This window comes from Lycium ferocissimum, chromosome 1 (genome assembly GCF_029784015.1).
Source record: "Lycium ferocissimum isolate CSIRO_LF1 chromosome 1, AGI_CSIRO_Lferr_CH_V1, whole genome shotgun sequence".
Classification (NCBI taxonomy): Eukaryota; Viridiplantae; Streptophyta; class Magnoliopsida; order Solanales; family Solanaceae; genus Lycium; species Lycium ferocissimum.
The window spans coordinates 33,783,512-33,855,600 of record NC_081342.1 but is presented as its reverse complement, the minus strand read 5'-3'; positions in this window follow the sequence as shown (position 1 = coordinate 33,855,600).

Sequence of the window (72,089 nt, the reverse complement as noted above, 5' to 3'; positions counted from 1 at the left end):
TATGTTTTCCGGTTCTCGCACTTATTTTCGTAACCCTCATTCCGGTTTTGATTTATTTAATGTATTACCCGCTTTACATACTCGGTACATATTAAAATCGACCCCCTTCCTTCGGGGGCTGTGTTTCATGCCGCGTAGGTACAGGTACTCGCTTAGGTGAGCCGTCAGCTTAGGACTCCTATTCAGCTATTTTGGAGTGCTCCTTTGTTCGGAACCCACGTTTGGTACAGACTCTATATATATATATATGTATATATATATATATATATATATATATATATATATATTCGGGTACGGCGGGGCCCGTCCCGTCATATGATTTCGTTATTACTCTTAGAGGCCGTAGACATGTACGTGGGTTGTGGGTAGCATTGTTCGTTATATTTGTGTTCGTACATTCCCGCATTATATGTATGATATATATATATATAGGTATGTATATGTGCCGCCGTGTATGTTTTATATATATATAGTTATATATAAGTTACTATGAGTGGGTTACGATTAGAAAAGGGTACGAGTGCCCAGCTCGGGCACTAGTCACGACCTACGGGGTTGGGTCGTGACAGAAGTGGTATCAGAGCGGTTAGTCCTCGGAATGTCTACAGGCCGTGTCTAGTAGAGTCCTGTTTATCGGTGTGTTGTGCACCACATCTATAAACGGGAGGCTACAGGACATTTAGGATATTATCCTTCCTTTTGATCTTAGATCGTGCGATAGAGCTGTATTATCAGGATGACTCCTCCCTAACGAATTGCTATGTTTTCAGCGATGCCTCCGAGGAAGGCGACGACCGCCGAAGGGCAAGTCTACGGCGGCCAGGGGAGATCGGTCGGCCCGAGAGAGTTACTAGGGCCCGTGCTCGGTTCGAGCCGGAGATTGTGCCCGTCGGCCGATTCGCCACCCCATCACCATCGAGGGGCATAGGCGGCGGCAGCTGCCCGGGACGAGGCGGCTCCCCGCCCGCCCCCGAGGTTCGAGTGCCGAGCCTCCCGGCTCCTCGGCCCGGGGGCGGAGGACGGGGCTATGAGGGACGCCGTTCGGTTATTGACCGGCGGGCGCGGGGCGAGGTCCGAGAGGCACGGAGCGGGGGATGACCGTGCGGATAGACGTGGACGGTGAGAGGGCCCGTTATTTCTTGACACGTAATCCGCCGAGTTCTTCGGGTCAAAGCCCGAGAGGACCCTCGGGAGTTCATCGGAGAGATGCGGCGTACTGCGCGGCTTGTCGGGGCCTCCGAGACCGAGTCGGTAGAGTTGGCGTCGTATCGGCCGCACGACATAGCGACTGGTGGTATGAGTCATGGGAGCTGTCCGGAGGTGAGGGTGCTCCCCGGCCGTATGGGATGAGTTCGTGGAGGCCTTTCTTGGCCATTTTCTACCCCGAGAGACTAGACGAGCCGGGGTTCACAGATTTTACATTTGAGGCAGGGCGGTAGGAGTGTTCGGGAGTATAGCCTTGAGTTTGATTCTCTGGCTAGATACGCGCCTCATATTGTGGCTGACATGGTGACGAGTGCACCGGTTTGTGATGGGGACCGGATGATTATTTGATTGACGGTTGTATGGCGATGGCCTCCCGGCCGGCATGGATATTGCACGGGTACGAGCATATGCCCGGGCATGGAGGACCGACACGAGAGGGCGCCGGCCGATAGAGAGTTATGACGGGGGCCGGCCCAAGAGGGCTAGGTCGGCCGGGTACTCGGGGAGATTTTCGAGGCGAGGGCGACCTCGGCGGCGCGCGCGGATATTCCTCCCGGCCCGGCCGGAGTACGCCCCCACGGTTCGTGGATAGGAGGCCGGCTAGTACGGGTATTCGGGGGGCGGTCGAGCTCCCGAGCTTCGGGTCGCGGAGGGACGAGAGGTTCGCCGGTCGAGGCCACCTATACCTCGGTGTTCTCCTGCGGGGGATATCATCCGGAGAGAGTGCTACCGTGCTACCGGTGCTTGTTTTGCTTGTGGCCGTCGGGGCCATGTTATAAGAGATTGTCCGTACGAGAGGTGGTCCGGGAGGTGCGGCTCGGCTTACGAGTCGATTCTGCCGGTCCATCTTTTCCTTCTGTAGCGATGCGCCCCACGGGGCAGGATATGCCGGCACCAGCGGGCCGCGGCAGAGGTCGTGGCGAGCCTCCAGTTCTAGCGGTCCTTCAAACCGCATATATGCTCTGACTAGCCGACAGGACCGGGAGGCGCACCAGATGTGGATACAGGTATATGAGCCTTTATTATAATATTTTTATGTATGTGCAATTATTTGTGTGAATGTTATTAAATAGCGATAGGTAGAAATTTAGAAGTCGATAATGGAGTATGTATAAATAACGGCGGTCAAGGTGTGTCCGTCGCTATTGGGAACCCGGGAGACTAAGACGAAGAATGGTTGTACCCTATAGGTGACAGTGAATATGTAGAATCGAGAGAAGGGCAAAATAGTAATTGTGTCATAAGGGCGTCTGGGAACCTGTCAGACTTTACCTTACTCCAAAAATTATGTGACGGAGGTCGTGTGGTGAGGTAGATGCGATTATACTAGCATTAGAGTATCGTATCTCATCGACGTCCCGAGGTTAAGCGTCTTTGGGGTGAGGGAAATTTCAGGATGGGTGACCCCCACGGGAAGTTTCTGAAAGTTTTACAACTTCAGCCAAAAGAAGCAAATGGGAAGTTAGAGTAGTCTAAAGGGACTTAGAATATACTGAGTAGACGAAAATTTTAAGAAGTCGCGTAGGCCGGAGCGGACTAGACCGGGGAAAGAAAGAAGAGGCGTCACAGTTCTGGAGTTAGGGTGGATTTGAGTAGTGTTTAGGAATCTTTTGAGAGTGGGATGTTGGCAAGTATGTATATGTACAGGAAAGCGTGTGATACCCCTATATTAGCGGGTGTACGTATTCCGGCAACCAATGTAACGGTATTTGGAAGGCGTTAATCGGACAGGATAACGAAGTTTGATTGAAAAGAAAAATAACTGGCGCGAATGTCCCAAGCAAGTTGATGCTGTTTTCGCGACAAGTTAAGCTTAGGAAGTGTTAATACAATAATACATGGAAAAAGAAAGAAAATGAAAAGGTTAACGGCACGGGAATCAAAATGTCGGAACAAAAGTGATAAAAAAAAATGCGGATATAGGGCAAAGTATAATCAAGTAATGATAAGTAGAGAATGCGGATACAAGTGTTGAATAGAGACAAGACACTACAAAATATTGGATAATCAAGTAATGATAAGATACAAAGCCCCAAAAGGGGTGGAAATTAGGATAGAAATTGAGATAGTGAAAAATACAAGTCTTGAATGTGATGTTATAAATCGACAAAGCGAGAATACGACAATAGAATTGGATAAGGTCGGATTAGAGACCAAGATGTGAACAATAGGTGGTTCGCTAAATTCCGTTAGAGGAGTAAGGAAAGGAGGGATATAAAAGGTTTGAATTAAAGACAAAGAGTAGTCGAGAAAATGAAGAAGTTGGGTATAAGATGGTTTAAGCGAGATGATGAGTGGTTACCAAAATACCAAGATTCGACAAGGAGGAGGAGTCTAACTCGAGATATGTCGTGGACCTGGTTATATTGTTATAAGGTAAAGATGTTGCGCACTAAAGACGTGGCCTTCTTAAAGTATTGTGGCGGAATAATAATGGTGAGGAGATAACTTGAGAAGCTAAAGAGGAAATAAAAGAGGAACACCTTCGGTAAATGATATTGTATATTATGGCAATAAAGGAAACCCCCGAGATACTTATCCGACTTTATAAGACTAGTTGAACATTCGAGGACGAATGTTCTAAAGGAGGGAAGGATGTTATATCTCGTATTTCGTACGTCGGGATAATCCGAGTCAATTTTGATTAGTTAAGGACAAGACCATTCCGAGATATGAAGCAGAGACTTTTGTTTGCTTTAAAGGCTTAGTTTGTGTATGATTTTATTGGTATGGAAATGTTAAGGAAACATTTGGGGTTAAGTTCCATTTTTAGTAAGTACTCTATTTTTGGAAAGTTGAAAATTCAACAAAAAAAAAAGAAAAAAAAAGAAACAAGGGACATGTGGCCGGCCACCTCATGTGGGCCATGGCCACATGGTTGGCTAGTAATTGCAATAAAAAGATGACCAAGTCATCTTATTTCCTCATCTTCATCACTCTAGAAATTTCAAGAAAAATTGGGAGAAAAAAGAGGCCTATTCGGCCAAGAAGGAGAAAACAAGACCAAGAATTGATCATCAAAAAAATTATTTCTTCAAGCAAACTTGCTAATTCAAGGGTGCTCATTAACGTGGAAGAGTTGTTGGAAGCGTTGGATTGCTCGTTTTTCATCATTGGCCAACTTTAGGCAAGTTGAGAAGTTGAAGAAGAAAGGTGAGTTTTAATCTTGTTTTATGTGTTGTAAATGGTTTATATGTGTTGTAGCATGTTAAAAAGGAAGAAATTCATGATAGAAATCAAGTTGGAGTTGAGGCCGTGTATATATGTGTTGGCCGTGTGTGTGTGTGTTGTGTTAAAAGCAATGAATTAATGTTAGTTAGCATGTTTTGATTGTTGTAGTGTGAAGAAAAGAATGAAAATCATCTTTGTGTGTGTGTTGGTGTTGGCCGAATGGTTCCCCTTTGTGTGTTGAGAATGAACAAATTGTCGTTAGCGTTTTAGTTGTCGTCGTTATGGATTTTATGATGAAAAATGCAAGTTTAATGACTTAAAATAATGTTATGTTGGTTATGGGATGATTTGGAAGTTTATGCGAATTTTATGTAATTTTTGTATTTATGGAAATTGCATTGTTAATGTGCGGATTAATGGTGTAAATTATGAATTTGGAAGAGAAGAATGTGTTTGGTGTTGTTCTCGGGTTTGGAGACAATTTCGGGTGAGTTGGAGCTTTGTTTGGGTTGTTTGGAAAATTGTATGAATTGTTTAAAGCGTTCTTGAGTATTGTTTGAATGGTTTTGGTTTACTAATCGAATGTATAACGATATTAGTTTGAATGTAAGTAGTTGAGTGTTGTTGAAGTTATTGGAATATTATGAATGTTGTTGAAGTTATGTAGAAAGAACTATTAATGTTAGAATACACTTTTGAATTGATTATTGATGTTGTAGTTTGGTTGTTGGTTTGGTTGTTGTTGAAATTTGGCCGAGTTGAATCTCGGGGTTGGTGTATTTACGGGGAAATGCGCCAAAATTTCGGTAGAATTTAATGTTCGTTTGGAATTGAATGCCTAAATGCTTATGGTTAATGTTTGGTATATTGGCGTTATGTAGATCTTGGAAGTCCGAGACTTGAGGCTTGACTTAGCTTGAGAGCGGACGAGGTATGTAAGGCGTAACTTTTCTTCTTTGGCATGTCTTAGCGCTAACTAGGCTATGACCCGAGCTCGGGGTAATTCCACTCTTAGGATCCGAGCTTAGATACGTTTTTATTCGTTCCTAAAGACTTACTCTTTAATGTAACCAAACTAAGGTTTTTATGTTTTCAAATGATTGAATTTCAAAAGTCTTATAAAGAATTTTGCTACAAAAAGGGTCCCGAACTTCAAACGCTCGTAACTTTCGCATACGAGCTCGGATCGCCCCGAAACCTAATAGGTAACTTCATGAGGCATAATATCCCCCAACTTTCATAGGCGGGCTCGGGCGGGGTTGATGCTCGTCCGTGGGCCCTCGAGACTTTCTTTGTACAGTTTTAATGTTTTTGTAAAGAACTTAGCATGTTTGTTATTTTAACCTCCGAATATGATTACTTACGCATTTACTAAATCTAAAATGAGGATTGATACGCTTATGATTCCGATGCATAGTTATGACATTTAGAGTTCGGTTTGACATGTGGGCCCGAGGGGCATTCGGAAGAAACGTGATTAGACTATTGTCCTAATTTGTGTATAATGATGTGCTTTGATTAATTTATTAAATCTTTGTAAATGTTACATTGCATATGGTTATAAATATTTTAAATTGCATATGATTCCCACGATTCTGCTCGTGCACATTTTTGTTAATTCCTTCGCCGAGTCCCGGGCCGGTTATGTTCGTGCGCACAATTCGAAGTATGATGAGATTCGAAGTATGATGAGTTTCTGAAATATGATATGATTCTGATATATGATATGATATGAAGTATGATGAGTTCGAAATATGATATGATTCTCGAATTATGATATGATTCGGAGGATGTGTTCGGAGATATTCAAAACTTCCGAAGTATGATGAGTTGTGGCGCCCAAGGCAGGAGGGGCGACCACGTTCCGTCCGCCGGGTCCCATTATGGACCACATATGATATATGTTTTTGACATACATGATTTATGTTCAGAAAGTAAGCATTCTGACATTCTGATTATTATACTTGTTTTCTGTGCTTCGTATATGATTTCCGGTAAGTGACATGTGTATGATGTATATGATATCTCACCGAGTCCCTCACTAGAGGGCCGGGTACGGTATGTATGTACGGTGATACGATGATCTGATTATGATATGATTTGGCTTATCGACATATGTATATGCATGACAAGCGTTTCAAAAGGCAAATTATGTTTTCCCGGTTTCTATACTTATTTCTGTAACCCTCATTCCGGTTTTGATTCTATTTAATGTATTACCCGCTTTACATACTCGGTACATATTCCGTACTGACCCCCTTCCTTCGGGGGCTGCGTTTCATGCCGCGCAGGTACAGGTACTCGCTTGGGTGAGCCGTCAGCTTAGGACTCCTATTCAGCTATTTTGGAGTGCTCCTTTGTCCGGAGCCCACGTTTGGTACAAACTCTTCTGTTATGTATATATATATATTTGCGTATGCTTATTCTGGGTACGGCGGGGCCCTGTCCCGTCATATGATTCTGCTATTACTCTTAGAGGCCTGTAGACATGTACGTGGGTTGTGGGTAGCACTGTTTAGTTATATTTGTGTTCTGTACATTCCCAGATTATATGTATGATATGTAGATATATAGGTATGTATATGCGCCACCGTGTATGTTTTATATATATAAGTTCCTAACAAGTTACTATGAGTAGGTTACGATTAGAAAAGGGGTACGAGTGCCCAGCTCGGGCACTAGTCACGACCTACGGGGTTGGGTCGTGACAAATACATCTGGAAACGCGTTCACTACGGGAACTGACTGAAGAGTCGACAGTTTAGCTTCTACATCTTGAACCCGAACTAGATGATAAATGCAACCTTTTATGATCATTTTCCTTGCCTTGAGATAGGAGATAAACCTGCCTTTTGGTGACGCCGTATTTCCTTTCCATTTTAAAACTGGTTCTCCCGAAAATTGGAAACGAACCAGTTTCATTCTACAATCAACATTGGCATAGCAAGAAGCCAACCAATCCATGCCCATAATAACATCAAAATTCACCATTTTTAACTCATGCAAGTCAATCATAGTACGACGGTCACAAATCACAACCATGCAGTTTCTATATACTCGACTAGCTATTACTGATTCATCGACGGGCGTAGACACCTAAAAAGGTTTGATCAACTCTGGTTTGACTCTAATCCGACCCGCAATATATGGAGTAACATATGACAATGTGAAGCCCGGATCTATCAAAGCATATACATCATGAGAAAATACCGATAATATACATGTGACAACATCAGGAGAAGACTCTAGATCTTGGCGTCCAGCCAAAGCAAAAATACGGTGCTGAGGACCGCTAGAACTGGGGACTCTCCCTCTGCCTCTACCATGGACGATTGGCACATGTGAACCTGGACCCATAGGGCGTATAGATGACGAAGATCCAGCTACCGACCCTGAAGGCTGGGTCCTACCTCTACCACCAACTGAGGGGCAATCACGCATAATATGTCCTGGCCGACCACATGAATAGCAAACCTCTGAACCCAATCGGCACTGACCCCAATGTAACTTCCCACATTGGGAAAATCGTGGCACGGGTGGCCTCGCCTGACCCGAATCACCCCTGAACTGGGATCCCGAAAAGCTGTGACTCGGCCCGGAATGAGTAGATCTATCAAATCTCTGGCCCGAAAACCGTGAAGGCACACTAGTCATAGAATGGCCTGAGTGTCTAGATAACTGCTGCCTGTGCCCGCCTCTAAACTCACTCATCGGACCTGACGATCTAGCCCTCTTGTTATACCCTCTATCATGCTCACTCTTACTTCTTTATTGTTGTAGGCTTTCTTCTAAATTCTGAGCATGGGCCAGAATGCGTGAAATATCCATATTGTCCTGAAGGGACGCAGTCAAGCACCTATCCATCAAATGTGGCCCTAGGCCTTTCACAAATCGGTGCACTCGGTCACCCATAGCTGCTACCATGGTCGAAGAATACCTAGCCAAAGAATTGAAGTGGAGACTATACTCTAAAGCACTCATGCTTCCTTGCTTCAAATTCAAGAACTTATCGGCTCTAGCTCGCCGAACTTCTGGAGGCAAATAATTTCGGAGGAAGGCATCTACAAATTTTTGCCATACCGGGGGAGGCGCATTGGCTCCCCGTGAAGCCATCCAAACCGTGTACCAATGAACCGCAACATCCCTCAATCTATAAGACGCTAACTCCACCGATTCGGTGTCCGAAGCATGTATCAACCGAAGTGTCCTCAACATACCATCAATAAAGTTCTGAGGGTCCTCGTCCGGCTTTGATCCAAAGAATTTCGGAGGGTTCAAACTAATAAAGTCACGGGCCCTTGCACTAACAGCCCTATCACCTTGCCCTGTACTTTGCCGGCCGAGTCCGGCAAAGAACCAACCGAGTAAGCAAATGAATGGCCTCTTTTACATCTAGGCCTGAAGCATCCTGTGGAGGAGCCGGAGGTGCTGGAGCTGGGGCTGAGGCTCCTTCACGCTACTCTAAAATAGGCACTGATTGAGAAGACTGAGATTGAGCCGCATTCTGGGGCTCACTTTCCTCTACTATGCGTTGGTGGTGCTCTTTCAGCCAGCTTTTCTGCCACTGTTTTGCCCTTTTGGGCTGCCGTAGCCTTTCTATTTACAGGCATTTTTGAAATACATAACACACGGTTAATGAGAAGGAAGTTCTTATATCATAGCTCTATCGCACGATCTTATGAAGAAAGAAGGTCATTTATTCCTAAAATGCCCGCAGCCTCTTGTTTATAAGTGTGCCGCGCAACACACCCATAACCAAGACGCTACTGGACACTACTCGTAGGCACACCCTAGGACAGAACTGCTCTGATACCAATTTTGTCACGACCCAACCGGAGGGCCGAAACGGGCACCCGTTGCTAACCCACCTGGGCATCTCTTATCATACTTTCTCATTTACATCGAGGTGAGCCACATAGCTAAATCATGCTTTCCATCCATTATTCATACTAATCTCATTGGGCAACAATATATTTATATCATCATTAGCATCTATGCCCCTATCAATGTACATAAGCCGACGAGGCTAACAAAATTATATACACAAGACTAGCCGACAAGGCCAAATACATCTAACCATATACACGTGTCTACGAGCCTCTAAGGAGAGTATGTGACATCATATAGGTAGGACAGGACCCCGCCATGCCCATAAATATGTACACAAAAGAATAAGTATCAAAAGCTGTAGCTCCGAATGAAATGGAGCTCCGCTATGTAGTCCCTGAGTAACGAGGCTATGGATCAAGCCTGTCTCCCTGGCCACCGGCGGGCATACCGCAGCGTTCACAAACAAAAGGACGTCAGTACAAATAATGTACTGAGTATGTAAAGCATGATCAACATCAATATGAAAGCATAATAGACAACATATGAAATAACATAGGATGGGAGATAATAGTATCATCGTCATAACACTAACTTGCTTTTCATAGGGACATTCCATTTCTATTGCGTATTCGTGTACATACATCCATATACGTATCTGTACTCAAATTCGTAGTCATATTTCTATTCACACACGTATTCATTTACATATTCATATTCATAGCATTTCTGTGTTCATAGCATATTCGTATACATAGCATTTACATAGCCTTTACATAGCATACCCGACCATGAAGGTTTGGTGTTTCACATACCTAGCCCTACCAAGGCTCAGGGTCATACATACCTAGCCCACCAAGGCTCAGGGTTATCCGTACCCAACAGCAGTGGTGCGCGCGCATTATATATATACATATTTACTACATTCTACCCGGCCATATAAGCTCGGGGTTTCATAATAGTCATACATAGGCACATATACATATAATCTCATAAGAATCTTTATCATCATTACTATCGTCTTTCATTATAGCTATCCCTAGAGGATTACTCATCATATAAGGAATTTAGTACAATCGTAACTTATCGAGGATCATGAGCTTAGTAGCTTTTTAGAGATAGAATCATTGGAGGGTATCATAAGCTCATAGAAGAATAGATATTTGGCCAAAGAACCATGCCTTATGAAAGAAGGGTTAGCCTTACATACGTCTTCATTCAACTATTCTATCACTTGCACGCTCTTCTTCAATGCTCACGTTTATACCTTCATTAGAGTTATACTATCATTAGAAAATCAATAGCTTAGCATACATGACTAAGGCTGGAGAAAATTGAACAACATCTGCTTTATTTATATGACTTCCTCCATATCACATATCAACTCCCAAAAATCTATAATAGGATTCACAACATCATAGCAATAACCTTTATTCACCTACATTATCCTTACTCCTCAATTCACTTCCAATCATCCACATTCATGGTCATACCACACGATTACGTTCATTCATATACAATGTCTATTCCATGTTCTCAATATCATTTATAACATGATTATAATCATAACATATCAAGAATCATGACTCAATCCAAACATTTGCTCACAAGTGAAATTATTCCCACATTCATGACCCATTTTCTATTTCCTTCTACAATCCAAGTGTTTCAACTTTCAAGTACCTTAAACAATATGGAAATACCATAAAACATGACTTAGATGGTGTAGGAATGAACCTTGGGTGCAAACACTTCACTTGAGCAAAACTCTAGTTTCACATTCACTTGGATTCCTTGTCTTGGATGAACTTTAATGGGTTTCTTACACTTGATTCACTTGGTTTGATGAAGTTGAACGCTAATATCTCTTGAATTCTTATGGGAGAAGTGTAGAGAGATGTTCTTGAGAGAAGGGGTGTGAAAGGAAAATAAAATGCAATGAAACTTGAATCCCTTATTAATAACACAATTCAGTCCCGACCATATTCTACGGACCAACATACGGTCCGTATAAATTATACTGACCGTATGTATGGCCGTAGATTTCGTCCAGAGATGGGTGTCAATCTGGGCTGATTATACGGCTGAACATACGGTCTGTATGTTTTATACGGCCAGTATGTTTGGCCGTATAATTGCCAGTCAGTCCGAATTTGTTCTCGTCGACTCGTTTGATCTCCAATCCTTATGGAACCTTCTGGACACTTGTTTATCACCTCATTAACAATCTAAGGGACGTTATAACTCTTCTCCAAAGCATCATTAAGTCATCATTAACTTGTTACTCGTAGATTCTTTCCGATACATATCGTATGCCTTGCCTTCTCTTGGCAAACTTTCTCGTCTTAACATCGAATGTCTTTGAAATCTTAATTAGGGTCATAAAATGTCATTATTTACTTATTGAAATACCATACTTCGTGCTCTTCGTTATTCTATTCGCTGTTCATCAACGAAATTTTTTTCGAGGTGTAACATTATCCTGCACAAAGGCTAAGTTTGGCTCGATTTGGCTTATCGTGGATAGACTCACAAAGTCTGCCCATTTTCTCCCTCTGAAGATGTCATATACCGCGGTGGAGTACACCAAGTTTTATCTAGAAGATATAGTTAGATTGCATGGTTTTTCGACATCGATTATATCTGACAGAGGTACGCAATTTACTCCTCATTTTTGGACATCCTTTCAGGAAGGGTTGGGAACTAGAGTGAAATTGAGCACTGCCTTTCATCCTCAAACCCGACGGGGGCAAAAGGAGAGAACTATTCAGACTTTGGAAGATATGCTACGAGCCTGTGCAATCTATTTTGGAGGAAGTTGGGATGAACACCTGTTATATCCCGTATTTTGGTACATTGGGATAATCCGAGTTAGTTATGATAAGTTAAGGACAAGGTTGTAATTTCTTCCGATTTTGTTAAAAGTGCATACGTTGCATATTCATCTTTTCATTGGCATGGAGTGTTAAGGGTAAAATTGGAATAAGGAAAATTTGGGGTCAAAAGTGAATTATGAAAAGTTAGGCATTTCATGAAAATTATGGGCTAGAAGTGAAATTTTGGAAACTAGTTATTTCATGAAAATGGCCATATGTGGCCATGTGTGTGGGTGTGGGCCATGGTACACTTGTGTGATTTACATAAGTATAGAAAGATGACTAATTCATCATTATTTATCATCTTCATCCCTTAGAAGAGTTGAGAACCTTGGAGAAAAAAATTTGGAGGCCATTCGGCCAAGGCAAAAAAAAAAAAAGGGAAGATCATGAATAGTGAAAAAAATATTTTCTTCTAGTTTCCTACTAATTGGAAGGTCCTCTATAACATGGAGTTGTTGTTGAAGAAAGCAAAGTGTTTGTTCTTGAAATCCTCATTCCTAGCCGTGTAGAAAAGTTGGGTGGAAAATGTATGGTTTAATCTTCTCTTTTATGTGCTATGGATGGTTGGTGCATGTCGTAGTATGTAGAAATGAATGAAAATCATGGAATCTTCCAAGTGGAAGTTGAGTTGTGTGTGTGTGAGTTGGCCGTGTATAAGTGTATGTTATGTAGGGTAATGAATTAATTTTCTTTGGCATGTTTAGTTGTTGTAGTGTGTTGAAATGGATGAGAATCATTAAAAATATAGGTGTGTGGTGGTGGCCGAACATAGGTCCTCTTGTGTGGTTAAGAATGAACTAATTTCATTTCGTATTTTGGTTGTTGTCATTATGGATTCTATGATGAAAATGGGAGTTTAATGATTCAAGTTGATGTGGTGATCGTTGTGGGCTGTTTTGGAAGCTAATGAGATTGTAATATGGTTTCTTGTATTTATGATAATAATGTTGTTAAAGTATGGCTCTTTGGCGTAGTTTGTGAATTTTGAAGAAAGAAAGGTGTTGTGTTGTTGTTTTCGGGTTTGGGTTGGTTTCGGGTGGAGTGGAGTATTGGATGAATTGTTTTGAATATTGTGCGGATTGTTTGAAGCATTCTTGAATTTTTTTTGAATGATCTCGGATTAGTATTTGAATATGTGAGCGTCGATATTGATTGGATTGTATGTAGCTAAATGGAAGGTAAATGAAATGTCGTCGAATTATGTGGATGAAGGTTGTTAATGTTAGAATGCGTTTGAAATAACTTATTGATATTGTTGGAATGGTTGTTGGTATTGTTGTTGATGATATTGGCCGAGTTGAACTCTCGGGGTGGTTGAATTTATAGGGGAAATGCTGCCCAAATTTTCGGAGATAAAGTGCTAGTTTGGAATTGGATTACTAAGCGCCTATGGCTAATGTTTGGTGTCTAATGACGATATTGTAGATTTTGAGAAGTTGAGACTGAAGTTCTGATTAGCGTACGAAGCGGACGAGGTATGTAAAGCTTATCCTTCTTTCTCTTGGCATGTCTTAGACGGAAGTAAGCTATGATATGTTATGAGCCTTGGGGGCAACTCTTTTCCGAAGTTCCGAGCATGTTTATGATTCATATGTGCTTCTTGATGTTGGCATACTTGTATGGTCAAGCTATGGTTTATATGTCTTTTGTCTGGTTGGATTTCAAAAGTTTCATGAAAAGCTTTGTTTTTAAAAGAGTTCTGTAACTAAGAACGGCCGTAACTTCCACATATGGTCACAGATTGCGATGAAACGTTCGTAGATGATTTGATAACGAGTAATGACTTTAACTTTCATAGGCGGGCCCGGATTGGGTTGATGCTCTTCCGTGGGTCCCGTGACTTTCTATGTTTGGTTCTAATGACCTGTTTTTGGGAAAAGTTTAATATGACTATCTTTCCGACCCCCGAGTACGATTACTTATTTGTTTGTTGAGTTTGAAATGAGGATTTTTATGCATATGATTTTGATACGTAACTATGATTTCTAAAGTTCTCTTTGATCTGTTCCCGAGTGACGTCTGGAGGAAACTTGATTTGACTACTGTTTTGTCTTTTAAACGAGGACTTGTTTGATCATTCTGTTGAGTCAGTAATAAGGATTTATGTGCATATGGTTTCTCGGTTTGTAAATGACGTGTTTTTCGGAGTATGATGTGTCCGGTTCGCCGAGCCTCTTTTTGGCCGGGAACCGTGTATGTATTATGGTGTTATGATGTGTCCGGTACGCCGAGCCCTTTTCGGCCGGCATCGTGTATATATGTATGATGTGTATTTCCAAATATGATGTGATACGAAGTCTGATATGTTATATGTATGGATTCTGGAGTATGATCAGTTGGTATTGGAGCCGGTGGTGGGGCAAACCCAATGGTGGGGCAAACCTAATGATGAGGCAAAATTCCACGTTGGTTTAGGCCAATCCCACATTGGTTTAGGCCAATCCCACATCGGTTAATGGCATCTCATATGACCGGTCATGATGTTATGATGCGCTACGGTATGTTTATGATTTCGGTATTATTTATGGATCGGGCCGTACGTTCCTCGGCATTCGGTTAATGTCACGCATATGATGTGTTTGATTTTCCGTATGTATGAGACAGAAATGTTTTTCAAAAGAAAGCGAAGCATTTTGGCATTCTGATTATCCTATTTGTCTTTTGAACCCCTTATGTATGATTTGTATGTTAGATGTAAGTACTTTGGTATTCGGGTTATTATCTCACGTTCGTACACCTTACTTCGGTTATGACTTCGTTTTTCCGTACTTCCCTTTGCATACTCGGTACATATTCCGTACCCCCCCCTTTCTTCGGGGGCTGCGTTTTATGCCACGCGGTACCCACAGATGAGTAGGTGATGTTAGCGAGAAGATGTTCCAATTTGGATTGGCGAGCTCCATTTCCTCCGGATGCTGCCGAGTCAGAGTGATTTTGTATGGTATCCGAAGTTATGGTAGAGACTTTGCAGACAGTGTCGTGTGTATGTTATGTCGGTTTTGTAAGCGGCTATGTAAGCCGGTGTATGATTATGCATTATGTTACAGATTTGTTGTGACTACTGATTTTATTTGATTTGGAAGAGACGAAAGGCATGTTTGTTTTTAAATTTTTCATTATGTACTTATGTCATGTTTTGTGGGTCAAAGATGGTTATGAGTGTTATATGAGTCGGCGGGTTCGCTCGGCCTTGTAAGGGCCGGGTGCCCATCACACCTCGTCGGAAATTAGGGTGTCACAAATTGGTATCGGAAGCCGGTTCGTCCCCTAGGGTTGTGCAAAGTCGTGTCCAAGAGAGTCCTGTTTATGGTGTGAAGTGCGCCACATTTATAAACAGGAGGCTACGGGGCATTTAGGATGGTTACTCTTCTTTCATATCTGATATCGTGCGATAGAGCCAAGTCATAGGGAGTGAGACTTCTAATGCTAACTTTTGATTTCAGCAGAAGAATGACATCGACAGAAGAAAGTGATTGATGATGTTGGAAGTTACAAAGCACGAGAGTAAGTAAAAGGTATGAAAGATACATGTCGGGTAAGGTATTGACGTACGATTGAAATGTAAAGTTGGAAAGTGAAAAGAAAAGTAGACAGGAAAGTGTAACACGTGTGGTCGTGTCAAGCATATAAGGTAAATCCATTATTTTCGTACTATTGATGATATTGGGAGCCCTGTGAGGCCGTGATATGATATGATATGCATATATATATGTTGGCCCTGTGAGGCATTGTTGGTATTTCCTGCGTACAGGTTTTAAGATAGTAAGAAATTGTTATAGCCCGTACTTTGTACGTTTGGATATTTCGAAGTCGTCGTGGAAAGTTAAGGGCGAGACGAATTTCGAAAAATCATTTTAATGTGCAAGTCGTCATAAAATTATTTATGACTATTATTAGTAGGGAGATATTGTGGGAGGTCAAGGATAAAAAAGAGAAGTTTGCAAAATGGCCAATGGAAATAATGTGGAAGGTTGGGGACAAAATCGTAATATTGAGAAAAGTCGAGGGGCAAAATAGGAATTTCACCCAAGGTTCATGAAAATTCCAAAGAGGCCATATTGGCCATGTGACAAAAAAAGGATGAAAATTGATGACAATTAAGTCATCTTTTGTGTTGGAAAAAAATTCAAGAAAAATCAAGAAAAAGAGAGAAAATTCTAGAGAGGGGGCATGTGCCCCTCACATGCTTGTAATAACTACATATATATATATGTTCTTCTTCTAATTCAAGACAAGAGAAGGAACAAAAAAAAAAAAAAAAGAGAAGAGAGAAAGAGAGAGCCTATTCGGCCAAGAGGGAGAAAAAGGAGGACCAAGATTTTGCCATCAAAAAATTATTGTCTTGTGATATTTATATTAATTCAAGGGTCCTCTACAACGTGGTATAATTATTTCGGAAGATAGGACGTTCGTTTCGACGATTCCACACCTTGGACAAGTGAAGAAGTTAAGGAAGAAAGGTAAGTCTTAATCCTTTTTATATGTTATGAAGGGTTCATTTACATTGTAGTATGTGGGGATGGATAAAGTTCATGAAAATATGGAAGTTGGCATGGTGTGGCCGTGTGTGCATGTATTGTGTAAGCAAGATTAATTAAGTTTTATGTAGTATTCTAGTTGTGGTTATTATGGACTCTATATTGGAAATGAAAGTTTGATGATTTTGGTTGAAGTTGTGAATGTGGGAGGTGGCCGAATATATATGTGCATGGTGTGAGAAGTATGAACCAAGTTCTACGTAGTAATCTAGTCGTTGTTAATATGTATTCTATGATGCAAATGAGAATATGATAATTCTAGTGAAGTTGTGATTGTTGGAAAGATGATGTGGAAGTTAGTGTGGCTTGCATGTAGTCTTCTTGCATTGACGAGAAATAGTGTGGTTAGTACATGAAATGTTAATATGAATTATGAATTTGAGAAAAGGAAAATGTGTTGGAATTGTCTTTGTAGAAATGAAGGTTACTTGTGTTAGAATGTGTTTGTAATTGAATATTGATGTTGTTGGCATTCTTGTGATAATGTGGCCGAGTCCCATTCTCGGATTGTTATTGAATTTGGGCCGAGCCATAATTCTCGGGATGGTGTATTTACGGGGAGATCGCAAAATTTCGGTAGACGGATACTAAACCCGGAGTTGGAAGTTTGAACCTCATGAATAGTAGCGGTAAATGTGACCATTTGTAGGATTTTGACGAAACGGGATTGGAGTCTTGACGAGCTTAACAAGCAAGAAAGGTATGTGAAGCTATCCCTCTCCTCCCTTTGGCATGTCCTAGGTGTACTAGGCTTGAATTTGAGCCTCGGGTTATTATTGTTCATCGAAATTCGATTCCGAAATTGAGCACTATTCATTCCATGAACCGAATCCTTATATCTTGTTGGAAAAATGCTCAAACGTCCGTAACTTGCGAATGTACTCGAATTGCCTTGAAACTTCCCTAAATGACTCCATTAAGCTTAGTATATGTAATTCGAGTCGCCACCTCCGTTGACTCGGGCGGATCCGCTATTCCCGGATCTCCGCCTACCGTTTATTTGACTTATTTTTGTACCACAATTGAAGGAAAACTTTTGGCTATTGCCCTAACTAGTAAGCGATATTTTATAAAACTTTTCAAAACCACTCCGGGGAGTGTGATATTTTATAAAACTTTTTCAAAACCACTCACGAAGGAGTGTGATATTTTATAAAACTTTTCAAAACCACTCGGAAGGAGTGTGATATTTTATAAAACTTTTCAAAACCACTCCGAAGGAGTGCGATATCTTATTATTCGATTTTCAAAACCACTCCGAAGGGGTGTGAGATTTTATTATTATTATTATTACTATTATTATTATGCCCGAAGGGGTTAGGATTAGTATTATGTCACGAGTGGCATGCCCGAAGGGGCCAGGGGGTAGCCGTATGCCACGAGTGACATGCCCGAGGGGCTAGGATTATTATGTCGGGGCCGGCATGTCCGAAGGGCCGGGATAGATGTATGTTGGACCGGCGTGCCCGAAGCGGGGCCATCATTTTATTCCGGACCGTAGCATGTCCGGGCGGGCCGGGATAGACGTATGTCGGAACGGCACACCCGAAGGGGATTACTAGTATTATTATCTTTGTTATTACTATTGTTATTACTATTATTGTTATTATTATTAGGCGGGCGGCCGTCCGGCGGACTATTTTATTTAAATATTTAATTCATGTCGTGTAACCTAAACTTGCTTTACGTTGTACTTTTCGATATACGCTTCGGTAATGCTTTACATATTCAATTACATTCTTCGTCCGACCCCTCTTCTGGGGGTTGCGTTTCATGCCACGCAGTACACCCAGACGAGTGAAAGACTTTGCTAGGAGCTGTTCCGGCGAATTGGCGAGCTCCATCTCGATTCGGAGTGTTGCTGTGTCGAGTACTTATGTCGAGTATCGTATATCCTAGAGACTTGCAGAACGAGTGTCTCCGTGGATAGCGCGTCGGGAAGTGCGAATAATTTGTAAATGTTAAAAGAATATGTGTTTTCAGATAATGATTATTGTTTGAAGAGTTTCATGTTTCTTAAAAATTTTCGAAATGACAGGTTTTAGTAACGCGAACGTTTAAGGGTTCGCTCGACTCTGAGGAGGGTCGGGTGCCCATCACACCCTAGTAAGGTCGGGGTGTGATAGAAATATAGAGGAAACTCTGCCGAAATTTTCCAGAAATATAGAGAGAATGAGATATGGGTCTGTGATATGCTTGAAATGTTGTGTCAATAGTGAGGGTAAGATTTGGCCAAGTTGCAAGTATGGCTGATTTTGAAAAATAAGTTAATAGTTGAATTGATGGTAGTGGTTATCGGAGGTCGATACCGCTATGGTAAAAAGAATTTGGAAAGGGTTTGTGATATTAAGAGATGATATAGAAGAGGTTGGCCGAAAAAAAAAAAGGAAGGGTTAAGTTTGGAAAGTGTCAACATAATGGTATTTGGGGAAGAAAGAAAGTGAGTAAATGAAAAGCAAAAGGATCAAAATGTCAAAATAAAAGTATCGCCTAAGTGAGACTGGAAATACGGGAATAGGGCAAAATATAATCGGGTGATAGTATAGGTATGCCCCTAAAGGAGGGAAGCGAGTGCGAGAGATGCAAGTGTAAGACAAAGAAATGACACGAGAAAATGTGCCTAGAATGTTACAAGTTGAGTAAAGGGAATTACAAGAAGGAAAGGTTTAACCCGATATGTATTTGACCTTATTATGTTGTTCGTAAAGTAAGAAGGTTACGTACTAAAGACATGCCTTATGTTAAGGTACTGTGGCAGAGTAATAACAGGGAGGAAATGATTTGAGAAGTTGAAGAAGAGATGAAAAATAAATATGATTGGTACGTGAGAGTACATGCTATGGTAATAAAGAAAACCCCGAGATCCTCACAAGACCCTATATGCGATTAGTTGAACATTCGAGGACGAATGTTCTAAAGCGGGGGAAGGATGTTATATCCCGTATTTTGGTACATTGGGATAATCCGAGTTAGTTATGATAAGTTAAGAACAAGGTTGTAATTTCTTCCGATTTTGTTAAAAGTGCATACGTTGCATATTCATCTTTTCATTGGCATGGAGTGTTAAGGGTAAAATTGGAATAAGAAAAATTTGGGGTCAAAAGTGAATTATGAAAAGTTAGGCATTTCATGAAAATTATGGGCTAGAAGTGAAATTTTGAAAACTAGTTATTTCATGAAAATGGCCATATGTGGCCATGGGTGTGGGTGTGGGCCATGGTACACTTGTGTGATTTACATAAGTATAGAAAGATGACTAATTCATCATTATTTATCATCTTCATCCCTTAGAAGAGTTGAGAACCTTGGAGAAAAAAATGTGGAGGCCATTCGCCGAGGCAAAAAAAAAAGGAAGATCATGAATAGTGAAAAAATATTTTCTTCTAGTTTCCTACTAATTGGAAGGTCCTCTATAACATGGAGTTGTTGTTGAAGCAAGCAAAGTGTTTGTTCTTGAAATCCTCATTCCTAGCCGTGTACAAAAGTTGGGTGGAAAAGGTATGGTTTAATCTTCTCTTTTATGTGCTATGGATGGTTGGTGCATGTCGTAGTATGTAGAAATGAATGAAAATCATGGAATCTTCCAAGTGGAAGTTGAGTTGTGTGTTTGTGAGTTGGCCGTGTATAAGTGTGTGTTGTGTAGGGTAATGAATTAATTTTCTTTGGCATGTTTAGTTGTTGTAGTGCGTTGAAATGGATGAGAATCATTAAAAATACAGGTGTGTGGTGGTGGCCGAACATAGGTCCTCTTGTGTGGTTAAGAATGAACTAATTTCATTTCATATTTTGGTTGTTGTCATTATGGATTCTATGATGAAAATGGGAGTTTAATGATTCAAATTGATGTGGTGATCGTTGTGGGCTGTTTTGGAAGCTAATGAGATTGTAATATGGTTTCTTGTATTTATGATAATAATGTTGTTAAAGTATGGCTCGTTGGCGTAGTTTGTGAATTTTGAAAAAAGAAAGGTGTTGTGTTGTTGTTTTTGGGTTTGGGTTGGTTTCGGGTGGAGTGGAGTATTGGATGAATTGTTTTGAATATTGTGCGGATTTTTTGAAGCATTCTTGAATTTTGTTTGAATGATCTCGGATTAGTATTTGAATATATGAGCGTCGATATTGATTGGATTGTATGTGGCTAAATGGAAGGTAAATGAAATGTCGTCGAATTATGTGGATGAAGGTTGTTAATGTTAGAATGCGTTTCAAATTACTTATTGATATTGTTGGAATGGTTGTTGGTATTGTTGTTAATGATATTGGCGAGTTGAACTCTCGGGGTGGTTGAATTTATAGGGGAAATGCTTTGCCCAAATTTCCGTAGATAAAGTGCTAGTTTGGAATTGGATTACTAAGCGCCTATGGCTAATGTTTGGTGTCTAATGACGATATTGTAGATTTTGAGAAGTTGAGACTGAAGTTCTGATTAGCGTAGGAAGCGGACGAGGTATGTAAAGCTTATCCTTCTTTTCTTTTGGCATGTCCTAGACGGAAGTAAGCTATGATATGTTATGAGCCTTGGGGGCAACTCTATTCCGAAGTTCCGAGCATGTTTATGATTCATATGTGCTTCTTGATGTTGGCATCCTTGTATGGTCAAGCTATGGTTTATATGTCTTTTGTATGGTTGGATTTCAAAAGTTTCATGAAAAGCTTTGTTTTTAAAAGAGTTCTGTAACTACGAACGGCCGTAACTTCCACATATGGTCTCAGATTGCGATGCAACGTTCGTAGATGATTTGATAATGAGTAATGACTTTAACTTTCATAGGCGGGCCCGGATTGGGTTGACGTTCGTCCGTGGGTCCCGCGACTTTCTATGTTTGGTTCTAACGACCTGTTTTTGGGAAAAGTTTTATATGACTCTCTTTCCGACCCCCCAGTACGATTACTTATTTGTTTGTTGAGTTTGAAATGAGGATTTTTATGCATATGATTTTGATACGTAACTATGATTTCTAAAATTCTCTTTGATCTGTTCCCGAGTGACGTCTGGAGGAAACTTGATTTGACTACTGTTTTGGCTTTTAAACGAGGACTTGTTTGATCATTCTGTTGAGTCAGTAATAAGGATTTATGTGCATATGGTTTCTCGGTTTGTAAATGACGTGTTTTCCGGAGTATGATGTGTCCGGTTCGCCAAGCCCCTTTGGGAACCATGTATGTATTATGGTGTTATGATGTGTCCGAAATACGCCGAGCCCCTTTACGGCCGGTATGTATATATATGTATGATGTGTATTTCGAAATATGATGTGATACGAAGTCCGATATGTTATATGTATGGATTACGGGAGTATGATCGGTTATTGGTATCGGAGCTTGGGTGGTGGGGCAAACCCAATGGTGGGGCAAACCAGCTGGTGGGGCAAACCCAATGATGAGGCAAAAATTTCACATTGGTTTAGGCCAATCCCACATTGGTTTAGGCCAATCCCACACTGGTTTAGGCCAATCCCACATCGGTTAATGGCATCTCATATGACCGGTCATGATGTTATGATGCGCTACGGTATGTTTATGATTCTGGTATTATTTATGGATCGGGCCGTACGTTCCTCGGCATTCGGTTAATGTCAGCTCATATGATGTGTTTGATTTTCCGTATGTATGAGACAGAAATGTTTTTCAAAAAAAAGCGAAGCATTTTGGCATTCTGATTATCCTATTTGTCTTTTGAACCCCTTATGTATGATTTTTATGTCAGATGTAAGTACTTTGGTATTCGAGTTATTATGCTCACGTTCTGTACACCTTACTTCGGTTATGACTTCATTTTCTGTACTTCCTGCTTTGCATACTCAGTACATATTCCGTACTGACCCCCTTTCTTCGGGGGCTGCGTTTCATGCCACGCAGGTACCCACAGATGAGTAGGTGATGTTAGCAGAAGATGTTCCAGCTGGATTGGCGAGCTCCATTTCCTCCGGATGCTGCCGAGTCAGAGTGATTTTGTATGGTATCCGAAGTTATGGTAGAGACTTTGCAGACAGTGTCGTGTGTATGTTATGTCGGTTTTGTAAGCGGCTATGTGTAAGCCGGTGTATGATTATGCATTATGTTACAGATTTGTTGTGACTACTGATTTTATTTGATTTGGAAGAGACGAAAGGCATGTTTGTTTTCTGAAAATTTTTCATTATGTACTTATGTCATGTTTTGTGGGCCCAGTATGGTTATGAGTGTTATGTGAGTCAGCGGGTTCGCTCGGCCTTAAGTAAGGTCCGGGTGCCCATCACACCCTGTCGGAAATTAGGGTGTGACAAATTGGTATCAGAGCAGTTCGTCCTAGGGGTTGTCTGCAAAGTCGTGTCCGGTAGAGTCCTGTTTATGGTGTGAAGCGCGCCACATTTATAAACAGGAGGCTACGGGGCATTTAGGATGGTTACTCTTCTTTCATATCTGAGATCGTGCCATAGAGCCAAGTCATAGGGAGTGAGACTTCTGATGCTAACTTTTGATTTCAGCAGAAGAATGACATCGACAGAAGAAAGTGATTGATGATGTTGGAAGTTACAAAGCACGCAGGTAAGTAAAGGTATGAAAGATACATGTCGGGTAAGGTATTGACGTACGATTGAAATGTAAAGTTGGAAAGTGAAAAGGAAAGTAGACAGGAAAGTGTAACACGTGTGGTCGTGTCCAGCATATAAGGTAAATCCATTATTTTCGTACTGTTGATGATATTGGGAGCCCTGTGAGGCCGTGATATGATATGATATGAATATATATATGTTGGCCCTGTGAGGCGTTGTTGGTATTTCCTGCGTACAGGTTTTAAGATAGTAAGAAATATAGAGGAAACTCTGCCAAAATTTTCCAGAAATAAAGAGAGAATGAGATATGGGTCTGTGATATGCTTGAAAGGTTGTGTCAATAGTGAGGGTAAGATTTGGCCAAGTTGCAAGTATGACTGATTTTGAAAAATAAGTTAATAGCTGAATTGATGGTAGTGGTAATCGGAGGTCGATACCGCTATGGTAAAAAGAATTTGGAAAGGGTTTGTGATATTAAGAGACGATTTAGAAGAGGTTGGCCGAAAAAAAAAAGAAAAAAAAGGAAGGGTTAAGTTTGGAAAGTGTCAACATAATGGTATTTGGGGAAGAAAGAAAGTGAGTAAATGAAAAGCAAAAGCATCAAAATGTCGAAATAAAAGTGCCGCCTAAGTGAGACTGGAAATACGGGAATAGGGAAAAATATAAACGGGTGATAGTATAGGTATGCCCCTAAAGGGGGGAAGCGAGTGCGAGAGATGCACGTGTAAGACAAAGAAATGACACGAGATAATGTGCCTAGAATGTTACAAGTTGAGTAAAGGGAATTACAAGAAGGAAAGGTTTAACCCGATATGTATTGGACCTTATTATGTTGTTCGTAAAGTAAGAAGGTTACGTACTAAAGACATGGCTTATGTTAAGGTACTGTGGCAGAGTAATAACAGGGAGGAAATGATTTGAGAAGTTGAAGAAGAGATGAAAAAGAAATATGATTGGTACGTGAGAGTGCATGCTATGGTAATAAAGGAAACCCCCGAGATCCTCACAAGACCCTATGCGATTAGTTGAACATTCGAGGACGAATGTTCTAAAGGGGGGAAGGATGTTATATCCCGTATTTTGGTACATTGGGATAATCCGAGTTAGTTATGATAAGTTAAGGACAAGGTTGTAATTTCTTCCGATTTTGTTAAAAGTGCATACGTTGCATATTCATCTTTTCATTGGCATGGAGTGTTAAGGGTAAAATTGGAATAAGAAAAATTTGGGGTCAAAAGTGAATTATGAAAAGTTAGGCATTTCATGAAAATTATGGGCTAGAAGTGAAATTTTGGAAACTAGTTATTTCATGAAAATGGCCATATGTGGCCATGTGTGTAGGTGTGGGCCATGGTACACTTGTGTGATTTACATAAGTATAGAAAGATGACTAATTCATCATTATTTATCATCTTCATCCCTTAGAAGAGTTGAGAACCTTGGAGAAAAAAATGTGGAGGCCATTTGGCCAAGGCGAAAAAAAAAAAGGGAAGATCATGAATAGTGAAAAAAAATATTTTCTTCTAGTTTCCTACTAATTGGAAGGTCCACTATAACATGGAGTTGTTGTTGAAGCAAGCAAAGTGTTTGTTCGTGAAATCCTCATTCCTAGCCGTGTAGAAAAGTTAGGTGGAAAAGGTATGGTTTAATCTTCTCTTTTATGTGCTATGGATGGTTGGTGCATGTCGTAGTATTTAGAAATGAATGAAAATCATGGAATCTTGCAAGTGGAAGTTGAGTTGTGTGTGTGTGAGTTGGCCGTGTATAAGTGTGTGTTGTGTAGGGTAATGAATTAATTTTCTTTGGCATGTTTAGTTGTTGTAGTGTGTTGAAATGGATGAGAATCATTAAAAATATAGGTGTGTGGTGGTGGCCGAACATAGGTCCTCTTGTGTGGTTAAGAATGAACTAATTTCATTTCGTATTTTGGTTGTTGTCATTATGGATTCTATGATGAAAATGGGAGTTTAATGATTCAAGTTGATGTGGTGATCGTTGTGGGCTGTTTTGGAAGCTAATGAGATTGTAATATGGTTTCTTGTATTTATGATAATAATGTTGTTAAAGTATGGCTCGTTGGCGTAGTTTGTGAATTTTGAAGAAGGAAAGGTGTTGTGTTGTTGTTTTCGGGTTTGGGTTGGTTTCGGGTGGAGTGGAGTATTGGATGAATTGTTTTGAAAATTGTGCGGATTGTTTGAAGCATTCTTGAATTTTGTTTGAATGATCTCGGATTAGTATTTGAATATATGAGCGTCGATATTGATTGGATTGTATGTGGCTAAATGGAAGGTAAATGAAATGTCGTCGAATTATGTGGATGAAGGTTGTTAATGTTAGAATGCGTTTCAAATTACTTATTGATATTGTTGGAATGGTTGTTGGTACTGTTGTTAATGATATTGGCCGAGTTGAACTCTCGGGGTGGTTGAATTTATAGGGGAAATGCTGCCCAAATTTCCGTAGATAAAGTGCTAGTTTGGAATTGGATTACTAAGCGCCTATGGCTAATGTTTGGTGTCTAATGACGATATTGTAGATTTTGAGAAGTTGCGGCGAAGTTCGATTAGCGTAGGAAGCGGACGAGGTATGTAAAGCTTATCCTTCTTTCTCTTGGCATGTCTTAGACGGAAGTAAGCTATGATATGTTATGAGCCTTGGGGTCAACTCTTTTCCGAAGTTAGAGCATGTTTATGATTCATATGTGCTTCTTGATGTTGGCATCCTTGTATGGTCAAGCTATGGTTTATATGTCTTTTGTATGGTTGGATTTCAAAAGTTTCATGAAAAACTTTGTTTTTAAAAGAGTTCGTAACTACGACGGTAGTAACTTCCACATATGGTCTCGGATTGCGATGACACGTTCGTAGATGATTTGATAACGAGTAATGACTTTAACTTTCATAGGCGGGCCCGGATTGGGTTGACGCTCGTCCGTGGGTCCCGCGACTTTCTATGTTTGGTTCTAACGACCTGTTTTTGGGAAAAGTTTAATATGACTATCTTTCCGACCCCCGAGTACGATTACTTATTTGTTTGTTGAGTTTGAAATGAGGATTTTTATGCATATGATTTTGATACGTAACTATGATTTCTAAAATTCTATTTGATCTGTTCCCGAGTGACGTTCGGAGGAAACTTGATTTGACTCTTGTTTTGGCTTTTAAACGAGGACTTGTTTGATCATTACGTTGAGTCGTAATAAGGATTTATGTGCATATGGTTTCTCGGTTTGTAAATGACGTGTTTTCGAGTATGATGTGTCCGGTTCGCCGAGCCCCTTTTTGGCGGGAACCGTGTATGTATTATGGTGTTATGATGTGTCGATGAAACGTCGAGCCCCTTTTGGCCGAAGTACCGTGTATATATGTATGATGTGTATTTCGAAATATGATGTGATACGAAGTCTGATATGTTATATGTATGGATTCTGGAGTATGATCAGTTGGTATCGGAGCCGGTAGCGGGGCAAACCCAATGGTGGGGAAAACCCAATGGTGGGGCAAACCCAGTGGTGGGGCAAACCCAATGGTGGGGCAAACCCAATGATAAGGCAAAATTCCACATTGGTTTAGGCCAATCCCACATTGGTTTAGGCCAAACCCACACTGGTTTAGGCCAATCCCACATTGGTTTGCCAATCCCACATCGATTAATGGCATCTCGTATGACCGGTCATGATGTTATGATGCGCTACGGTATGTTTATGATTCTGGTATTATTTATGGATCGGGCCGTACGTTACTCGGCATTCGGTTAATGTCAGGTCATATGATGTGTTTGATATTCCGTATGTATGAGACAGAAATGTTTTTCAAAAGAAAGCGAAGCATTTTGGCATTCTGATTATCCTATTTGTCTTTTGAACCCCTTATGTATGATTTATATGTCAGATGTAAGTACTTTGGTATTCGGGTTATTATGCTCACGTTTTGTACACCTTACTTCGGTTATGACTTCGTTTTCTGTACTTCCTGCTTTGCATACTCAGTACATATTCCGTATTGACCCCCTTTCTTCGGGACTGCGTTTCATGCCACGCAGGTACCCACAGATGAGTAGGTGATGTTAGCAGAAGATGTTCCGGCTGAATTGGCGAGCTCCATTTCCTCCGGATCTTTGCCGAGTCAGAGTGATTTTGTATGGTATCCTAAGTTATAGTAGAGACTTTGCAGACAGTGTCATGTGTATGTTATGTCGGTTTTGTAAGCGGCTATGTAAGCCGGTGTATGATTATACATTATGTTACAGATTTGTTGTGACTACAGATTTTATTTGATTTGGAAGATACGAAAGGCATGTTTGTTTTCTGAAAAATTTTCATTATGTACTTATGTCATGTTTTGTGGGCCCAGTATGGTTATGAGTGTTATGTGAGTTAGCGGGTTCGCTCGGCCTTAAGTAAGGGCCGGGTGCCCATCACACCCTGTCGGAAATTAGGGTGTGACAACACCTACCTTTAGTGGAATTCGCTTGCAACAATAGCTATCTAGCGAGTATTCAGATGGCTCCTTATGAGGCGTTTTATGGGAGGCATTGTCGGTCTCCAATTGGTTGGTTTGAACCAACGGAAGTAGAGTTGTTGGTCCCTGATTCAGTTCATGAGGCGATCGAGAAGGTAAATCTTATTGTGCAGCGGCTGAAGACCTCACAGAGTAGACAAAAGTCTTATACGGACATAAGGCGTAGGGAATTGGAATTTGCTGTTGGTGACAAAGTTTTCTTGAAAGTTTCACCTATGAAGGGGGTAATGCATTTTGGCAGAAAGGGCAAGCTTGGTCCTCGCTATATTGGTCCTTACGAGATTACGAAAAGGGTTGGGAAGGTAGCGTACGAGTTGAGATTGCCGGCTGAGATGTCCATGGTTCATCCGGTGTTTCACATTTTGATGTTGAGATAGTACAAACCTGATCCTTCCCATGTGTTGAATCATGAATAGATTGAAATTAATGAGGCATTGTCTTATGAAGAAGAGCCAGTTCAGATTTTGGATCGTCAAATTAGAAGGTTGAGAACAAAGGATGTAGCGTCGGTTAAGGTGTAATGGCGAAACCATAACACTGAGGAACCTACTCGGGAAGCAGAGGAGGACATGAAGAAAAGATATCCTCACTTGTTCCCTACTACAGGTATGTGTTGAACCTTTCGGATGTATTTTCCTGTAAAAGTTTAGAGTGAAGTATAAGTCTCACAATTGTGTTTAGGCTTGAATGTACATTCGCTATATGTTTGGTCATATGTTTTCTTTGAGGATGTTTCACCGCACCAGAAGAACTCTTGAAATTCTGAAATTTGAGTTTTAGTAAAGAATCCTAGGCCATGACTTTCATTCGGGGATGAATGATCTTTAGGGGGGAATAATGTAACATCCCGTAAATCCCAGTTAGGTGTGAATGTGTAAAAATCTAGTGTTATATCTATATGAATCCATTCTTGATGAATTCGGATGGTCGTTTTGAAGTCAAACCAACAATTGAAGTTCTTAAGGGCTCTTAATTTCGCCTAAGTTTTGGTAGGTCTGTCTTCTGGGCGATTTTCATGAAAATATTTCACGAATTTGGAGAAACATCTGGATAAAAGTTATATATCTTTGAAATAGCTTTCCAGTGGTAGGTCTCCCAGCCCGAGCAAAGCTATGTACAAAAAGTTATGTCCGTTTTACTGAAGGGCACAAAAGCTGGAGATTTCGGCCAAAGTACGCCCAGAAAGTACGGGCCGTACTTTAAAGTACAGGACGTCCTTTTGGACGTAATTATTTTGTTCTTCACTGGTCTTGGCAGCCTAATTACGGGCTCCATGTATGGGACGTACTTCAAAGTATGGGACGTACTTGTAGGCCGTACTTTCTCCGTTTCTTGCAGAAAATTTGGGTTTAAATTGGGTATGGTCATATTTTGTTCCCATGTTTTTTTCATCCTTCCAAACCCTAAGCACGAAAATCATCCCTCCAAGTCTTCAAATCAAAGGTAATAACACCCTTAACATTACTAATCTATTCTAACATCAAACCCATGATTCTTACCATGATTCTTGTGATCAAAACCTAGGGTTTGCAGCATAATTCTTCCTAAAGTGATTCAAGCTGGGGTTTGGGTGTTCTTCATTAGGAAAGTGAATTGTTAATCTTTGTTTAACATATTAAGGTATGTCTCTTTTAAAAATCATTTTTGACTATAAGGATGATTAGTATGTCTCTCTTTTTGAAAAGTTATTTTGAATGAAAATCACTTTTGAACCTATTGTTGGGAGTATAAATTTTATTCAAGATTCTTTAATGAATGAAAGGAAAAGTAATCTTTTGATGTTTCTTGGACTCTAATTCATGTCCAAATAGTGGTTAATGTGTGTGAGGGGACAAACCCATATTAAACCTAGATTTTAACAAACCCTATATATGTATAAGATATTATGAATGTTTTCCTCTATGAGAGATGCTTAATAATGATGGTTAAGAGTTGGTAATGACATTCTCCTTGATGAATTGGGACATGGAAATCTTTTGTAAAGAGGTTATAAGTTTTTAAAACATTGATTGAAATGACTTAATCTTTACGATATGGCATAATGAACTTTAATGTTAATTGATGGTGTGACATACCTTGAGAAAAATTGTGAATCAGCTTCTATGCTATGAATTTTGTTGTTGTGTTTGGCCTAGCTACTCGGGAGGAAGGGTAGCCACTATGGATCCTAGTATGGTAATTGCCTAGCCACTCGGGAGGAAGAGTGGCCACTACCGAGTTCGCTACACGGAGTGCGGTTAATGCCTAGCTATTCGGGAGGAAGGATAGCCACCGAAAATTCCATATTTCGGTGTGGTGCGCTGTGACAAGAGAACCTCTACGGTCACCCCTTCAATGTGCTTGATTCTTGGGCTTGTATTGACATGTGTGACATTCTTATTTTCTCATGAATTTGTTGTCATTAATTATGATCAATTGAAAGGCATATTTGAAGTTGTACCTTGACAAGAGGCCTTATAATTTGTTTTAATAATTCTTATTGAAATACACAAACTGAATAATTGTTCTTACATTGGTGTCACATGATTTTCAGGACTGATTTCTTTATGTATTATTTTACTTTATTTTCTTATTACTTATTGTCCCCGAGGCACTCACTGAGTACGAACATACCATTGTTGTTTTTGATGGTATGTTAGGTAACGGAGAAGAGCAGGTTCTTGATACTCCAGGAGTTTAGGAAGGACTTGTTGTTGCGGCTAATTTGGTGAGCCCACACATTCATTCGCGGGACACGCTATTAATTTATCTATTCATTACATTAGTTTTCCGGGCTGCGTCCCGATGAGTCAGACTATTATTCCTTTTATCTTAGAAGCTCGCTAGTATACATTTGTGGGTAGTTGTTGAGTTATTGATTAACTCTTGGGCACGTTGTTATTTTTGACAAGTATAGATAACTAAAGACTTCCGCTGATTTAATTCTTATATGCATGATTTGTTTACCTTTGTTTTATAAACTGTTGGAGGCGAATGTTGAACCTGGCAGGTTCAAGTGTTATTATTGTATCGTTTAAGTTCTTCTGATGTTGTTCAAGACGTCAGATGCCGATCAAGTCTAGGGTGGGTTTTGGGGCGTGACAGACACCAACAGAGATACGTAGCTTCCTAGGCCTGGCAGGATATCATAGAAGGTTCGTCGAAGGATTCTTCTCTCTTTCAGCCCCATTGATTAAGTTGACTCAGAAATCAGCTAAGTTCCAATGGACAGATGCTTATGAGCAGAGTTTTCAGATGTTAAAGGATAAGTTGACCTCAGCACCAGTTTTGACTCTTCCAAAAAGAGCAGATGGCTATGTGGTATATTGTGAAGCTTCAGGTGTTGGACTGGGCAGTGTGTTGATGCAGCACGGTAAGGTTGTCTCTTATGCTTCTAGGCAGTTGAGGAAGCATGAGAAGAATTATCCAACCCATGATCTTGAGCTAGCGGCAGTGATTCACGCTTTGAAGATATGGAGGCACTACTTGTCACGACCCGACTAGGGGCCATGACAGGTACCCGAAGCTAGCTATCGGGCACCACTCATTCTACTACCCATCATGCTTATCTTGCATTTGTTTATTATTCTCATACTTCTAATTATAGAGAAACCCATTATCACTTCTAAAAACATAACTACTTTTATATACATAAGCCCTTCAGCTATCAAAAATGATATATCATATAATGAGGAAATCACGAGACCATAATACCCACACATACGTATCTACAATCCTCTACTAAAGTACTAGACATAGGAATGGGACAGGACCCCGTCGTGCCCAAATATGTACACATAAAACCATAAAACAAATAGCACCTCCGAACTAATGGAGTGCTCTCGTGACTCTGCTGATCAACTCCTATGAGTCTGGGTCGCCTCCCTGTCTACTTGTTGGCATGAACTCAGCATCCAAAAAAAAAGGACGTCAGTACAAATATTGTACTGAGTATGTAAGGCATGAATAAAATGAACATAATAAAGGAATCATAACACATAAGATGAAGATATAACCTGCTTGACCTTTTACAGTAAACACGTGTTACACATCATACATATATAAACATATCATATGTACCATCGTCGTTAACCCGCGTCCGGGTAACCATCATATGCCGCCCACTAATAGTGTCATGTCCGGCCTTCTAGGCACGGTGTAATCCTAAGCAGCCCGCCTTAGCGGTGACATGTCCGGCCATCTAGACGCGGTGGAATCGTATGCAGCCTGCCTTCACGGTGACATATCCGGCCCTCTAGGCACGGTGGAATCGTATCATCATATACATCTCATAACTTATCATGACCTTATCATAACCTTATCATAAACTTATCATAAAACAAGTATTAGAATTCAGTGACAATCTATAACTATACCGGGGTGACATAAGGTTGAGAACCCCCGATTCCATTACGGAGTAATCGAGTTCATCACACCTCACCTTGAAAGAACTAACATCATAAGGTGGGTTCAGCAACAATGAGTAACATCAAGAAGTCGTATGGGGATCATTAGCTTCGCATCAACATCATATCATGGACTTTAGAATCTCTAGACTTAGACTTATCATTACCATTATCGTATTCATGACATATCTCTCATTCTTTTGTTTCGTAAGAAGCTTTATATAACGCTGACTCATATTTTTTGGAATGTAAGAAGGTCATGGAGAGATAAAGGGAATTCATATCATGAGAATCATGCCTTAGAAGGAAGGGACTAGCCTTACATACCTTTTTGTTTCGCTACTCTATCGCTTGAACGTTCCCCTCCATTGTTCACGTTTCTACCTTCAAGAGAGTTTGTACTACCATTAGATAATCGATAGCTTAAGCACACTTGACTAAAGCTAGAGAAAATTGGGCAGCATTTCCTTTGTTTATACAACTTTCTCCATATCATATATCAACTCCCAAACGTCAATAATAACATTCATAATATCATAAGCAACAATATTCATTCACCTACATTATCCAAATTTTCCCAATTTCACTTCAAATCATCCATAACCATGGTCATAGTACAATATTACGTTTATCCCTATATAATGTTTCTCCCATGTTCTTAATGTCATTTATAACATATTTATAATCACAACCTATCAAGAATCATGATTCATATTAATCTACTACTCATAAACGCCACTAATCTCATATTTGTAACTCATTTCTATTTCCTTTCATAATCTAAGTCTTTCAACCTCTCCATAGTCAAAATAACGTGAAATGATCATAAAACTTACCTTTGATTAAGTAAGAATGAGTTTTGGATAGCAATACTTCACTTGAGGAAAACCCTAGTTCCACTTCCAAAGAGATTTCTTGCTTGGATTAACCCTAGTGAGCTTCTTGCACTTGATTCACTTGAATTAACGATATGAACCTCTGATTTCCTTTGTATTCTTGAAGATGAAATGTATAGAACCCTCTAGAATTCTTGAGAGAGATGGAGAAGTGGAAAGAATGAGAAAGTAAGAGTGGGAACATGTATTTATACTTGCAACTTATTCAACCCGTCGGGTATTATACGGACCACTTATACGGTCCATATAAGTGTCTGTGGTTCACCATCAGGGAAAACATCTTTCTGTTGGGTGTTATACGGACCCTTATACAGACCGTATAAGCGGTCGTATAGCCCCATCTCCCGGAAATTGTTTCCGTCGTTCGTTTGATCTCCAATCCTTATGGAACCTTCTTGACACTTGTTTAACACTTCATTACCAATCTAAGGATCATTATAACTCTTCCTTAAGACATCATTAAGTCAACATTAGCTCGGTACTTTACGAAACTTTTCCAAAACACAACATATGCTTTGCCTTCCTTAAGGAACTTTCTCCTCTTACTTCCAACATCTTTGGAATCTTAATTAGAATCGTTAAATAACCTTTCTTACTTATAGGAACATCGTATACTTCTCGCACTACGTTGATCTATTTACTATGCAACGACATCGAATTTTTTGAGGTGGAACAATATCCCCCCTCTTAAAAACATTGGTCCTTGAATGTTAAGTTCTCGGGAATTCTACAAATATTTCGCCAGAGTTTCCCATGTAATAGGGCACTACCATCCTATCACAACAGCCCACAATAACAATATCTCACAGGGCCACAACATAATAGCAATAAAGCTTGGCCACAATGACCCAAATGCATAAAAGAGAACATACATACCTTATAATCGTGATGTTTCATCTTGGATATCTTTAGGGGGTTGAAATAAGTGTGGGTACTTAGACTTCATATTTTCTTCCGCTTCCCAAGTCATTTCTTCTCAGTTATTATTTCTCCATAAGACTTGAACTGAAGCTACCTCTTTATTTCTAAGTCTCCGCACCTGTCTGTCTAGTATAGCCATAGGTACCTCTTCATAAGCTAGCTTTTCTGTCACTTGAACATCATCTACCGGCACGATCCTAGTAGGATCTCCGACACACTTGCGGAGCATTGAGACATGGAAAACTGGATGGACTGATTCAAGTTCTGAGGGTAAGTCTAATTCATATGCTACTTGACCCACTTTGCGGACAATCTTGTAAGGGCCAATGTATCGAGGACTCAATTTCCCTTTCTTACCGAATCTCAGATCTATTTTGGAAAACCACTTAGCACCCTGTAACTGGTCAAACAAATCATCTATTCTCGGGAGAGGATATTTATTCTTGATTGTCACCTTATTCAGCTGCCTATAATCAATGCACATCCATAGGGAGCCATATTTTTTTCTCACAAATAGGACAGGTGCTCCCCACGGTGATGAACTGGGCCTAATGAATTCTTTTTCAAACAAATCCTTCAGTTGTGCCTTTAGCTCTTTCAATTCTGCAGAAGCCATTCGGTAAGGAGGAATAGAGATAGGCTTGGTGTCCGGTAACACATCAATAGCCAAATCAATTTCCCTTTTCAGCAGAATACCTAGGAGTTCATCTGGAAATACATCCCCAAATTCATTCACTATCGGGATGGATTGAAAAGTCAGTGACTTTGCTTCGGTGTCGTGAACTCGGACTAGGTGATAAATATAGCCTTTTGTTATCATCTTCCTTGCCTTAAGGTAGGAAATGAACCTACCTCTAGGTGACGTTGTATTTCCTTTCCATTCGAGAGCGGGTTCTCCCAGAAATTAGAATCGAACAACTTTCATTCGGCAATCGACGTTGGCATAACATGAAGCCAACCAATCCATGCCCATAATCACATCGAAATCTAGCATTTCTAGCTCAACTAAATCAATTGTTGTCTGACGATCACATACTGCAATTACACAATTCTTGTACACCTACCTAGCTATCATGGGATCACCAACCGGAGTAGATACCTCAAAAGGCTTAATTGGCTCGAGTTTCACCCCATTGCGGCCAGCAATGTAAGGACTAATATAGGACAACGTAGAGCCCGGATCAATCAACCTATAAACATCATGAGAGAATATAGTCAATATACCTGTAACCACATCCGGGGAGGACTCAAGATCCTGGCGTCCGGCTAGAGCATAAATACGAGGCTGGGTGCCACCTGAACTGGACACTCCCTCTCTGCCTCTACCTCGACCTGCTGGGATCTGGGGAGTTTGCCCTATCGGGCGCACAGAAGAAGAACCAGCTACTGATCCTGTGGACTGAACTCCAACTCTACCGTACCTCGTGGGACAATCACGCATCACGTGCCAAGTCTGTCCACCTACATAACAAGCATCGGTACCTTCATGACATGGCCCCAAATGTAAATTTCTGCACTGACTACATCATGGGACCGGTGGTCTTCTCTGGCTATAATCACCCCCAAACTGGGAACCTGAAGCTCTCGAGCTCTGACCTTGTCCTGACTGAAGGGAGCGATCAAATCTCCTACCTGCAAATCGTGAAGGTGCACTAGTCGCCGACTGGCCTGAGCATCTAGAATATAACTGTTTCGATCCCCCTCTATAGTCATTACCGGTACCCATAGATCTGGCCCTCTTACTCTGCCCCCTTTCAATGTCACGCTCACCCCTTTGCGGATGCTGCTGCTCTTCTAAGTTCTGGGCATGGGCTTGAATACGAAAAATATACATCCCCTCTTGCAACGAAGCTGTCAAGCAATCTTTGAACAAGTGTGGCCCAAGGCCACTCACAATAACCTATCTCCCATGTCAGCCACCATAGTCGGAGCATATCTAGCCAACCAGTTAAAGTGAAGGCTATACTCCCGGACACTCATATTTTCTTGCTTCAAATTTAAGAATCTGTCCGCCCTAGCTCGACGGACCTCGGGTGGCAAGTAGTGGCGGATGAAGGCATCTACAAATTCTTGCCAGACCGGAGGAGGTGCATTTTCCTTTCCGGAGGATATTCAATTATTATACCAGAGAACTGCCATATCCCGGAGTCTATAAGATGCTAACTCACCAGATTTGATTTTGGAGGCATGAATAATTTTCAATGTTCTCAACATCTCATCGATAAAACCTTGCGGGTCTTCATCCGGCTTTGACCCGAAAAACTCTGGAGGATTTAAACTCATAAAATCATGGGCTCTAGTACTAACTGCCCTGTCACTTGGACTTAAACTCTGCGCGTATGCACGGCGGCAACTAACTATGTCAATAAATGAATAGCTTCGGTCATTTGTTGACCCGTAGCAGCCGGTGGAGGAACTAGAGGCATAGGAGCTGGGACCGAAGTGTCACGACCCAGCTCCGTGGGCCGTGACTGGTGCCCTACCTAGGCACCCAAACAGACTTACGAACCAAATCATCAGAATACCGCATGATCGGATTTAACGACATTATTCATATGCGATAGTCGAAAGCGGTATATCATACAAATGCGGTCCCGAGCGGGCACCCGTGTCAAACATCACATCGTAATCAAAGTTGGCGGAATGTACATCGCCCCGGACACACTCATGTAAACAGATGGGCCACATCGGCCATAGTAGCGTACGGGCCGCTTAAGGACGCAAATCGAAATCATATACGGACAAACCGAACCCGCACACACAACTGTGACCGGACCCACGACCCACAAACATGACTACGGGCCTACAAACGGAAACGTACATACGAACATATGACGGGACGGGGCCCCGCCGTACCCAAACGAGAGCGGTATTCTGAGTAATATCCAAAGCGAGCATATATACCAAACGTGGGCTCGGGACCGAGGGGAGCACCCAAAGTAGCGAATAGGTAGCCTAAGGGGAATCACCCAACCGAGAGCCCGTACCGCGCATGACAAACGCAGCCCCCGGAGAGGGGTCGATGCGGAAAAAGTACCGAGTATGTAAAACAGAAGGTACAAGAATCCAAATCATAACCGGGAGTGAGAAAAATATGCGAACAAATACGAAGTAACGGACCCAAACTCGTGCGGAATGCAAATGTGCGTAATGCAAATAAAAATCGTGCATAAGGCTCGGAACGTGGTCACCCCGACGCCGGTGCCACAACACATCATACTCCGAAGTTTTCAAATCTCGTACCGCTCCGAACAAATCATAATATCATACACATCACATCATCAAACATAACGAAGCCATATCACATCATAGCACCATAGACGGCAACCGGCCCATGGCGAGGCCTCGGAAACCGTAACACATCATCCGCCGAATATGTCATAGAGCGCACGATCACAAAACCGGCCCGGTACCGCGAACGAAATCATAATAATCGCACGAACAAAGTTGTGCGAAATCATATGCATATTAAAAGTAAATCTCAAGACTCAACACATAGTGTCATATACTTATACATTGGCCTCGGGAGGCTCAAAATAGGTATCGAGTCAATCAGAACCAATATATCAAAGTTTCGGATTTTTAGTTATCAAATTTGTTTCAAAAAACGTATCGTAAGTTATTTTCGAAAAATATAGTAGCGCTCATAGGGATGAGCGTTCAAATAACATAGTAAGATATTTCAAACGGACCTTAGAGTCATAAGCAGACACTTTCTGTTCCATATCGTACGAAAATGGGCCAAACAAACCAAATAAAGGAGGTCTCGGGACTTGCGAGCCCACCTCGGGTCAAGTCGAGGCGGCAGACATAAATTGCAAACATTTGGCTCCATAAAGTTATCCGTGGAAGTTTGGAGTGATTCGGAGCCATTTACAAAAGATACGGGAGTTTATATACTCTTTATGTTCAAAGATAAGCATTATGAATCAATTACGGCCGAATGAATAGTAGCCAAAATCAACATCGGATTTCTAGGAGCGAATCATTCCCGTGGTTCCGTTTTGCCTAGTAGGTCTAAGACATGCCATATGGAGAATAGGTAAGCTTTACATACCTTACGGACGTCTCGCGCTCGCTTAATCTCCCAATCCCGCTTCGTCAAAAATCTGCAAATGGTCATCTTTACCAGTTACTATTCATGAGAGTTAACATTTCAATCTTGGTTTCTATTTGGCTACCGAAATTTTAAAGACTTCCCCTATAAATATGACACCCCGAGATTCAACTTTACTAAAACAACCAACAACAACCCAACAACAACATCAATAACATTAACAATCACAACATAACACAACTAGTCAACTTCCGACCCAATGCAATAGTTTTCATTCCAACTTCACACTTTCAATTTCATGTCACGTTCTCATATTTATTCACTAATCCAAAGCCATTCAAATACACTTCGGAGACATTTCATACCATCCCCATAAAATATTCACAAAATATACTAAATATGCATATGTTTCCATCAAGGCCATAATGCATCCAAACTTTTAATTTTTCAACATACATATTCATAACATATTTCCACCTTCCAATTTCATCATCCATAATCATAATTCATATCTAAAACCTTACTTCCATAATTATGTAAAACTATATAAAAATCACATAATTTTCTCATAACAACATACAACCAATTTCAACACCAACTTGGTTCATTAAACCCTTCCTTTCATCACAACAACACAACTAACATATCAAACAAAATCAATTCAATTCCATTTCACTTCCTTACACCACACGGCCACACCCCATTTTTTCTAAATTCCACCAAATTCATTTAACTTTCACTTCCAATACAAATTCCACCATAACTACAACTAGATTACAATACAAAATTCAACTCATCATAGCCATGCAACATATATATATACACGGCCATACACACCTTTCACATACACGCACGCCATGCACACACACATCATACTTCCATAATCTTCATGCCACTCTAATCACTATAACATGCACACTTATTCTATAACATAAAAGAATAGAAATCTCACCTTTTTCTTCAATTTCCTACTTGCCAACACAAACACTTCCTTGCCTTAATACTTATACCATGTTGAAGAGCACCTTGAGCTTGGTAGGAATTCAAGAAGAAGCAAATTTTTGCATCAAGAACCAAGGCTCCAAGAATTTTTTTCTTTTTCTTTCTCCCTTTTTCTTTTCATGGCCGACGGCCTTGTTTTCTTTTTTTGTTCTTGATTGTTCTTTTGTTTTCTCTTCTTGCTTCTTGAAAAATCTATGGATAAGGCTCTTATATAATTAATTTGGCACATGGAGAAATTTAATTAAAACATGGGTTGGGCCTCTATATGGCCGGCCACCCCTCTCTACATTGGGCCTTATTTTTTTTCATTTTTCTTGAGCCCATTGCTTATAGATCATCTTCCGCAATTTCCGAAATAAATTTTCAAAATTCCAATTTTGCCCTTAGGCCTTCTCCGATGTTTCCCCATTCAAACTTCCATAACCGACATACACATTTTAGGAAAAATCCAAACATGACCCTATTCCTTACAGTCAAGGTTATTTTCAAATTTTTCGAATACGCAAAAATGCCGGATATAACATCCTCCCCCCCTTTAGAACATTCGTCCTCGAATGTTAAATTAGCCTTATGGGTCTTAAAGAAAACTTCTCAAGGGGGGGGGGGGTTCTCTTGCCAACCACATACTTCCATTTAATCAGAGCGCTTGTGAAGGCATTTCTTTTCCAACTCCTTCCGTCTGTTAGGTCGCTCGAAATCTTTATTAGTCCGGCGGGTTGCATAATCTTAAATAGGACATATGACGAATAATCTTTATCGAACCAGAAGATTCGGACGGATGTCGGACAAAGCCGTATCCGAATCGAGGTACAAAAGTACGACAAACGTAAGCATAATTCCGACGTTATCTTAGGCGTATTCGTAATCGAACCGACGCACGTGAGCATATCGGACAAACCCATCATCGAGTCGACGCATCGAACTTTATCGGACAGGTCCATAGTCGAGTCGACGTATGGAAGTAAACCGATGCATCCGTGATCGGAGTCAGACGTACAAAAATATATCAGACAAATTTGCCGTCAGAATCGGACGTACAAAAGTATATCGGACAAAACGCATCCAGATTCGGAAGTACAGAAGCACAGCAGACAAATTCATACTCCGACGTCATATCAAACAGGTTCATAACCGAAGCCAAACGTACCGGAGTATATCGAACAGACCGTAATCAGAGTCACACATACGAAGGTATACCAGACAGATTTGTAACCAGAATCAGACGTACGGGGCTACGTCGGACAGAGTCGTAACCAGAGTTAGGCGTACAGAGATATGTCAAACAGATTCGTAATCAAAGTCGGATGTACAGAGGTACATCAGATAGAAGCATAATCGGATTCGGAGATACAGAGGCATAATAGACAGAGTTTTATCGAAATCGGAGGTGTAGAAGTATGGCATACAGAATCTCGATTAAAGTCAGACCACCTTTCACTAATGTTTCGGGGTTTACGGAAGTTCCCTTGCTAACGTTTCCTTACTCACTCGAATTTTCGTACCCCGAATTATTTCATCAAAACATTCGATAGGCTACAAAGAATTGAGTTTACATCTTACCGCCGTTGTCTTATCGCAAAAAGGTCATTACCACATATCCATTCGCAATGTTTTCGAATTCTCATTCGAACCCTTTCCTAATTCCTTCTAACTCGATCTAGGTATTGCAACATAATTTGTAAGTCAACGATCCCCGAACAACACCTTTTCTACGCATATCTTTTCCTTGACCAATATGGTCACCAAGAAACAATCATACATATCCATATACATCATCTTACCTACAAACATTGCCAAATGCTTATTTAAACTTATGCTGATTTCAGAACCACGTTGCTCCTTCTCCTTTTCCTTATTACAGAGGGCTTCCTTCCCAAATCCTCAATTTTCTTTTTGTTCTGCACCGTCACTTCTCGCTTATTTACAAACTCGTCCGTCACACTTCCACATCAGGGTTTTGTGCATCGTCTGTCGGCCTCTTTCGAAGGTTTTGCTTAATCACATTTCTTATCCTTCCTTTGTTCCAATATCCTTACTCAATATCCTTACTCACTTTCTTTTTCGAACCTCGTTATGTTCGATCTCTTACAGCCATAATTCATAACGTAATCAGAGTCAATCCATTCTCTGACCCTTACTTTTCATTTAGGTTACCCCAAATTTCCATGCATTTCTTATACCTATAATTGCGAAATTTCATATCCTTCCCAGGGGGTCACCCATCCCAGAATTGCTCTGGTCTTAGCACGCTTAACTTCGAAACTTTCGTGCGTTCTGATGCGTTATTGCTAATATAACCACGTCAATTGCCCCACACGGCCTTTGTCACGTAATTTAGGGTAGGTCGGAGTCTTACTGAATTTTCGGAAAATTTTGGTAGCGGGTCCCACCCTGCGTTAAAGAAATTTGTTCATATTTCTAACTATACACTTATCAATTCACTCCCGTTCACATACATATCATTCCTTTTCATCCTAGTCTCCTTAATTGCCACTGACAATGAAAACGTTTCATTCACCACTATTTCGAACCATTAAGACATCGGCTTTTCCTTTCTCTTTCAATTTTCAACTTTACGTTACAATCGTGCTTCAAATTCCTTACCCAGCATTCGTCCTTCATACCATTGCTTACCTGCGTACGGTGTAGCTCCTGACATCATCGGACACTATCTTACGTCGATACCGTTCCCCAGCTGAAATCAAAAGTTAGTAAAAAGGAATTCATTTCCTGCGGCTGGCTCTATCGCACGATCTAAGATTCAAAGAAAGGTAACATCCTAAATGCCCTGTAGCCTCCTGTTTATAGATGTGGTGCACAACACACCGATAAACAAGACTCTACGAGACACGTCCTGTAGACATTCCGAGGACTGACCGCTCTGATACCACTTTTGTCACGACCCAGCTCCGTGGGCCGTGACTGGTGCCCTACCTAGGCACCCAAACAGACTTACGAACCAAATCATCAGAATACCGCATGATCGGATTTAAACGGACATTATTCATACCGATAGTCGAAAGCGTATATCATACAAATGCGGTCCCGAGCGGCACCGTGTCAAACATCACATCGAATCAAAGTTGGCGGAATGTACATCGCCCAGACACACTCATGCAAACAGATGGGCCACATCGGCCATAGTAGCATACGGGGCCGCTTAAGGACGCAAATCGAAATCATATACAGACAAACCGAACCCGCACACACAACCAGACTGGACCCACGACCCACAAACATGACTACAGGCCTCTACAAACGAACGTATACATACGAACATATGACGGGACAGGCCCCGCCGTACCCAAACAAAGCGTATGTACGTAATATCCAAAGCGTAGCATATATACCAAACGTGGGCTCGGACCGAGGGGAGCACTCCAAAGTAGCGTAATAGGTAGCCTAACCGGGGAATCACCCAACTGAGAGCTCCGTACCGCGCGCATGAAACGCACCCCCAGAGAGGGTCGACATTTTAAAAAAAAGTTTAGTATGTAAAGGTAAGGTACAAGAATCCAAATCATAATCGGAGTGAGAAAATACGAACAAATACGAAGTAACAGCACCCAAACTCGTGCGGAATGCAAATGTGCAGAATGCAAATAAAAATCGTGCATAAGGCTCAGGAACGTGGTCACCCCCTGACGCTGGTGCCACAACACATCATACTCCAGAAGTTTTCAAATCTCCGTACAGCTCCGAACAAATCATAATATCATACACATCACATCATCAAACATAACAGAAGCCATATCACATCATAGCACCATAGACGGCAACCGGCCCTATGGCGAGGCCTCGGAAACCGTAACACATCATACTGCCGAATATGTCATAGAGCGCACGATCACAAAATCGGCCCGGGTACCGGCGAACGAAATCATAATAATCGGCACGAACAGAGTAGTGCAGAAATCATATGCATATTAAAAGTAAATCTCAAGACTCAACACATAGTGTCATATACTTATACATTGGCCTCAGGAGGCTCAAAATAGGTATCGAGTCAATCAGAACCAATATATCATAGTTTCGGATTTTTAGTTATCAAATTTGTTTCAAAAACGTATCGTAAGTTATTTTCGGAAAATATAGTAGCGCTCATAGGGATGAGCGTTCAAATAACATAGTAAGATATTTCAAACGGACCTTAGAGTCATAGCGGACACTTTCTGTTTCATATCGTACGAAAATGGGCCAAACAAACCAAATAAAGGAGGTCTCGGGACTTGCGGGCCCACCTCGGGTCACGTCGAGGCGGCAGACATAAATTGCAAACATTTGGCTCCATAAAGTTATCCGTGGAAGTTTCGGAGTGATTCGGAGCCATTTACAAAAGATACGGGAGTTTATATACTCTTATGTTCAAAGATAAGCATTATGAATCAATTACGCTGAATGAATAGTAGCCAAAATCAAAATCGGATTTCTAGGAGCAGAATCATTCCCGTGGTTCCGTTTTCGGCCTAGTAGGTCTAAGACATGCCATATGGAGAATAGGTAAGCTTTACATACCTTACGGACGTCTCGCGCTCGCTTAATCTCCCAATCCCGCTTCGTCAAAAATCTGCAAATGGTCACCTTTACCAGTTACTATTCATGAGAGTTAACATTTCAATCTTGGTTTCTATTTGGCTACCGAAATTTCGGCAGCACTTCCCCTATAAATATGACACCCCCGAGATTCAACTCGGCTCAAAACAACCAACAACAACCCAACAACAACATCAATAACATTAACAATCACAACATAACACAACTAGTCAACTTCCGACCCAATGCAATAGTTTTCTTTCCAACTTCACACTTTCAATTTCATGTCACGTTCTCATATTTATTCACTAATCCAAAGCCATTCAAATACACTTCGGAGACATTTCATACCATCCCCATAAAATATTCACAAAATATACTAAATATGCATATGTTTCCATCAAGGCCATAATGCATCCAAACTTTTAATTTTTCAACATACATATTCATAACATATTTCCACCTTCCAATTTCATCATCCATAATCATAATTCATATCTAAAACCTTACTTCCATAATTATGTAAAACTATATAAAAATCACATAATTTTCTCATAACAACATACAACCAATTTCAACACCAACTTGGTTCATTAAACCCTTCCTTTCATCACAACAACACAACTAACATATCAAACAAAATCAATTCAATTCCATTTCACTTCCTTACACCACACGGCCACACCCCATTTTTTCTAAATTCCACCAAATTCATTTAACTTTCACTTCCAATACAAATTCCACCATAACTACAACTAGATTACAATACAAAATTCAACTCATCATAGCCATGCAACATATATATATACACGGCCATACACACCTTTCACATACACGCACGCCATGCACACACACATCATACTTCCATAATCTTCATGCCACTCTAATCACTATAACATGCACACTTATTCTATAACATAAAAGAATAGAAATCTCACCTTTTTCTTCAATTTCCTACTTGCCAACACAAACACTTCCTTGCCTTAATACTTATACCATGTTGAAGAGCACCTTGAGCTTGGTAGGAATTCAAGAAGAAGCAAATTTTTGCATCAAGAACCAAGGCTCCAAGAATTTTTTTCTTTTTCTTTCTCCCTTTTTCTTTTCATGGCCGACGGCCTTGTTTTCTTTTTTTGTTCTTGATTGTTCTTTTGTTTTCTCTTCTTGCTTCTTGAAAAATCTATGGATAAGGCTCTTATATAATTAATTTGGCACATGGAGAAATTTAATTAAAACATGGGTTGGGCCTCTATATGGCCGGCCACCCTCTCTACATTGGGCCTCATTTTCCTTTTTATTTTCCTTGAGCCCAATTGCTTATAGATCATCTTCCGCAATTTCCGAAATAAATTTTCAAAATTCCAATTTTGCCCTTAGGCCTTCTCCATTGTTTCCGCATTCAAGCTTCTATAACCGACATACACATTTTAGGAAAAATCCAAACATGACCCTATTCCTTACAGTCAAGGTTATTTTCAAATTTTTCGAATACGCAAAAATGCCGGATATAACACGAAGCCCCCTCTTGTTCCTCTAGAACAGGCGGAGTGGAAGAGGTATTAGATGGAGCCTCATTATGTGATTCACCTTCTTCTACATTACTTGGCAGCTCCCTTTCTATCTGCCTTTCTGTCGTAGCCTTACCCTTCTGGGCGGCGGTAGCTTTTCTCTTTACCGGCATTTCTGAAATCATAATCACACCATTAGGGAGGAGTAAATCTTAAAACATGGCTCTATCGCACGATATAGTAAGAAGAAGAATGGTCATTTTTCCTAAATGCCCTATAGCCTATTGTTTATAGATGTGGCGCGCAACACACCATAAACAAGATTCTACTAGACACGGCTCATAGACACTTCCTAGGACTGAACTGCTCTGATACCACTTTTGTCACGACCCGACTAGGGGCCATGACGGGTACCCGGAGCAAGCTACCGGACACCACTCATTCTACTACCCATCATGCTTATCTTGCATTCGTTTATTAGTCTCATACTTCTAATCATAGAGAAACCCATTATCACATCTAAAAACATAATTACGTCTATATACATAAGCCCTTCGGCTATCAAAAATGATATATCATACAATGAGGAAATCACAAGACCATAATACCCACGCATACGTATCTACGAGCCTCTACTAGAGTACTAGACATAAGAACGGGACAGGACCCCGTCGTGCCCAAATATGTACACACAAAACCATAAATCAAATAGCACCTCCAAACTAATGGATTGCTCTCGTGACTCTGCTGATCAGCTCCAATGAGTCTGGGTCGCCTCTCTGTCTACCTGTAGGCATGAACACAGCATCCAAAAAAAAGGACGTTAGTACGAACATTGTACTGAGTATTTAAGGCATGGATAAAATGAACATAATCAAGGAATCATAACACATAAGATGAAGATATAACCTGCTTGACCTTTTAGAGTAAACACGTGTTACACATCATGCATATATAAACATATCATATGTACCATCGTCGTTAACCCATGTCCGGGTAACCATCATACGCCGCCCACTAGTGGTGTCATGTCCAGCTTTCTAGGCACGGTGTAATCCTAAGCAGCCCGCCTTAGCGGCGGCATGTCCGGCCATCTAGGCGCGGTGGAATCGTATGCAGCCTTCCTTCACGGTGACATGTCCGGCCCTCTAGGCACGGTGGAATCGTATCATCATATACATCTCATAACTTATCATGACCTTATCATAACCTTATCATAAACTTATCATAAAACATGTATTAGAATTCCAAGACAATCTATAACTATACTGGGGTGACATAAGGTCGAGAACCCCCGATTCCATTATGGAGTAATCGAGTTCATCATACCTCACCTTGAAAGAACTAACATCATAAGGTGGGTTCAGCAACAATGAGTAACATCAAGGAGTCGTATGGGGATAATTGGCTTCGCATCAACATCATATCATGGACTTTAGAATCTCTAGACTTAGACTTATCATTACCATTGTCGTATTCATGACATATCTCTCATTCTTTTGTCTCGTAAAAAGCTTTATATAAGGCTGACTCATATTTTTCGGAATGTTAGAAGGTCATGGAGAGATAAAGGGAATTCATATCATGAGAATCATGCCTTAGAAGGAAGGGACTAGCCTTACATACTTTTTTGTTTCGCTACTCTACCGCTTGAACGTTCCCCTCCAAAGTTCACGTTTCTACGTTCAATAATAACATTCATAATATCATAAGCAACAATCTTCATTCACCTACATTATCCAAATTTCCCCAATTTCACTTCAAATCATCCATAACCATGGCCATTGTACAATATTAAGTTTATCCCTATATAATGTTTCTCTCATATTCTTAATGTCATTTATAACATATTTATACTCACAACATATCAAGAATCATGATTCATATTAATCTACTACTCACAAACGCCACTAATCTCATATTTGTAACTCATTTCTATTTCCTTTCATAATCCAAGTCTTTCAACCTCTCCATAGTCAAAATAACGTGAAATGATCATAAAACTTACCTTTTATTGAGTAGGAATGAGTTTTGGATAGCAATACTTCACTTGAGGAAAACCCTAGTTCCACTTCCAAAGAGATTTCTCGCCTTGGATGAACCCTAGTGAGCTTCTTGCACTTGATTCACTTGAATTTATGATATGAACCTCTAATTTCCTTTGTATTCTTGAAGATGAAATGTGTAGAATCCTCTAGAAGTCTTGAGAGAGATGGAGAAGTGGAAAGAATGAGAAATTAAGTGTGGGAACATATATTTATACTTGCAACTTATTCAGCCCATCGGGTATTATAGGGACCATTTATACGGTCCGTATAACATTTACGGTCCGTATAAGTGTCCGTGGTTCACCATCAGGGAAAAAATCTTCCTGTTGGGTGTTATACGGACCTTTATGCGGACCGTATAAGCGATCGTATAACCCCATCTCCCGGAAATTGTTTCCGTCATTCGTTTGACCTCCAATCCTTATGGAACTTTCTTGACACTTGTTTAACACTTCATTACCAATTTAAGGATCATTATAACTCTTCCTTAAGACGTCATTAAGTCAACATTAGCTCGGTACTTTGCGAAACTTTTCCAAAACACAACATATGCTTTGCCTTCCTTAAGGAACTTTCTCCTCTTACTTCCAACGTCTTTGGAATCTTAATTAGAATCGTTAAATAACCTTTCTTACTTATAGGAACATCGTATACTTCTCGCACTACGTCGATCTATTTACTATGCAATGACATGAAATTTTTCGAGGTGTAACACTACTTATATGGTGTCCATGTTGATATCTATACTGATCATAAGAGTCTCCAATACATCTTTAAGCAGAACAACTTGAACTTACGTCAAAGGCGATGGCTAGAGTTGCTAAACGATTATGATATGGATATTCTGTACCATCCTGGGTAAGCTATTGTAGTAGCCGACGCCTTAGTTGTAAATCCATGGGTAGCTTGTCATATGTGCTGCCGAAGAAAAGAGAAATCGTCCGTGAATTTCATCCATTAGCTAGCCTCGGAGGTCAATTGATAGATTTAGGTGATGCAGGAGTTACTGTTCAAGACACAGTGGTGTCATCGTTAGTAGTTGAGATAAAGGAGCGTCAGTATGAGGATCCTGTTTTAGTTCATTACCGAGATATAACACCTCAGAAAGAAAAGACACCCTTTGTGATTACAGGTGATGGAGTGCTCAGGTATCGGGGTCGGTTATGTGTTCCTAATATTGCAAGACTCCATCAGTAGGTTATGGGGGAGGCACATTACTCCCGCTATTCTATTCATCCAGGCTCAACCAAGATGTACCGTGATCTTCGAGAAGTTTATTTGTAGGATGGTATGAAAAGAGATATAGCTAAATTTGTTGCTCAGTGTCCAAATTGTCAGCAGGTCAAAATAGAGCACCAGAAGCCCGAAGGTCTATTGCAGGCTATGGAGATTCCGACATAGAAGTGGGAGGTAATTAATATGGACTTTATTACAGGGTTGCCCCATACTCAGCGGAAGTGTGATTCGATATGGGTCATAGCTGATAGGCATACAAAGTCAGCTCATTTTCTGCCTGTCAGAACTACTTATGTAGCTGAGGATTACGTGAAGCTTTATCTCAAGGAAATTGGATGACTTCATGGCATTCCTATAGCCATTATTTAAGATAGGGGAGCACAGTTCACAGATAAATTCAGGAAGCCTTTTCAGCAGGGATTGGGGACTCAGGTGAGTCTTAGCTTGCGTTCCATCCGCGTACGTATGGACAAGCGAGCGCACCATATAGACTCGAGGATATGCTTAGAGCGCGTGTTTGACTTTCAAGACAGTTGGGATGATCATTTGCCTCTTATCGAGTTTGCATATAACAACAGTTACCATTCCAGTACTCAGATGGCTCCTTATGAGGCCTTATATGGGTGGAGATGTAGATCGCCCATAGGATGGTTTCATGTCGGGGAGAATCAGTTAGTAGGCCCAGACTTGATTCAGCAATCCGTTGATAAGGTGAAAGTGATTCGAGAAAGATTGCTAGCAGCTCAGAGTCGACAGAAATCCTATGCGGATAATCGGCGACGCAAGCTAGAGTTTAAGATACGCGATTGGGTTTTCCTGAAAGTTTCATCTATAAAGGGAGTGATAAGGTTTGACAAGAAGGGTAAGTTGAGACCTCGATATATTGGGCCATATAGGATCATTCGTACTGTGGGCACGGTGGTATATGAGCTAGAATTGCCTTCTGGGTTAGAGTCGGTACATCCAGTATTTTACGTATCTATGCTTCGTAAATGTATCGGAGATCCTTCAAGGGTTGTACCAATGGATGACATCCAGGTGACCGAGCAGTTATCATAAGAGGTTCCAGTGGCCATATTGGACAGGAAGGTTCGTCAGTTATGAACAAAGAATGTAGCTTCAATTAAAGTTTTATGGAGGAATAAGAATGTTGAGGAAGTGACTTGGGAAGAGGAAGAGGCACTGAAGATTAAGTACCCACATTTGTTCTTGAAAGTACCAGAAGTGCAGTCTGAGGCATCATATCCCCCAGGTATTATTTCATTTCGGTTATCGTGATTGGTCGTGTGAGGCCCTAGTATTGTATGTTATAGTATATGGCCCTGTGTGGCATTGTTTTTGGGTTGCTGTGTGCAGGACGGATTGGCATAAGTACAGGGGAGACTCTGCTGAAATTTTCATAACCCATAACTGTTCGAACATTCGAGGACGAATATTCCTAAGGGTGGAAGAATGTTGCACCTCTCATTTTCATTGTAGTGGAACCTATGGTTTCCTAGTCGGGTATGCCTTTGGAATAGAGACCTGAGCCTGAGTTTGGAGGTAGTAGGTGTCTTGCCCCGTGTACAAGGGTACCCGGTGTATTCCCGGCAATTTGAGATTAGAAGTTGAGCTAATCGAATCGACGCGATCCGAACTGAATCTGAGAATAATCTGCAGACATCAGTCATCGTCGACGGGTCGTCGACATGTTCGACAGACCGTCGATGTGCGGCATCGACAGGATTCCGCAGCCTTGCATTTGTAGGAGTAGGTTGACGGAGCAAGTTGACGGAGTAAGTCGACAGATCGTCGACCCGCTCGTCGAACTGGACCACTATAGCCTTTTTAATTTCGAGTATAAATAGGTGGTTCACGACCTTATTTCATATTTTTCTCTCTTCCAAATTAGAAAAACCCTAATACTTTCTCTCCCAATATTTTCTATCATAATAGTGGAGATTTGGTAAGCTCCGAGCCCCGTAAAAACCCGAGCTTGTGAAGAAGAAGGTTGCATCTAGGGTTTCTTCAAGGTTATGAAGGTTAGAGAGTTGGAGTTGAAGTGATTCTTAGGATCTTAGACCCCTCAAGGTATGTAAATGATTTCTACCCTTATATTTAAGTTGATTATCAAGAGTTTTAGTTATTTTAATTAAAAATAGTGTATTTGTGGGAGTGGTAAGTTGATGAAGGGTAAGGTAGTGATTTGAGGTTATTTTAAGAGATGATTGGGGGTAAATTTAAGTATATTTTGATATATATATATATATATATATATATATATATATATATATATATATATATATATATATATATATATATATATGTGTGTGTGTGTGTGTGTGTGTGTGTGTGTGTGTGTGTGTGTGTGTGTGTGTGTGTTTGTCATCGTGTTGTGGGTATTGTGGTTGATGTTGGATCAATTGTGAAGTTGAAGAACTATTGAGCTTGCAAGGAAAATAATGTCTACAATTAGTTAAGCTTTATATGTATTTGAGGATGGTTAGTAAGTGAGGTAAGTAGTCTAATTAAGGCCTACGTTATCTTAATTGTAGATTTACAAGTTTAAGAGGAAGAAGTTGGGCGATTTGATATACGTCGAGGTACGTAAGGCTATCCTTCCCTTCTTTTGGCATGATCTTATGATATGAACCAACAAACGAGTAAGAGAGCTTCCATATTACTCCACTCTTAGAAGCCTAGGGAGTACCTCAGTCTTTCATGTTCATATACCCCGTTTATGATTGCTCTTTCTGTTCATGGGTCTGGCTTTATGTGTACAGTTATTCATGCATTACATTCATTCGTATTTATATATAATGACCCATGACCGGAAGGCGTTATACACGCAAGTATTATATGTATACGGGTATGGAAAATGGGTAGGCGCTATATACGCATTACCACCTGATCAGCTAGTGCAACTTGATGATGATATATGGATCGGGCCGTACGTTCCTCAGCATTACTATTATATGATATATGGATCGAGTCGTACGTTCCTCGAAATTACTATTATGGGATATGGATCGGCCTGAACGTTCCTTAGCATTATGACCTATATTTGTATATGAGCATGATTATCATTGAGAGCATGCATATTGTGCGCCCACAGAGGCATAGTCAGTTATACAGGTTTATGCAGATACATATAGATACTAGTTCATACAAATACATGCAGACAGTTATTTCAGCTTATGAGTTCAGATCTTATTCATGATTCTTATATATACATGATTGTTCTTATGCCTTCCATACTCAGTACATTATCCGTACAGACTCCCTGTTGGTCGGGGGGCTGCGTTCATGCCCGCAGGTTCAGGTAGACCGACAGGTGGTCCATCTTAGTAGGACTTCTATCCAACAGTGGTCAGAGCGCTCCATTGATCCGGAGTTGCTGTTTATTTTGGTATGTTAGACTTCTTTTTTTTATGTATATGCATATGGGTATGACAGGGCCCTGTCCCGTCCTTTCTACGGCTTTCATTTCAGTCGAGGTCTGTAGACAGTTGTATGTATTAGTCAGATGATGTAGCCTTGTCGGCTCCCATTCTTTTGTGTACAGTATATGTAGCGGCCTAGTCGCGCATTCTTCTTCGTATGCATGTATATATACAGATTGTACAGAGTCTTAAGGTTTCCCTTTTATGAGATCAGTTTATGCCAATTACGGGCCCACGATGTTCTGTATGGTTCAGATACGTATTTAGGGGTGTTTGGTCGCTGAAGGTCAGACACTCATCACAACTCAATGGTTTGGGTTATGATAGAAGGTAAATGAATGAAATATAAGCTAGAGAACTTACCCTCAAGAGAAATCTGGTTGAAACCTCCTCAAATCGCCTCAAAGATGCTTAGGAGCAATAAATGAAGGGTTTTAACTTAGCATTAAATAGAAATTCTGGTCCACGACGTTCCCTGCAGCGGTCACTTGCCTGCTACAGCTGAACCGCGCCAACGCCCATGCACACGCTACCGTGAGTCCGCTACAGTGAATCCTCATCCACTGTGGCGACTCAACACCATTCGTCACAACTCACCATAACTGACCAGGCCTTGCTGAGATGCGTCCGCTGCCACGCATAGGCCACTACTGCGGATACCAGACACCAGAAAATTCATATTTTTTAGTAACTCATTCTCAAAATATGACAGTCACTCGAGACCTCCTAGAAACAAATTAGACATGCAACCAAATACAAAAATGCGCTACGGACTCACTCGTGGCCTCGAAATTCTCGATGAAGGTCTATTTGACCGAGTCAACACCCAATGGCTAAAGACTAACGTTCCAACCATAACACAAAAGGCTTCTGAGTGCCTCGGGAACCTAAGTGAACATCCCACCAAGTCATAATCGACCATTCAAACATCTAGAAATAGACGGATTTGCAAAAAACTTGCGTTTACCTAAAAGTCAACTATTGGTCAAATGTTTTTCACTTTAAGGCCCTATGTCCCGGATATATATATATATATATATATATATATATATATATATATATATATATATATATATATCCCGCCCGCGGGGGGGGGGGGGGGGGGGGGGGGGGGGGGGGGGGGGGGGGGGGGGGGGGGGGGGGGGGGGGGGGGGGGGGGGGGGGGGGGGGGGGGGGGGGGGGGGGGGTGTGTGTGTGTGTGTGTGGACCATACCACCCATCCCCGCGGGTCAAAATTAAACTAACAGGGCTCGATGAATGGTCAACGGGAGTAAATGGGTCAAAAGCGCTATAATGACCAAATGGGTCATTACGTCAGATACCAATTAAACAATAGCTCGTCCTGGAGCGACAAGGAAAGAAACGGGAAAAAGTAGCTGAGTCAGCAAAAAACAGGGGATATTTGGAACGCATATCAGACTCGGTCTCCTATGTGACCTCCTCAACAGGACGATGCTTCCATTGCACCTTAACAGATGTTATCTAGTTAGACCTTAACTTTCTAACCAGCCTATCTAAGATCGCTATAAGCTCCTCCTCATAAGACAGATTCTCATCAAGCAACATATAATCCCAGCGAATGATATAAGACCCATCTGAATGGTACCTCTTCAGCATAGAGACACAGAAAATCGGATGGACACCGTAACGCCTTGTGGCAAGGCTAACTCAAAAGCAATATCAGCAATAGACGAAGAATATCGAATGGACCAATGTACCTTAGGCTCAACTTGCCCCTCTTCCCAAATAGGCTCAACTTGCCCCTCTTCCCAAATTACATAACACCCTTCATGGATGAAATCTTCAGAAGAACCTGCTTGCCCTTCATAAACTCTAGATCCCGGACCTTCTAGTCCGCATACATATTTTCAATTGACTCTGAGTTGCCATAAGCTTTTCCTGAATAAGCTTCACCTTGTCCAAAGACTCCCTCACCAAATCTACATCCCAAGGTTGAACCTCAAAAGCATCAAACCACCCAATAAGAGAACGATACCTCCTACCATATAAAGTCTCAAATGGCTCCATATCAATACTCGAATAGTAGCTATTGTTGTACGCGAACTCTGACAAGGGTAAAAACTAGTCCCAATGACCACTAAAATCAATAACACAAGCTCACAACATATCCTCAAACACCTGAATAGTTCGCTCGGACTAACCATCAGTATCTAGATGAAATGCGGTGCTAAGGTCTAACTAAGTACCCAACTCTGCCTGCAACGTCCTTCAGAAATTAGAGGTAAACTAAGTACCTCAATCAGAAATGATGAAAATAGGAACCCCATGCAATTTCACTAGCTATCGGATGTAAATCTTGGCCAACCTCTCTACATTATAAGTAATCTGAACTGGAATGAAATGAGCAGACTTAGTCAATAGATCAATAATAACTCAAGCTGAATCGAGCTGCCCAAGTTCTTCGGAAGACCCACAAAAAAATTCATGGATATCCTCTCCCATTTCCACTTGAGAACGGGCATCCTCTGGAGCAGACCACCAGGTATCTAGTGCTCATACTTGACTCGCTGGCAATTCCCACCTTTGAACAATAAAATCTGAAATATCTCTCTTCGTCCATCCCTAACAGTAGTGTTGTCTCAAATCACAATACATCTTAGTCGCCCTTGGATGAATAGAATACCTAGAGCTATGAGGCTCTTCCAATATCAATCGAACCAGACCACCCACATGATGAACACACACACGTCCCTTGATCCACAAAATCCCTTTATCATCAAGCACGACCTCATTGGCTTCACCTCTAAAACCTCATTGCTCTAAGAGAGCTGACCTCGCCTAAACACACGCTAGAACTCTGCCCAGATCCAAAATATCAAGTGGCACAAGACTGTTAGCCAAAGTCTAAACCTCCATGACTAAAGCACGCTCTGAAGTAATCAACCGAGCTAAACTGCCAATACTTACTGCTTTTCGGCTCAATGCATTAGCTACCACATTAGCTTTACCCGGATGGTAAAGAATAGTGATATCATAATCCTTCAGTAGCTCCGTCTTCCTACACTGCCTACAATTGAGATCCCTCTGACTAAACATATGTTGAAGGCTGCGATGATCAGTAAATACGTCATAATGGACCCCATATAGATAATGCCTCAAAATTTTCAAAGCGAAGGCCATTACTGCCAACTCCAAATCATGAGTAGGGTAGTTCTTCTTATGGATCTTTAATTGCCTAGAAGCACAGGCAATGAGCTTGGCCTCTTGCTTCAACACGGTGCTGAAACCAACACGGGACGCATCATAATAAACGGAGAAGTCCTTACCCTTCATGGATAATGCTAAAATCGGGGCCGTGGTCAATAAAGTCATGAGGTTTTGGAAGCTCTCTTCACAAGCATTGGACCACTGGAAAGGAACCACCTTCTGAGTCAATCTGGTTAGCTGAGAAGCAATAGAAGCAAACCTTTCACCTGACCGCGAGTGTAGCCAAACCACGCGGCTGTAAATCTCAATCACTGTAGTGGGCCTCGCCCAACCCTTAACGACCTCAATCTTCTTGGGATCAACTATGATTCTGTCCTTTAACACCATGTGGCCCAAGAATGCCACTGAATCAAGCTAGAAGTCGCATTTTTGGAAACTTGGCATAAAGCTCTTTTTCTCTCAATAACACAAGGACAATCCTCAAATGACGCTCATGCTCCTCTCTACTCTTCGAAAAAACCAAGATATCATCGGTGAAGACTATGACAAAGGAATCCAAATATGGCTTAAAAATGTCATTCATTAAGTCCATAAAAGTTGTCGGGGCATTCGTAAGCCTAAATAACATAACAAGAAATTCGTAATGACCATAACGAGTCCTAATGGCCATCTTCGGAATATCCTCGGCTCTAATCTCCACCTAGTGATAGCCTGACCTAAAATCAATCTTCGAAAACAGACAAGCACCTTGAAGTTGGTCGAACAAGTCATCAATGTGAGGAATAGGCTACTTATTACGAATGGTGACCATGTTCAACTGACGATAATCTATGCACATCCTCATCGACCTAGTTTTCATCTTCACAAATAACACGGGAGCTCCCCAAATAGAGATGCTCGGTCTAACGAATCCTTTATTTAGAAGATCCTGCAACTGCTCCTTCAACTCTCTCAACTCAGCAGGTGCCATCTTATATGGTGGAAAGGAAATAGGGTGTGTGCCCAACTCTAAATTAATGCAGAAGTCAATGTCACGATCGGGTGGCATACCCAACAAATAAAAAAGAAACACCTCCGCGAGTTTGTACACTATGGGCACGGCCTCAAGAGGCAGAGACTAGTATCACGTTCATGGGCCAAGTAGGCCAAACACCCCTAGTCGATTAATTTCTTCGCGTGGAGATAGAAAATGATCTTCTTCGGAGCGGGACTTGGAGTACCCCTCCACTCAAGTCTAGGAATCCCAAGCATGGCTAGGGTGACTGTCTTGGCGTGACAGTCTAAAATCGCGTGGTACGGGGACAACCAACTCATACCAAAAATAATATAAAAATATACCATATCTAAGATCATCAAGTCTACCCACGTGTCGTATCCCATGAAAGTAACTAAGCAAGACCGATAGACCCGGTCAACCATAACTGAATCACCAACCAGAGTAGACACATGAATAGGCATATCAAGAGGGTCACAAGTCAAATCCCAACCAACAGGATGATAAGTAGACAAATATGAGAAAGTAGATCCGGGATCAAATATGACTGAATTTTCCCGATGACGAACAAAAATGGTACCTGATATCATAGCATTAGATAACTCAGCCTCAGGCCTATCGGGAGAAGCATAGCAATGAGCACCACTATGGACATTCTAGCCAGACTGCGCTCCTCTCCTGGAGACTTGGGAACCACCCCTACCGGATCGATGTCCACCCCTGGATAAATGCTAACCACTGTGGCCTTAATGAGCATTGCCTTTGGGCAAGAACCACCCCGGCTACCGAGCCGTGCTTCGGAGTCTAGGGTTGGAACGAGGAGTCGTGCTGGGTCCCGATTTATCTCCAGTCGGTGAACTCTCTCACGATGTGACCAGGATCACCACAAACCCAATAAGCTCTAGGTGCTGGAGTCTGATACACCGAGGCGAAGAACCGTATGACCACCTCGGTCGCCTAGTCAAGTGAATGAACCTCCAGAAGCCTGCCCGGACCCATAACCACTCTATCTAGAAGGGCCACCAGAAGATTCTGAAGTGCAGACTGAATGGGGCGGCTGGGGTGTGACTGATAGGTTTTGGAAGACTGAACCTCGCCTTTAGAACTAGAACCATTGTATTTGTCATACTGACGAGGCCTGTTCTCACTAGAACCTCCAAAAGATGGAGCCTTGGCCAATTCGACGGCCGCGGAACGATCCACTACCGGTTGAAAGAAAGACCCCATGGCTACAAGCTGAGATATGTAACATAAATTTGAAGCACAAGTCCACCCATAAATCTCTGAACCCTCTCTGCCTCTGTCTAAATCAATTACATCGAATATCAAGCCAAAAACATGAACCGGGCCTCATGCTCTGCCACCGACATAACCTTCTGCTGAAAATGAGTGAACTCATCCCTGTGCTGATCCCTTAAAGTACGTGGCAAGTACTTCTCCAAAAAAAACCTAGTGAAACTGTGCCTAGGTGAGTGGAGGTGAACCAACAGGTCTGCCCTCAATAAAATACCTCCACCACGTCTTCGCATCCCCACGAAATTGGAAAGACACATAATCCACACCATGTGACTCTACAATACCCATTTTGTACAACCTCTCATGCATATCCATAATGAACTCATATGCGTCCTCGCTAGGCGTGCCAAAATATTTTGGCAGCTCCATCTTCAAGAATCTACCGATGAGCTCCTGATCCCCAAGTTTCAAGGCTTGTCCTGCTACTGGCCTAGGAGCACCCTCAGGGGCTGGTATACCATCAATGCGCTGGGCTGTGGTACCAGCAGGCTGCATACTTAGTGTGTGTCCCTCCTTAGGAGTCCGTACTCCTGTTCTAGTATATGAACCACCTGGAGTAGTGGTACCACCCACGACATGCTGGGCATCCATAAGAAGAAAGATATGGGCCATAGTGTCTAGAAATACTTGATTGGATATAACCTCGGGGTGAGTATGGACTGGCCCCATACCTTCCCCAGCTACCTACTCTCTAGTGGGCTGGCACGCTGGCTGATGCTCTGGCAAACGCTCTGGAGAAGCTGATCGAACGTGCCTCTTTCCAGCCTCAGCAGCCCTGCCTCTGGCCGATCCAATACCACGACCTCTAGCCTATCCTCATCCTCTCGTACCATCTCCAGCAGTGGGCTCTGGCACCTCATCCCTCGCGATATCAGCTTGTGTCATCACCATTTGTGAGAGAATAGAAATGTATTAGATACCAATTCGAATGTTCTAGATACCAATTTAAATAAAGTAGCACGAAAGAATGAAAGAATTGGTACTTGCCTAAATGTCCCATAGCCTCTCACAAATAAGTATAGAGCTCACCTTACTGATCCGCAAGACTCAACTATACATGCTCTTGTACTTATAGATCGAGTAACCTAGGGCTCTGATACCAACTTGTCATGATCCCAAATTATTTAGTCGTGTGGGCACCTACCATTTCCCACCTTGGAAGGCGAACTCGTCCCTTAATCATTCATTCAACAATAATAAAGTAAATAAGACAATAGAATTGTATGTTTCAAATGTAAATATAAATAAGTGCGGAATAAATACTACAACCCTAAGAAACTGGTCTGAATACAGTACAAGAGCCACAACTAATCAATTACAAGTCTAGAATAATACAAAGTCTCAAAGTACGAATATTGTCTCATAATGCAAGAAAAGAAAGTATAAAGAAACAGTCTCTGGGCTGCAGATCCATCAAGCATGGTTACCCAAGACACTCAACAGCAAAGCCTTGGATTAGTCACGAGGAGTGGATATGGAACCTATCATGTACTGTGCACTAATACAGCAAGGTAGTATCAGTACAAATACTATGTACTGGTTGGTATCATAGGCCGACAACAGTTAGCTAACAAATATAAAGCAAGAGACTGAAGAATAGACATGCTCACTTTCAAGCATGAACGCAACACTGTCCAAGAATAACAACTCAAGTATAGAAATATCAAGTCTGAATCCAACAAGGAAGTGAATGTAATAATGACTGCATATACAATGCAACGATGTGCAATGGCCAATGTAATCTCCGTACACACATGCTCCAAGCGGAATACCTCCATTCCTCGACAGTCATGACCCATGAGGGACCCGTGAAGTCCATGTACCACTCTTACGATCCCGGCAAAGACTTTAGGCATCAGACACTCTCTCGATCCCGGCAAAGACCTAAGGCATCAGCCTCTCATCTCCTCCTCATCATCATCAGCACCATGTCTCTGCCCATATTAGTGTATGAGTGCTATGCATAATATCAACGTCAATGGGAACATATCAATATCAATCGTGTCACGCATGGACACATATCACAATATCAAGAATATGTCATGTTCTTTCCTCGATCTAAGATGATACCCAATAAGTGAGAGATAACAATTCACAATCATGATACGGCAACTAAGTATCAAGTCTAATATCACACACATGGCAACAAGCCAATAGATCACTATAAGGGAACAAGCCTACATTCAAACAACAATACCAACCTAGGTAATCCTTTCCAACTTCATACTCGAAGGCGTAACATGCTTTCTCCAATAATCACTACCTCTACATATGCTTCGCTAACCGAAGTCCAATCATAAGGTAAGCCGTAACCTACCTGACAGTCGAGCGGGAGCCCCAAATAATCAAACCTTCGCCATGCCTTTCTGGAGAGCCTCCAAGTAATCAATGTCTATCCATTATCGAATTATATGTTAGAAACAAGAAATAATGATACCCATATTGCTATACTATCATTCGGATCAATATCAACTATGGGAAAAGGGGGAAACGGGCCCATAAGGGAAAAACAGGTATTTCAAAGGTGAAATTGGTAACCCAACGTTCTAAAGGTTCAATTCTACTCTTCAATTGCTAAATTAACTTAAGATTAGGTCAATTTCATCATTCAAGTCAAAACCCCCAATTTGGGGATAAACCCTTAACTTTCAATCTTACAAATCATCAACATAAAAGACAGATTCAAGCCTATTAGTCACTAATTCATCAAATTTCATGCTTAGATTAGTCAAATCCATCAACAAATCTCATTTTAGAAGACTAAAACTCAAATAATGAAGTGAACATCAAAACCCATCTTACTTCTTAAGTTTTATAGATTTTCTGTCATGGATACATGCTTAAGGAAGTTAAATGAATGAAATCTAGGTTGGAGAACTAACCCTTAAGAGAAATCTAGTTGAAACCTCCTCAAATATCCTCAAAGATGCTTAGGAACAATAAATACAGGGATAGAAAATGAAGGATTTTAACTTAGCATTAAATAACAATCTGGTCCACGACATTCGCTACTGCGATCACTTGCCCGCTAAGCGAAACCATGCCAGCGGCCGTGCACACGCTACCACTAGTCCGCTATAGCAGATCCCCGTCCGCTGTGCTGACTCACCTTTATTCCTCACAACTCACCATAGCAGACCAGGCCTCGGTGAGATGGGTTCGCTACTGCGTATACTTTGCCTCTACGGCGAACACCAAACACTAGAAAATTCCTAGTTTTTCACTAACTTTGCCGTAAAATCCAACAATCACACGAGACCTCCCAAATACAAACCAAACATGTAATCATACATAAAAATACACTACGAACTCACTCGTGGTCTCAGAATTCCCAACAGAGGTCTATTTGACCAGGTCAACACATAATGGCCAAAGATTAACATTCCAACCAATAACCCAAAACGCTCCTGAGTGTCTCTGGAATCGAACTCAACACCCCCACCAAGTCATAATAGACCATCTGGACCTCTCAAAATAGATGGATTGTAGAAAAGGTCCGTACCTAAAAGTCAACTATTGGTCAAACATTTTTCACTTTAAGGCTCTATGTCTCAAAAGTCATCATAAATCCCGCTCGATCACCTCAGGGACCATACCACCCATCCTCGTGGGTCAAAATCCTATTAATAGGGCTCAGAGAAGGGTCGATAGGGGTAAATGAGTGAAAAGCGCTATAACGACCAAATGGGTCGTCACAGTTATAGATATAAGTGACTTTTGGGTAAACGGACATTTTTAAGAAATTCATCAATTCTGTGTAGTCTGGAGGGTCATTTATGACTTGTGGGTTGGGTTGTTCGATTCTCGAGGCTTTCGGGGGGTATTTTGGGTACATGGATGGAAATTTGATTTTAGTTGTTTGGGGGTTGACCGAGTCAAGGTGACCTCCGTTGGGAATTCCAAGGTCACGGATGGGTTCATAGCATGTTTTTACTTGTGTCTGCATGTTTGGTTTGTATCCGGTAGGTCTCGGATGGATGTCAGCATTTTGAGTTGAAACTTGGTGAAACCAGAATTTTCTGCTTTCTAATATCTCGCCATAGCAGAGTGGATTCATCCCTGCGGGTCCGATCAAGCTGGACATGGCCCGTAGGAACAAAAATCTAAATTTAAAGAAGTCCACCCCAGCGGACGAGTATCCGCTGAGGCGGGATTGCGGAAGCGAGATTCCCTTCGCCCAGTGATGATCACTGAATTAGACACCATATTCATTCCCCAACTTTGAATCATTATTCCCATTCACCAAAAACCTAATCCTAAGGAGTATTATGGGCGATTTATGAAGAAGTGTGGTGGAATCATCTTGGGGTAAGTCTTTATGCCTTATTCTAGTAGTTTATTCTTGGTTTATTAGCATCTATGGTGTTCATAAACTATAAGGAAGATGGGTATGGAAACCTAGACTTGTGATATTAAAACCCTTTTTATCTAATTGAGAATTGATTGAGTTAATCACTATTTCCTACTATCTAATCATGAGGAACTTATATTCGAGGCTTAAATCCTCTTTGCTTCAAGAATTCAATTATGAAATTTAGGGTTCCTTAAATTGGGGATTTTGGTGTAATTGATGAAATTGAGGAACAAATTGTGGTTAGAATTCCATGAAATTAACGATAATGAATATCTAGACCTTGAGTAATGTAATTTTACCCTTAATTTTTGTTTTTTCCCTCATGATTTGTGAGGGGTATTTTGGGTATTCTTGGGTAACATTCACAACCGATTCTTTTTCAGAATAGTTGATTATGTTGTGGTCATGTACTTACTTAGAGGTTCTTCGAAAAGAGAAGGCCCGGATGGAGTAGTTCTTGGCTCTTATTTGGGAATCGAGGTAGGTTACGGCTTACTTTAAGTTAGACTTTGATTGGTGAATCGTATATATGCATAGAATTGACGGAAGAGAGCATGATTAGGTCTTCGGATATGATATTGGGATGGATATACTTTTAGGTTGGTATGACTTCTGATTATGTGGGCTTGTCACCGTTATTTTACGCATTGTGACTTATGGTGTACTTGTTTTATGTGGTTGGAGTGATGTGATGTGATAGATTCACTATGGTGATTGAAACTTGATGTTTATTCCATTTCCATGGAGTTGTAATTTATGCAAGTCTTATGTTGCTTATAGTATTTGTGATCTGCATAGCATGTTCATTAGCATTAATTGATTTTTATTTAGCATTCTTGCATTCATACACTTATACAAGATGGAAATGGTGTGAAATAGTGTGATGAAAGAAATCTGGTACTGATGATTAAAGACTTATCGAAACTATGAAAGCAAATGTTACACTTTGATGGAAACATTATGTGAATTCGTGATCCGAGATTTTTCCAAAGAAGAAGGTTGTATGCTCGTGATCCGATGGGACATTCTAGAACGAGCGGTTTATGGGCGCCATGGGTCCCCCGTGGGTCATGACTGCTGAGATGTTGGTATTCCATCCGGATCATATGTGTACATGTTGAGATACTGGCCATTGCGTTGCATGACGTCCATTTCATTGCATTGCATATATAATCATCACATTTTACATTGATTGACTGGATTTGTTATTTGTATTCGTGAGTGTTGTTACTTTGAGGCAATATTGAAAACTTGGAAGACTTGTGTTTAGGTGCTTCACCTTAAGCGATGATTCGGTTGTGTGGTCTTCTGTGACTTAAGTGGTTATTTTTGCCTATCTGTTTATCGTATCAATTTTGGGCTTAAATACGTAAACTAATGTTAGTCATCCTACGATGCTTACCAGTACGTATGTGTACTGATACTACTCTTGCTACACTTTTCCTGAGTGCAGATTTTGAGGCAGGACCTTCTTCCTAACGCCGTTTCTAGCCTTAAGGATATTTGCTGCCAGGATCCCTAGGGTGAGCTACCTACTTGCCATGCAGCCCTGGGGTTCTTTCCTATTTTTCTACTACCATTCCATTAGACATTTTCATTTGTATTTCAGACATATGTATTTACTCTTAGACATCGTTGGTTAGTTGCTCTTGTATGATGACTTCATTTCTGGGGATTGTATTATGACTTCATTTCTGGGGATTGTATTATGACTTATTATCTTCCGTACTTTATATTTATGGTATTGACCTGGACTTATTATGATTTGATCTTATTGTTTAAGTCTTTTCATAATTGAATAAGTACTGAATTAAGGGGATGGTTCGCCCACCAGGGGGATAGTGTGGGTGCCATCACGCTTGTATTTTAGGTCGTGACAAGTTGGTATCATATCCATAGGTACAACAATCTCACCAGTATAATAACATGTCTAGTAGAGTTTTTCGGATCGGTACAGAGACGTCTGTACTTATCTTTGAAATGCTATGGGACACTAGGAAAACTCCATTCTTTCATTCCTTTGGTGCTACTTGATTCTAATTGGTATCTAGAGGGTTCAAATTGGTATCTAATTTCTCCTTCTATTCTCTCACAGATGGTGAGGACTTCAGCTAGAGCGGTAGTTGATGAGGCACCAGTGCCGACCTCTGGGCCCGCAGCAAGTGGTAGGGGCCAGGCTAGAGGTCGTGGATGCGGTAAAATCAGAGAGGCAGCACTGGCTATGGGCAAGCCACCCGTGGCGGGTCAGGTTCGCTATAGATCAGTCTCTCCCGAGCCACTGGCGGGTCATAATGATGAGGGGGCGGAGTTAGGACCGGCATCAACTCAGCCTGATATTATAGCTACACCAATGTCGTTCGATGCTTTGCTTCGTGTGAACTTGCTTAAGGGATTGACTCGGCGTGTGTGTGTTACCAGCTACACGAGATGGTCAAGGGACAGAGAGATTTCGTGCTCTGGTGGCACAGCCTGCTATAACTGTGGCTCTACGTATGGATGAGATTTCAGGAAGAGACCTATTCCCTAGGCTCGTGGAAGGCCCGATGATAACGGGTGAGGAGCATTATTTGTTATGGAGGTTCACTAAGATAAAGCCTCCCATTTTTTACGGCACCCAGCAGGAGGGTGCCTTTGAGTTTATAATCAACTGTCATGAGAAACTCCACAAGATGGGGGCGATAGAGAGCCACAGGGTTGAGTTTGTGACCTGTCAGTTATTGGGTGATGCCAAGCTTTGGTGGAGAGCTTATGTTGAGTGCAGACCATCTGGGTTGCCTCCATGGACATGGACTCAATTTTATCAGATCTTTTTGGAGAAGTACATCTCGCGTACTTTGAGAGATAGGCGGCATGATGAGTTCAGTCACAGTGAGTAGAGAGGTTCATCGATTGCCTAGTATGAGGCTCGTTTTCACTCATTTTCCAAATATGCACTTCAGTTGCTACCTACAAAGGTAGAGAGAGTGAAGAGATTCATCAAAGGGTTGAACATTGCTTTAAAGTTATCAGCTCTTCAGTTAGTATCTATAGGGGCTTCGTTCCAAGAGGTAGCGAATCATGTCACTACAATTGAGTCAGTGAGACAGGATAGCTTTGGCAAGGGTGATGACAAGAGAGCCCGCAAAGAGGGCAGCTTCAGTGGTTCATTCTCCAGAAGGCAGGGTCAGTATGGGCAGGTTTCCCAGATCTACTCCAGTCGCCCGATTCAGTCAGCTATGCAGATATCTGTTGGAGAGTCTTCAGGGCCCAATCATCATTCTTCAGGGCAACAAGTGGGTCTGAATTCCAGATTCTCTGATCGTGGTGGGTATTCGAGATCCTCGGTTTCAGTTCAGCGGCCTGTGCTTGACAAGGTATGTTATGAGTGTGGAAAGCAGGGGCATTTCAAGATGAACTATCTGCGACTCAGACAGAGTGCTCAGAGTACTCAGTATTAGACCCCCAGGGCTCTAGCTTCATCTGCTAAAAGGGGTGGATCTTGTGGTAGAGGTAGTGTACAGCCTGGGAGGGGTGGCCACACATCTGGTAGAGGTGGTACCCAGCATAATAAAGGAGGATCTCAATCAGGCAGAGGTGGACATCAACCCAGTAAGGGCGGAGCACAGTCAGGTCAGGGTGGTCATGAAAGTTCGCAGGCTAGTGGCGGACGGGTTCATTGTTACACTTTTTCTGGTAGGCCAGAGGCCGAGGCTTCCGATATTATTATCACAGGTAATATCTCAATCTATCACTGGGCGGCTTCAGTGTTATTCGACCTGGGTTCTACTTTTTCTTATGTATCTACATATTTCTCTATGGGTTTAGATATGATTTGTGATCTACTTGACGTGCCTATTCATGTAACTACTCTGATTGGAGATTTTATTTTGGTAGATCGAGTCTATCGGTCTTGTATAGTTACGTTCATGGGTTATGGTACGTGGGTAGACCTTGTGATTCTTGATAGGGTAGATTTCAATGTTATCTTTGGTATGAGTTGGTTGTCTCCTTGTCATGTAATTTTGGATTGTCACGCCAAGACAATCATACTAGCTATGCCGGGTATTCTTAGACTTGGGTGGAAGGATACTCATAGTCCCTCACCAAAGAAGATTATTTCGTTCTTTCGAGCCAGGACGTTAGTGGATAGAGGATGTTTGACCTACTTGGCCCATATTCGTGATACCAGTGTTGAAACTCTGTCACTTGAGTCTATTCCTGTGGTGAGCGAGTTTGCGGAGGTGTTTCCTAGGGACTTACCGAGTATGCCACCCGATCGTGATATCAATTTCTACATTGATCTAGAGCCAGGGACTGATCCTATTTCTATTCCTCCATATTGGATGGTGTTATATCCCGTATTTCGTACATTGGAACAATCCGGATTAATTATGATAAGTTAGGGTCCAAACCATTCCGGGTTACAGAGTCGAGACTTTTGACCTTCGATTTTATTTTGAGACATAAGTTGTTCATGAATTTGTTGGTATGGAACACTTAGGAAAATTTGGGACCAAAATTGGAATTAGTGGAACTTGAAAATCATGCATTTTCCATGGTCTTAGCCGTGTGGAATTGGAGTGGTGCCCACCCATTTTGTGTTCAATTCTAATTGCTCCAACACATTGGTGTGGGCCATAGACACATGTACAAGTCTTGCTAGTATACAAAAGATGACTTCTAAGTCATCCAAGTTCATTTCTCAACACTTAGAAAAATTAGAAGTTGGAGAACACCACAAAAGAAGGCTCTCGGCCAAGAGCTAAGAAAATCAACTTCCATTCAAGCCAATCCAAAAATATTTTGTTGATGGAAAACCACTATTTTGAGGTCCCTAAGTAGCATGGAAGCATTGTTCGGGTCATCCAATCACCCGTTGTGTAGATCGCAAACCCTAGGCAAGTTGGGGAGTGGAAGAAGAAAGGTGAGATTTCATTATGTTTTATGTGTTATAAAGGTTGTATGTATGTTGTAGTATGTTAATATGGATGAAAATCATGAAATAAAGTATGTTGAAGTTGAGGCCATATGTATGAGGCTTGGCCGTGTGATGTGTGTGTGTGTTGTGTTGTATTAAAGTGATGAATTGAAGTCTAGTTAGCATGTTGTGATCATTGTAAGGTGAAGAAATGAATGAGAATCATCTATACATGTATATGTAGGATTGGCCGAATGTAGGCTATTGATGCGACAAGAAATGGATCATTGTTGATTAGTATTTTGAATGTTGTCGTAATGAATTCTATGTTGGAAATGAATGTTTAATGATTCAAATTGATGTTGTAATTGTTGCGGACTAATTTGGAGGTTATTGTACATTTAATGTAATTTGTATATTGATGAGAATAGCATTGTTAGAATGTGAATTGTGGATGCAAATCATGAGTTGAAAATAGGAAGGTGTTAAAGTGAGGTTCTCGGGTTTGGGGGCTGTTTCGGGTAGAGTGGAGCAATTTTTGGATTGTTGAAAAAGTTGTATGAATTGCTTAGAATGTCTTTAAATGTTGTTGGTATGGGTTCGGGTTAGTATTTGAATATATAAGCGTCGATGTTGGCTTGAAGGTAAGCCGTTGAATTGAATTTATGAATATTGTTGAATGATGGAAAAGAGAGTTATTAATGTTGAATTACCTTTCGGACTGATTATTGATGTTGCTAGGTTGGTTGTTGTTGTTGTTGATTGTTGATTTGGCCGAGTTAAATTCTCGGGGTGGCCTATTTACAGGGGAAATGCTGCCCAAATTTCTGTAGAATTAAGGGCTAAATTGGAATTAAATGCCCAAAATGTCTCTAGCTAATGTTTGGCATCTGATGGCTTGTTTGTAGACTTTGGGCAGCCCGAGACATAAGTTTGAGTTGGACTAGCTTGAGTTGGATTAGCGTTGAAAGCGATCGAGGTATGCAAAGCGTAACCCTTCCTCCTTTTGGCATGCCTTAGTCGTAAATAGGCTATGATACGAGCCTCGAGGGAATTTTACTCTCGCGATCCGACCGTGTCTGTGATTCTTATTTGTTCCTTGGTCTTCGTATGCTTGGTATGATGAAATATTGGCTCTTATGCCTTTTGTATGACTACGTTTCAGAAGTTGCATAAAAATTGATTTTTAAAAAGAGTTTTGTTCCTAAATGATTTCGAAAACTACGAAAGTCCGTAACTTTCACGTGAGACATTTAACCGGATCGCCTCGATATCCTCAAAAATGATTCCATGATGTATGATGATTAGGTTTTCCATAGGCGGGCCCGACTTGAGTCGACACCTGTCCGTGGGCCCCGCGACTTTTCTTATGTACTTATGACTATTCTTGAAAGGATATGATATGACGATTATTCCGATTTCAAGTACGATCAGTTTACGTGTCTTTTGAGTTGGTAATAATGATTTGATAATATATGATAACTATGATTTTCGTAGGCGGGCCCGGATTGGGGTGACGCCCGTCCGTGGGTCCCGTGACTTTTTTTTTGTGTGTAGTACTAACGACTTTTTGAAAAGAATTTAATATGATTATATATTTGTTTGTTGAGCCTAAAATGTTGATTCGTATACTTATGATTCCGATACGTGACTATGATCTCTGAAGTTCGGTTTGATATGTTCCCGAATGGTATTCGGAAGAAAATCTGATTTGACTACTGTTGTGGCTTATAAACGATGGTTCGTTTTGTTTAACTTATTAAATCTTTGAAAATGTTTTAAACCGTATTTGGTTACTTATGAATCTTCTTGTGCATTCCGTTATTACTTATTTCGCCGAGTCCCGGGCCGGTTATGATATCGTGCGCACTATGTGATGTTGACCGCTGGGTACCTGACCGCGGTATGTCTATATGTGATATTACCGCTGGGTTCCTGGCCGCGGTATATGTATATATGTGGTATTACCGCTGGGTTCCTGGCCGCGGTATGTGTATATGTGATATTACCGCTGGGTTCCTGACCGCGGTATGTGTATATATGTGGTATGTGATATGTGATGATTTGATGATACAATATGATATGGGGTATGATGTATGATAATAGGACGGTACGTTATGATTATTATGTTATATATGGATCGGGCCGTACGTTCCTCGGCAATTGGATAATGTCAGCTCGTATGGTATGTTTGATTTCCCGTATATACGAGGCAGAAATATTTTTTTCAAAAGAAAGCGAAGCATTTTGACATCCTGATTATCCTATTTGTCTTCTGTACCGCTTATGTATAATTTGGAGGTCAGATGTAAGTACCTTGGCATTCGGCTTATTATGCTCGCGTTCGGTGCACTTTACTTCGGTTATGACTTCGTTTTCTGTACTTCCTTCTTTGCATACTCAGTACATATTCCGTACTGACCCCCTTTCTACGGGGGCTGCATTTCATGCCCGCAGGTACAGATTCAGATACGCGTTTTGGTGATCCACCGGCGTAGGATTCCCATTCTGCTGTTCAGAGTGCTCCCTTTGTTCTGGAGCCGATATTTTGGGTATATACTCTCCCGATGTATATGATTATGTTTATTCAGGGTACGAGCGGGCCCGTCCCGTCATCCGATTCGTTGTTACGTACAGAGGTACGTAGACATGGATGTGGGTTATGTACAGTTCGGTTCGGATGCGTTGAGTAAGTAGTATTTGGGCGGCCCATCCGCCGTGCCAGCCTTGTCGGCTGTGTGTATGCATGCTTTGCTACGTTATATATATTATGACAGCCTTACCGGCTTTTGTGCAGTTTATATGTTTGTATGTGACAGTTTGGAACCACGTATGATCTCTATGTCGGTATAGATTGTTTGTATGCTGATTTCGGTTATTGAGTGCGTATGGGTGCCCAGCTCGAGCACTAGTCACGGCCTACGGGGTTGGGTCATGACAGATGGCACCAGCTGAGTTGATAGAGTTGAAGGAACAATTGCAAGATCTCCTTACTAAGGGGTTTCATTAGACCGAGCATCTCCCCTTGGGGCGCTCCCATTCTTTTTGTGAAGAAGAAGGATAGGTCAATGCAGATGTGTATCAATTATCGCCAGTTTAACAAGCACACTATTCGGAATAAGTATCCTATTCCCCGCATCGATAATTCGTTTGACCAGCCTACGGGAGCTTTCGTGTTTTCCAAGATTGATTTGAGGTCAGGCTATCACCAGTTGATGATCAGGTGCCGGGGATATTTCCAAGATGGCTTTTAGGACTCGTTATAGTCATTACAAGTTCCCTGTTATGTCTTTTGGGCTCACCAATGGCCCGACAGCTTATATGGACCTGATGAATGGCATTTTCAAGACACACTTGGATTCCTTCATCATAGTCTTCATTCATACATCTTGGTGTATTCGCGCAACACGGAAGATCATAAGAAACACTTTAGGATTGTACTTGGATTGTTAAAGGAAAAGGAGTTTTATGCTAAGTTTTCTAAGTGTGAGTTTTGGCTCAATCTTGTAGCATTCTTGGGGCATGTTATGTCTAAAGATGGGATTATAGTGGATCCCAAGAAAATTGGGGTAGTCCAAGATTGGGCTCGGCTCTCTTCAGTCACCCAGATAGGGAGTTTTGTGGGGCTTGCCAGTTATTACCGTCGATTTGTGAAAGGATTTTCTTCGATCGCTTCCCATTTGATGTGTTTGACTCAGAAGAATGTGCCTTTTCAGTGGCCCGATGAGTGTGAGGAGAGCTTTCGAAAGCTCAAGACCTTGTTGACTTAAGCTCCTATTCTATCTCTACTAGTTGAGGGGAAGGATTTTACCGTGTATAGTAATGATAGGTTTGGGTTGTGTTCTGATGCAAGATGGTAAGGTTATTGCCTATGCTTTGAGGCATTTGAAGGTGCATGAGAAGAACTACCCCACCCATGTCTTGGAGGAGCAGCGGTAATTTTTTCTTTGATGATTTGGAGGCACTACTTCCATGGGGTTCATTATGAGGTTTTCACCGATCATCATAGCCTTCAGCATGTGGTCAATCTGAGGGATTTGAACTTGAGATAGCGCAAATAGATGGAGTTGCTCAAGGATTATGATTTGACCATTTTGTATCATCTTGGCAAGGCCAATGTAGTGTCGGATGCCTTGAGCCATAAGGCGGTGAGTATGGGTAGTTTGGGCTGATTGGTATCTGAGTAGAGGCCTTTGGCTAGGGATGTTCAGACTTTCGTAAATGGGTTAGTGAGACTGGATATTTCAGATTCAAGCAGAGTTTTGGCTTGTGTTAAGGTGAGGTCGTCGCTTTTGTATAAGATTAAGGTAAAGCAGTTCAAGGATGCTAAGTTGTGCAAGATTTGTGATAATGTATTGAGTGGAGAGGCCAAGGAGGAAATTTTGGATAGTGAGGGGGTTTTGAGGATTAAGGGGCATGTTTGTGTTTCTCAGGATGGAGGCTTGATCAAGTTGATTTTAGAGGAGATTCACATTTCTAGATATTTTATTCACCCTATTATTACCAAGATGTATCGTGATTTGAGACAGCACTAGTGGTGGGGTAGGATGAAGCGTGATATTTTTGAGCTCGTTTCTCAGTGTTTGAATTGCCGGCAGGTTAAGCATGAGCAGCAGAGACTGGAGGTACGCTTCAGAGGATGCCTATTCCAGAATGGAAGTGGGAGAGGATAGCCATGGATTTTGTAGTAGGTTTTCAGAAGACCTTAGGCAAGTTTGTTTCTATTTGGGTTATTGTTGATAGGTTGACTAAGTCTTCACACTTCATTCCAGTTAAGATGACCTATAATGCAGAGAAGTTGGCCTAGATCTATATCCGAGAGATTATTCAATTGCATAGACTGCCCATTTGTTATACTTTGGAAATTTCGTGTCGTTTGCATTATGAGTAAACTATCGCAAGCCTAATATGGAAATGAATCCCTTACAAGGTTAAGGAGGATATTTAACAATTTTACGTATGTACCTTAAGGTTTTAGAGTTAAATGAACCGGCGGAAGTAAGATCATTGAGCGATTGGAAGCTTGAGTGATGTTTTGGGAAGATTTCGTTGTTATTTGAGTTTTACACTGCTTAGAATTACAATGAGAGGGAGTTAGAGGGCTCCTCAGAGGGTTAATGAAGTTTTATACAAGTTCCAAGAAGGTTCCATAAGGATTGGAGGTCAAACGAATCGAAAAGAGCGCATTTTCACGAAATCAGGAAATTTGGACAATATGCGGCCGCATACTTAGTATCTTTGTGCAGCATATTGGCCGCAAAATCACCCATTTTGAGGTGCACACTACCTCATTACCATACTAAATATGCTGAGTGAGATGCGATCGCATACTGAGTATGCTAGACCGCATCTCAACCGCAAACTCAAGTCGGTGGGACGATTTAAAACCCCTTTTAAGTTCCAAAAGATGCCATTCCTCTCACCCACCTTCCACACATTTCTCTCCATAATATTAGAGGGTTCTTGAAGGTTCTCTAACATTCCAAAACCTTCCACACCATTAAAAGAGAACATCAAACACCAAAACCTCAAGATAATTCATGGAAGATGATGGTTCTTGCATCTCTTCAGTGTTGCGATGAGCTTGATCTTGGGAGAAGTTGAGTGAGGTGAAGTTATTCTATTAAAAGGTATGCTCTCCATCTTATTTATATGATTGAGTTGGTTTAAAGGTTTAGTAACTCTTGGAAAGGAA